The following is a 71,437-nucleotide window of genomic DNA, read 5'->3' as shown; positions in this document are numbered from 1 at the left end:
CAGCGGTCAGGTGGTGGCAAACAAGCCTGCAACCATCACATCCTCTCCATGCCAAGTAGCATCCCTGCTTGTACCCATGCCTGTGGCCTGGTTTCTGCAGCAAGGGCTGTTGGTGTCTAACAGCTGCACAGCTTCTGCCCCTTCTGCCTTGCTGTGTTGAGCAGGTGCCCGTGGTGGCCATCACCACCACCGGGGGAGGAACGCGGTCGCTGACGGCGATGTACGGCAGCCTGCTGGGGCTGCAGAAGCTCAACCTGCTCGACTGCATCTCCTACATCGGCGGTTTATCGGGCACCACATGGTGAGAATGGCCCTAACTAGGTTCATGTGATCCCAGTGGCTCACACAGCACTTAGCAAAAGCATTTCCATTCTCCCCACAGTCTACTCTCTGTCCACCTGGAGCAAAGGAACAAAACACACTGAGTAAGAGATCAATTACCTCACTCATCAACTGCTTTTGTCACCACACTGACTCAGTCTATGCCTGACATCTTCATCTAAATGCTCTATTCCCTTTTCCTATTTTATCAGCTATACCTTAGACTAAATGCAATGAATTTGTCTTTAGACTGGAAATTGAAGAAAGATGGGAAGAAGAATTTATGCCTGCCATTTGCTGGTTATTCTCACTTCCATTTTGGATTTACAGTGCATCTCCCTCTGGTAAAAGATGTATTTGGGGTTAGAGGAATTAATATTGTCACAGAAAGTCCAACAAGTGATATCAAGTTACTGACCTTGGAGAGACTGCAGATATAGTGGCTTGTTGTGAAGTGCTCTTTTCTCCCAGTGGGCATAGAGCAGATGATGTCATATATAAAATAACTTAAGTATTTAATCAAGTAGGTTCGAGATACCCCCCATTCCTCTACACCTCTTTGGAAGTGGAGAACTTTTTTTTCACTGAGTTATGTGTCACTTTATGTAAGTCCAAACTTCAATGGGTAGGTTTTTCTTTTACTTCTCTGTATGTATGTGGAGATCTGAGTGTATCTGTCAGTGTTATGATTTCTGAGTAAGAATGGTCACACGAGGATATGCCCAAAACTTCCCGATTTTCTTGTTGGCACAAGGTGTTAACAGATCTATGGGAACAAATGCAGGACTAGAGCAGAGTAGCAGTGATTGCTCCCTAGAATACTCCCCAACTTCCAAGAAATAGATTTGATGAATACTTGTGGAATCTTTGAATTTAATAGCCTTGGGTCTTGATTTCGTTTCTCCCATGAATTTCCAGATAATTTTTGAGCCCATTTTATCACATCCAAACCAGGAGATCCTGGAGGTTTTGTTTGCTCCTGAGAGTGTTTTAAGTGTGTTTGCTTTTAAGTTGTGAACCCCATTAGCATTAAGAAACAGGAAAACCAGTTGCACATATGTTTTCTGAAAGCAAACCACAGCCTTACTCCTCTTTCATTATTTTCTACTACTATTTCTCCAGGACCATGGCAAACTTATATGAAGATGCTAATTGGTCACAAAAATATCTGGAGGATGCAATCAAGGAAGCTCGCAAGCAAGTAACCAAATCCAAGATCTGCTGTTTTTCTCTGGATTGTCTGAAGTACTATTATAATGACCTGATGGAGAGGACTAAAGAAGGACATAACACTTCTTTCATAGACCTTTGGGGTCTTGTCATTGAATCCATGCTACATGATAAGGTATTGCTCCTTTCTTCCACATAACTGCTGAGCTTCTATAGCTAGTGGAGAAGGAAAGAAATCCTGGGATGCCACTCAGTACTGGTGATGCAAATAATTAGTTAAGCAGTTGATTAAATATTCTATATTCAGATTCAGGTGATTAAAACACTGCTTTAGATTTAAAGAGAAGTTGACCTTGAACTGAAGGAGTCATGTCCTACCAGTCAAAGGTGTTCTTTCTCCTTAAAGAAAGAAGTACCCTGAGGAAAAATATTTTGAATTGTAAATAAATAATTTTGAACATAAAATATTCTGACTAGAAGAGGCACTTAAAAGTTTGAAATAATTTGTTTCTCTAGCATAAATGAAGATATGCATTTATAACGTGACCTAGGTATAGACTGCATATGAAGATGGTTCACATGGTGAGAAAGACCATTTTCTAAATATGATATCGAGTTTTAAGAAAATTTGTTAATTTAAAAATTGTGTATCTTAAGCAGTTTCCTTCTGATTTAAACTTATACAATGAAGTTTTAAATTGTCATGTGCAATAGAATATATTCTTGAATAGGCATATATTTGCAAAATACCTTAAAATATGATCAATTCTTTGCTAAGACCCAGCCAAGGAAAGAACTTTACCTTTCACTTAGCTGTATGATTTTTCCTGGAACTGTTTTTTTTCCCTTGCTGGATCTATAATTAACGTCTCTGCATATCTCAAAATCTGAGAACCCATATGGGGTGTAGCTGCTTCTTGTGGGATATTTGCCAAGTTTGGAATATCCCATGGCAGTTATTTTGGAGCAATCCAGTTACCTAGGAATGGAAAGGAGAACTTGGATAGGGCTGATAATTCACAGGATATTATTTGAAGTGCAAGTTGCTTTTCACCTCATTCTACTAACCCTTTTTAATCAAAACCAGAAAGATGAGCACAGACTGTCGGACCAACGGCAGGCGGTGGAAAACGGCCAGAACCCGCTGCCCATCTATGTGGCCATCAACCTCAAGTCCAACTATAGTGCCCAGGCTTTCAGAGGTAATGGTTATGATTTAGATTTCCTAATAAATTTATAATTTAAATGATCTAAACTAAGATGATATGGATATAATCAGCTTTATTTTTACAAGTCTTTTCATTCTAATTGCAAATAAAACCTCAAATAAGTAATTAAATTTTCAGATAATAGCGACCAGAACTTAAAAAAAAATCCAAATGTGTTTAGTGTTTAGAATTTGTGTTCTTTGTTTTGTTAAAAGTGGAAATGTATTTATACCACAGAAGATGTCAAAGTCATAGTTCATCCTGTCACAAAAAAACTTGTAATGAAACAAATTCATATGATGGCTCCACATGGTCTTATTTTGAACAATTAAAGAAGAAGCTTTGAATTTTGGGGCCCAATGTCAGAAAAATCACTATTTCCTCTTACTATTAATTTTCACAGTATTTGTTTTGACATGAGCAGCTAAGTACATGACACAAAGGGAATGCTAAGCTCTCTGTCACTAGAGCCCTGAAGGAAACAAGTTATACATGAACAGCACATACTAAGATTAACTCTATTAAGGGAATGCCTGTGGTTTCATGCAGACCAGGGCTTTTCTCCTGGAGCTTGCTGTATCACAGCCTGGGACTGCCCTGCCACAGTGTGGAAGGACCTGATGGCATCAGTACTGCTGGCAAAACAGACATAGCCATGGCTGGTGAATGGCATGCTGTGAACTAGCCAGTATCTTCCTCACTGTTTGCTTCCTGGAACTCTTCTGTTTAGTGTTATCTAACATGTTATTGCTTTTTCATGGTCTGGCTGCTGTTGCCCTAGAGTGGCTGGAGTTCACTCCTTATGAAGTTGGTCTGCTGAAATATGGAGCATCTATTCGTGCAGAACACTTTGGAAGCCAATTCTTTATGGGAAGGATGGTGAAGAAGCTCTCAGAGACTCGTATCTGCTATATGCAAGGTGACTATGGCCTTGGGGAAAGGTGGTCTGCTGGAGAGACAGCTGGCATGGGCAAGCACATGGTCTGTGGTGGACAGCACAGGGAAGACACCAGCAGGAAGGTTGAGCAGGTGTGAGTTCACATTAGCAAGGACCTCTTTACAAAGGATGCCCACAAAGGTATCCATACAGACAGAAAGGAAGTATCCAATGGGAAGAACTGAAGGTATGTATCAATTAAGATTCTTCTGAGGCCACTCCATCAATCAGCTTCTATTCCTCTTTCATGTTACAGGCATGTGGAGCAGTATATTTTCCATAGATGTGATGTATGTCTGGAATTTGGCTGCTGATTCAGAAGATTTCTGGTGCAGATGGACCAGAGATAGAGTAAAAGATATTGGTGAGATATTAATTTTTTTTTCTCCACTGGAATATATTGCTTATGTTCTAATGCATAAAGATGTCTAATGCATAAAGAAATGCTGTCAAAGTCAGAGAGTAAAAGTTGAGGAAAGAAAAGCAGATTATATCAACTAAGGAATTTTTTTTGCCTGATTTAAAATTAAGTTGCACTTCTTTGCAAAAGCTTTGTAAAGGCTGTACCTTTTTCTGAAGGTTGTACAGACACAAAACCAGTCTCCATCATGCATATTAAAGTTTTATGAGAAACACATCTTAGGACTTAAATTAGGATATGAACCTGTAGTGACTGGTCTCCTAACTTAGCTGATGTTGCTGCTGGGTGACACTGACATGCATTCTGAAGGTGTCCTAGTGACAGGCCTCCTGTACATTTTGGGACTGCTCTCTTCCCTCCACCACATGCTGCCATAGAGGTGGCATCATTTGAGGAAGCTTAGAGTGGAAGGTGGTGCTTACTGCCTGGCAGCCTGCTGCCTGCAGGTAGCTGGTCATTTAATTCACTGTCTAATGCTGAATTTTATTTGGTGGCATAGACCTTAAGGGCTTATAACTGTTTGATCTACCTCTGGAGTGGGAGATTATGATACCTGTCATTAGTCACTCCATTTTAAAAAATACTTTCATATTTAAAAATAATTTAATAAAACTATCCTAAACTTAAAATGCTTTCTTTCCATCTTGCAGCAGAAGAACCCTTTCTGTCTGTGAATCCCTATGAAGTAGACACGTGTCTGTTCACCCCCTCGAGTGTGCTCTCCTCTACTCTCCGAGATGTTTTAACAGGACGTCCAACCATTGCACAGTATCCCAATTTCATCAGAGGCTTCCAGCTGCATAATAAGTACCTGGAGAGTGAGGGATTTTCTACCTGGAAAGGCACAGTAAACCAGCATGTTTTTCAGTATATTCTAAGAAGGTTTAGGTTTTGGAATTCACTTTGGATTTCCAACAAAGAGGAAGAGACGAGACTGGCTTCTGAAATGCAACTTCTCTCTTTACAAATAGAAAACCAGAAAATGAAAGCCAGATCTGAATAGCATTTCAGTTTTGCTGGGGGGTGTTGAAGGGTGAAATTATATCTGGTCATCTAGGGATTGTGTTCCTGTGGATAAAGTGAGCTCAGCCTAAGCCAGCAGCAGAGATCTCCCCTCTAGGGCTAAAGCAGCCTGTGGTGCCTAGGAAGGAGGGAAGGAAAAAGCAGCAGCACATCACTTACTTCTGTAAATAAGTACAACTAGAGTGAGAGCAAAACTCTCAATTCTTTATTCTTTACCTTCCTTCAGAGGAGAAATCAATCTTGTGTTTTATTTGTTGTAATAAGAAATAATTATGTTTCAGACACAGTGATAGACTCCCTCCCAAATAAACTGATGGAAACAGCAGACAATGAGCTCTCCCTGGTTGATACTGGCTTTTTCATTAATACCAGCTACCCACCACTTTTGAGGTCGAAGAGGGAGGTCGATGTCATCCTGCACTTGAATTACAGTGGAGGGTCCCAAACACTGGTAAGAAAAGCCAGGGTATCTGAGATCCTTTTCCTTCATGGTCTTTTGGTCTCTAGCACTTGTCAGGTAAACCACCTGCCTTTTCAGTTCTGGAATGAGAATTAGATTATTATTATTATCTAATTTATCATATAGATCATTAGGTAATTTATTTCTCAGTAACTAAGAAGGATATTGGAAGACAATGATGGATATAGGCATTTTTAAATCATCAAGGTCTTCACTGCGGTGGAACCAAGAGTTTTGAAAAACTGATGGATTATATTCTGGATTATATTATAAACTGATGGATTGTTCTGAAACTCTGATACTGATTTTGGTTATCCTTTCACTGAAGAAATTACAAAAGCTATGAAAAGTCCTGACAATATTTTAACAGACTAAACGAGAAAACCTGTGTCTCATACCAATCTTGGGCAAACTAAGTGGCTAACTGATTGATTAATAATTAAAATAATATAATTAGTGTTGCATATATAATGATAATAGTATAAAAATAAACATAGGTTTATAATAAATATAGGTGTTAAAGTTTTTTTTAATGAGGTCATAAGGTATGTTGATAAGTGTATTAGTTAATAGGGAGTCATTATCAAGCAACACCAATTATGCAGAGGACAGAAAGATTAGGAAAGTTGTAAATAATGAAGAGGTCAAGACAATGCTGCAGAGTAATCTGGACTGATGTGTTCCTTATCCATTCTTGCAGTTTCTTTGCCTTCTTCTTCTGAACTTATTTCAATGGAATTATAAAATTAGACCTGTGGCTTTTGGATTAATTTCCAAGTTCAGAGAAAGGGACTGTTTTGTAGTTTTGCCTAAAGCAATGTGGAAAATAAGATAAGTTGCAGTGTCTAGTGTGGTTATGATAGTTTCCATCTGAAATTTAATAACTTGCCAGGGGAAGATACAAACCTCAGAATATCCTATTAACTACTGGAGTTTAAAATATCCAGGTCTCTGGATCAGTTTTGATTGTTGTAATAATTTTATATATATATTTTATATATATATATGTATTTTATATATCTATCTTTTTTCATTCATCCAGCCTCTGGATCAGATTGCAAAGTACTTCTCAGAGCAAGAAATTCCATTTCCTAAAATTGAGATAAGTGAGGAAGACAGGGAAAACTTGAAGGAGTGCTATGTGTTTGAAGAGGCTGACAGTCCACAAGCTCCAACAGTACTTTTTTTTCCCCTAGTAAATGACACCTTCAAGAAATATAAAGCTCCTGGTGAGTCATCTATGATAGCAATTTTAATAAAAAGTTGCTTTCCTAGTGAATTCTTTCCATTTCATATCTAATGTCTCACTGTCATCTCTGACCTTTCCAATGCCAGCTTGGGTCTCACCAAAACAACTGGTCTGTGTCAGTATGTCTGAACTGTATGAACTCCAGAATCTTTTATAAGCACTTGAGATGAATACAGACACTTATTTCACAAGAATTACTAGGGACAGTATGAAAGCAAAAATTCCAATACCTGTACACCATGAGGGGTAGGTTCTCAACACAAGATGTTTTACTCTGTCAGTCACTGATGCTTGCAAACAAAGATGAGGAAAAATATTCTGCTGGTTTTGGTGTGAAGCCCTTTCTTCCAAGTTTTTTTAACATAATTAAAAATACTCTCCCACACCAAGGCTTGAGTGGACAGAGGTCTTTGGTTTCAAATGAAAGATGTTCTCTGAGTGCAATAATTTCTCCTGAACTTTCAGTGAGGTGGCTATTGTTTTATCTATTTATCTATTTATCTATTTATTTATTTTACCAGAGTATCTGGTTTCCTTTTTGCTTGTGCTTTTCTAGTTTGGGTAACAAAGACTATGTTGTCCCAGCAGTGGTCAAGCATTGCTTGCTAATGTTCTACCTTCAAGCTGTTTGAGTGATGTAAATGTCAAATGATGTAAAATCATATTTGGACAGAAGCTTGATCCAGATGCTGAATAATACAGTGCTACCAGCACAGTACTTTTACTTGCCTCTGGCAAATTATATCTTTCCTTCCAAGTCTCCCTTTTCTACCTGTAATTATGTAAATACTGATAGGAGCCACATACTGCAATAAAACCTTATTGGTGCATCTCCTTGTGGTTTGTCCCTGTAGGTGTGGAAAGGAGTCCTGAAGAGATGGCTGAAGGCAAAGTTGATGTCTCCAGCATCCTCTCCCCATTTACAACAAGAGAGGTGTGTTTCAGCGAAGAGAATTTTGACAAACTGGTGAAACTGACGGATTACAATGTCCTGAACAATGAGAAGCTGATTATTCAGGCCTTGCGCCTGGCAGTGGCTCGGAGGAAGCAGCGCAATTATTGATTACCACACACATCTCCTGCCATGGGATGTCTCTTGGGCTGTCTATGGTTTGGTGAGGTCAAGGTGTTTGATTCTTACCAGTGATGCTTGCAGTGGAAATCACATGGTCCTAAGGACATTCTGGACTCTACCCTGTTTACATGGCTCTTCAGACAAACAGATTGGAATTTACCAGTGGTTTAATCCAAAATGAAATTTAAAGCACCAAATTTTTTTTTAGTTTTGTTACCAAGTTACTTTGCTGACTGTTATATATATTCAATATAAATTATTGTAATGTTGAGGAAGATAATAATGAATTATGTGACACATTAAAATTTTTATCAAAGTAGTATTTATATGGTTTGTTTTCTACATGGCAGAACAACAATGCTTGAACTGGAATTTTTTTCATAAATAATCCATTGTGCTGATCTTGCTTATTTAATTATTGAAGGTTGTCATCTCTGATTTGATTGTTTGTCCACTATGAGATTTTTTATTTAACTGTCTTCACAAGTCTTTAAGTTTCTAAAGTTAGTATCAGTGCTGTTAAAATTTATACAATTTTCACGATCAATAAAAAATTACCCCTGAAGTGGATCATCTTTGTTTCAGCAGATCAAACATGTCCCCTCTGAGCTGCTGTTCCCAGGACCACTTACATTCAGCCTAAGTAGTAGATGTCTTGCCCAACTTTCCCTCACTCTGCTCTTGGAGTTTCTGCTGACTGTTCTGTCTCACTCATCTTTACCTGCCTTTACTGTTCCTGAAGGATGTTCCTTGTGATTTCTCCATGTTTCACAAGATGGGAAGTGGCTGCCAGCTGTTTGCAGAGAATAGGGCAGTGCAAGAGACTCTTTTGGGATCCTTTCCAGAGATGCCTTTTGCACTGTTCAACTCTTACAGGCCAATGGTCTTTGCAAGGGTTGTTCTGAGATACTGGTTTCTCATTATCCAAAATTCTAGAGGTCTTCTGGGGGACAATAGCTGCCAGACTCCTCTCACAACTCTCCAACAGGCAGATCACAAGCTCAGTCTTTCACAACATCAGCCTTGTGCTGTGGAGCTGTGATTCATGAAGAGATTAGTCACAGGAGCTCAGAAAATGTTTTGGATTATCTTCCTTTGGTTAATAAAAAACTCCCACTGTTGTGAGGAAATTCAGACAGTCACTAGGGCAGAGTTAGTTGAGATCAGGATAGTCTTGACTATCATCAGAAATGGCAATTTTTTTAGTATGGAATGAAGTTCTAGGTAATGGATGGTGAAAAGTATTATTTGATTTTTTTCCTGAAAAAATAACCAGCTGATGGGGCATCAAAGGCAATATTTTTCACTTATGAGCATGTTCATTGTGTTCATACACCTGAAATTCTTGAAGGAGCATGGTGTAACCCTGTTTTCAGGTACAATATTGTATGTTTAAATCTAGATTATTGTCCCTCCATGTGTGAGGCAGCTGTGATTGTGGTTCTGCTTCAATACATTAGAATAGCTGTTTCATGGGATACTTCTGGGTCCTTTCTGGAGATACCTTTGGGTTTGCTGTCATGCTTCCCAAACCTTTTTGCAGGAAGTGAGAGACTAGAATGGAGGATGTTTCAGTCTATTTTACAGGGTAAACTTGCTCAACAGTAGGATGGAAAAAAGCCAGGTAGGTGCCATGCAGCCTGAGACTGATTAACACTGCTTTTCTTTGTGTTCTGCTGGCTGACATGAAACATGCCTTTCCCTCTCTGAGATTCCTACTACTCTCAAACTCTTCAGGTTCCCCACTGTTTCAATATTGTCTTTTTGAAATAGAGCACCAATAATGATTGATTTGTGTATATATATATATTATTTTTAATTTCAAGATCACTGAAAAAAACATGCAGGCTTGTAACTGAGCTTTTGCCATCTCTCTAGGAATATTTTCCTTTTGGGTTACTTTCCTTTGACTGCTGCTTTATGTGACCTGTTAGTTAGCCATCCTTAATGTGTTCAAAATTTGTCTGGGTGACATTTGTTGGATCTAGTTCTTAGGATTGAATGTCTTAAACTGCCAAATATTTTAGAAAATTATTTTTATATCATGCCATTGAAGTCACCCTTATCAATTGGTTCTCAATTGGTTCTCAATTCATTACAAAGTGAAATGAGATTAATTTGAAATGGATTGATCTGTTAATTTTTATAATAATAACAAGGATGATTTTAAAAATACAAAACCAAACCCTAAACCCCTAAACTCCTTTTTTTTTTTTTTTTTTTTACTACTTGTATACTAATTTCGTGTACTCCCTCAATGAGGCAGGGACTATGTCAGTAGTGCCCTGTGCAGTGAAGTCTTATAAATGTGAAGACAAAGAATTCGTGAGAACATGAGGAGTAATTAAAATTGATTTCAACATTTATCTCACTCTTCCAAATAGATCCTCTTTGATGTCATTCACTGAAACATCTTAATTCAGATGCACAAAGTAACAAAATTTTTGAGAAAGTGAGTAAGCTTTTAAAGTTTTCTTCACAAGGGAAACTCTCTTATGGGTTTAACAGGTGACTTGGGAATTGTTTTGTGCAATATTTGTCATTGCAATATCTGCTCGGCTGAAACACAATTAACTGCCTGGATAGAGCAAAATGGAAGGTGAGATGGGATGACAAAATTTCTTTCAGATGTGTCTTTAAGCAAAGAATACAGAATCTCTAAAAGCAATGAAAGCTATAAAAAGGCTTTCATTGCACACTGGTATGTTTGGATGCCCTTGGCCAAAGAAGTCCTGGGAAGCCAGATGGTCCCTGGATGCTGCCAGTCAGCTCCCCACAAGGGACTGCAGTTTGACAGCTCACCTGTGGCCTCAAAAAGTGATGAGGATGCTTAAAAGTGTAAGACATTTGTTCAATTCATATAACCTTGGAGGGAAGGTCCCTTTTCATCTCCATTTCCCTCTAACTACCAGTGCAGGGTTCATCTTCCTGCAGTGCCAGAACCAGGTGTGCTGGTGCAGGTGTGCAGGTGTGCAGCTCAGCTGCCGGGCAGAGAGGAGGAAGAGGAGGAGGAGGAGGAGGAGGAGGAGGAGCTGGGGATTGCCCAAAGTGGTGGTGGCAGGGTGAGGCTGCGCTGAGTCAGGCTCTCACACACCTGCCTGGGGCTCCTGGTGCTTAAAGCACAGGGAGCTGCGGGCCGGAGCCTCCTTCGGACACATCCACCCTCCACACCTGGCTCACAGGGGAAAAGACCACCATGGGGCTGTTCTACAGCAAGAGCCAGGTAAGGAAGGGCAAGAGGAGGCTCTGCAATGAGCTGAGCACTGGGGACAGAGGGGACCTGCTCTAGGAGGGGATGCTTCACCTCTTTTATCTTCAGCTCTGAGAATTATCCTGAGCACCGAGGCTGAGAGCAAAGCAAAGTTTCTTTCTGAGTGGGTTTTGTGACTGCTTTGTGTTTTGCCTTTCAAACACAATGATGTAGTAATTTTCTATCTTGAAAATTCTCAATAAATAAAAAAAAGATACCTTTTTGCTTCTACCCAAAAAGCAACACACTGAGGAAAAATAAGGAGTTATCACTAATGTCAATGAATGCATAGGGAAAGTAAGGAAACTAACATTATGTGAGATGTTAAATATAACTCCCTTAAAAGTGGTGGCAGATTTGGGGCTAAGAGAATGAATGGTAATGTATTGTTATATACTGATCTATGTATTTGTTGCAGTGCTACTCCCTGCTCTGTAGGTAGTGTGCATGAACTGTCTCTTATATATGTGTGTAGCACCACTACTCAGTTTTGCTCTTTCCTCTTGATTTTTGGTGTGATTTTGTTGGAGGTTTTTTGCGTTTTTTTCTGTTGTTGGTGGGATTTTTGGTGGGGATTCATTGTTGTTAGTGGGGTTTTGTTTGGTTGGTTGGCTGGTTTGGGATTTTTTGTAATTTAGAGCATTAAGTGTGCAATTTTTCCTCCTTTTATTAATTAAGAAGGACAACTGTCTAGAGGCAAAAAAGTACCTCAACTTCAGCCCCAACATATTAAGTACCACATTTGAATCAAAGCTGTTTCCTCACAGGTTTGTTAAATGTCTTTTGGTAACTACTTCTAGGTTTAGGTGGTTTCCCAAAATCATAAAAAGGCTAGGGTTGGAAGGAACCTCAAAAATCATCTAGCTCCAACCCCAGGGGCAGGGATATTATCCCAGGTTGCTCAAAGGCCCCATCCAACCAGGCTTTGAACACTTCCAGGGATGGGGCATCCACAGCTCCTCTGGGCAATGTGTTCCAGCGCCTCGTCACCCTCTGAGTAAAGAATGTCTTTCTAATATCTGATTTAAATCTCTTCTTTTTTAATTTAAAACCATTCCCTCTCATCCTATAACTAGCTGTGTAAAAAGTTGCTCTCTCTCTCTCTCTCTTGTTTATAAGCCCCCTTTATGTACTGGAAAGCTGCACATATTTCCTTTGATACATTCCTGAGAGTTTTGCTTAAAGCTGAATTATTCACAGAGAAGTAATTATAGAGTTGTGCCTTTCACTCACTGCTCCTGAGAAGTTTGGGAAAGGTCTCTGGAAGGCCCTTTCCAGATCCTCATCTTTTAAAAGCCAGCACTGCTCTATATCAGACACAACAATGTAATTATGTAGCTATAAATCAACTGATGAGCAGCATCATTACACCACGATATCGTTACTAATTCCTGCCCTGCTAGATTGTTTGCTGTTTGTTGTGAAATATAATGGATATATATATATGACATCCTGTGAATTTTCTCAGACCAAGATGTGTGTCAGCTGTATTAATAACACAGCAGGGTTCTTTATCACACCTTTCTATGAGATTGGGTCAGATACCTCAAGCTGAAGGTTACCACAAGTGTCCTCAGAATGGAAAATGGAGACGTCAGAGGTGAGGTCTGTGGTCACAACTGGCTACAAACCTTCTGGGGAGAAGTCAATGCACAGGAGGAACCTCAGTTTAGGAATGTTTTTGTTGGTTGGAACTGAAACAGTTAATTCTATTCTGTCTCTGTACTTCTGTTCTTCCTTTCTGCATTCTCATGCCATGCATTTTGTGTGCTGTTCAACAGACAGAACCGTCTCCATGCAACTTGCTCACTGTAAAAATCATACAGATGAAAAATGCCAGGAAAGCAGACTTGTGTGAGTATCTTTGCTGTACCCCTGGAGCATCCTCATGCTTGTAAAGCTACTCTGAATATATCCAGTGTCACAAACACTGCAGACCATATTTAAAAGGAGAGAGAGAGAAGATGTGTGATCATGGTATGCTGAAGATGAGGTAACACAATTAGAAGACATTTTTTTTCCTTCTATCTTTGTCAATATAACACTGAAGTCTAGCCACCAGCTGTAATACAGAGCATGTTTGCACAGATTGCATAAAATATTTCACATCTGAATCTGCAAATAAATGTTATTCTATTCACAGGAAATACTGCAATAAGAACTTTCTTTCCATGGTTCCTTCTTACAGTAATGTCCACCCTGTGTAACCCTGGGCCTATCAAATAATATTTGATGTGAGCTCAGGACTGCACACTTGACACCTCTTATGGGTTATCAAATTTCCTTCAGCAATAGGCTTGGCTCACAGTTAGCTTTTTCTATTCTTAAATACTTTTACAAACTGACCAGGAATTATGGTTATGCAAATATTATTAATGGTCCATAAATATCTGAACTGCAAAACATTAGAAAAAATGGCTTGAATGACAACCACCTCCTCCTATCTGAGTCTTGTCTTGCATCTGTTCATTTATACACATAGAAAGGTCTGAATGCAGAAAGTTTCTATATGAGCAGGATCAAGCTAAAGTTGTTCACTTAAAAAGATCCAGGACGAGATATTTTTGTGCCTTTCCAACATTATCTGCTCCAAGTTCTGCAATAGTTTGTCTAGAGACCAAAGGTATGGGAAGAAGAGTTTCTCACTCTGATTTTTAGTGAAGAGCAGTAAGATGCTTTGTTGTTGATGAATGTATGGGGAAGAAAAATCCATATGAATCTTCTCACTGAACTATTTCTACAGCATGGAAAGCATATTTGATGCTCAGTTATAGTCTGGAGATAAATCCCTTCCTACAGCTAAAACTTATTTGAATGTACAAACATGCACACTGCACTGAAAAAAGAAGTGTGAAAAAATTGCAGCCCTTAGATAACTCCCTAGATAATGATGTTCTGTTAAAACATCTGCATGACAATGAGCTTACCAAACTTCCTCTTGACCCTTTTCTCATCTAGATCAATGCTTTTCATTTTCATCTTTAAGCTGTTTTTTTTTCTGAATGGGGTTTATTATGGGGTTTTGATGCTGACCTATTCAATACAAGAAAGTTTCTACGGCATGGGACAGGTAGTGAAATGCTCAGTCTCTTCTGCTTCCCAGTCCAAGCCATGTCCCACCAGTCCATAGAGCTTCCTAAAGGAGCAGTTTGTGTGACATAGATGATTTTGGAGAGGAAAAACTTTGCACAAAAAGCCCAGGACAAACACTTGCAAAATGTGAATGCTTTACTTATTGTACACATTCATCATGTAGGAAAAGAAAATCATACTAGTCAGGGAGCACTGCCTTGCTTATATTTAAATGTTGAATCTAGTTTTGACTGACAGCTGCTTATTTCTAGTAACATTTAATTTTACTGAGTGTGAAATGTGTCAACCGTATTTATTGAAAGATTTGCTGTTTGAGGATATATTTTTCTATGCAGCCAGACTTAATAGAAGTCACAGAATTCAATGACAGGCTCTTTATCCTATAAAATAAGCCTATATTTAAAAAGTTTAAATGAATTAATTTAACCTCTGCTTAACTTCTCTGAAAGTGTAAAAGCTAGTGCAAATTTAATGTTCATAATTTTATAGGACTTCCACTGAGAAGCAGCAAAATGGGAGTTTTTAGATAAAAAAATGCAAACAAAATTTTGCTGGTTTGTGTAAAACCAGGGGAGTATAGAGTTGATTCAGTCATCTTTACACTTCCCTAGAGATCAGCTTGACACAGGCCTACAAACTCAGAGGCACATGTCCTCCATCACCAGCAAAGCTGACTACTGTATAGGACCATTTTCTTAGCACTGATTTTTTTTCTCATTCTTCCTTTTCTCAGCCATATTTTTGATACATTTCCTTTCTTGCAAACTTTTATAGATAGAACAAATTACCAAGTGTACCTATTTTTCATTCACTGTACCAGTCTCTGACATTTTAGATTGGCTTCTTCTATCTCTTGCCAATTGTGCCTAACCTTGCACTAGGTTTCTGTAGAGTTTTCAGATCACTTTGTTTAATGCTCATCTGGTAATGAGCTTAAAAGGTCTCCCAACCTGGTGCTGCAGGTTAACTTTATTATTGGTCTATCTGCTCTGTTTTCCAGGTAACAGAGGTGGGAAAATTAATCCATAACAAGAGAATCTCAAAACCTCACTAACATCTCTTATGGAATGAATAGTAAAAGACCCTTAATAGGAGTTCAGTGCACAAGAGAGAATTTTTATCTAAGACAATTTAAAGAGTTTAATTCTGCTTTTGGAACTCTGAATCTTTTTAATGCACCCTTCCCACTGATCCCTCAGTGTGTAATTTATAACACTGATTTCCACTTGTGTACTAATGCATATCTGATATCACTGATAACACATGTGAATTTAGTGCCTTGTTTGTGTTGTTCACATTCCCCTTTCTCACTGGGCACACCCACAAGCACATCGGGCTCATTGGGCCCCTTGATATTCCTGGACCTGGGACTGCTTGCCAGTTCCCAGATTTGGGTGTGTCCTCCACAAGCATCCTGATTCCCTAATGGAGTAAGACTTGGATGTGCATCAATCCAACCCACCCTCAAAAACACTGCTTTGCCTGCTGAGATTTCTCAAATTTCAAGATCAACTGCTCACCTTAGACAACGTATGCCAAAGTTTATGCAGGTTGCAGGCAGAGTGTAGCAAGTTCATAAAAGAAAAAAAGAAATGCAGCTAAAGTAGGCTCAGGAAGCCTCTGTATCTTAAAGACAGAGCACTGAATGATGTTTTCCCTCTTATACTTTCCTTAGACACCCACCCATAAATGTGGTGCGTGATTTCCATCCTTGATAGGACCAAAGGTTTCCCCCACCCAAAAAAAAAAAAGATGCTGCAGAGAAATTAAATCTTTAAGTGGAATTTACAAATGGAAAAGCAAGGAAACAGAGTGTTAAGGGTTAAACAATGTGAAAGTAGGCTACTGCATGGGGATATTAAGTTCAGCAATTTTAAGTCATCATTATCTGCTTTCTGAAAATGCCCAAGACTCCTCAGTGGACACTGAATGTGGGCTCTTGGCTCAATGGATCTTGGCCAGTATAGAGTTAAAAATATTATTCATGGTAAGAATATTTTCTTAGTAAGAAAATTGTATTGTTTAAAGCTTTTACAGATTTTTTTTTAATTTAAACTATGCTTTTTAATTTTGGAAACTTCAAGTTTTCGACTTTTTTTCTGTAAGACAAATTTGGGTACTATATTTTATAAAATGATTAAGTATGTTTTATATTTCAGCAAAACTTTTTTTTTTTTTTTTTTTTTTTTACAGAATTGCAGTATCAATTCTGCCACATAAGAGATCAATTCATGTGAAAGTCCCTTGAGATCCAGAAAAAAAATATAGTCATTGAAATACATTATTATTTGAGGAACTGTGTCCCACCATGATACCTATTGCAGGAACATGCAGACTTCCTCTGGTGTTCTGTTCTTGCACTGTTGTTATTGTTTCATTGTTATTTATTACTTGCTTCATCATTTAAGCAGTTGCAACTACACACCAGCAGCCTATTGTTCTAGGTGCTGCATGAAATAAGATTATAAAATCAGAGGATGTGGACTGCTAAAGGCAAACAAGGAAGGTTGTTTAGCAACATCTCAACAAAGGAGTGCTTTAAGGAGGGATGTAAATGAGATTATATAAATACAGTTTTAGGAATACTTGTAGGATGCTCCACCCAGAGTGAAGGGCAGGGTGGGAGAAAGTGTGAAAGCTTTTTCTTGAAGTTTACCTATTAGAAGATGAATACTGAATGCTCCCTGGGGACAGGAACTGGTCTTGGGCAGAATGAATTCTGATAGTCTGCCTATAAATCGCCTTCTGGAAGGCCACAGAAGTAGCCTACATTCTTATTTAAAAAATAGTATTAAAAGCTTCATGACACCAATTTTCTAATATTTTGCCCTCTAAAGACAGTGAAACTGACTTGTCCCCTGCCCTCAGCCAGAAACCTACTCAGCTATGAAGTGGGAGAAAAAGAAGGAAAGTGCTTCTCTGAACTGGTGTTGATAGCTTATATTTTGTGACTTGGCTGAAACTAAGTGCAGGGAGACCAGGTCAAGGAGATGCTCTGGGCAAACAGTGTTTGAGACCACATTCTTGGTTCAGGTTCTTTCAGCACAACAAGAAAAACTGTACCAGAAGTGTAATGAAAAAGTCTACCTCAGAGAGGAGCTAAAGGTGCTCCATGAGGAGAAGGATGTTTGAGGCTTCTGCCCAGGTTACAGGTGGGCTGAAGCTTGCAGCTGTTAACATCAAAAAAGGAAATGGAATTAAAATTCAAACATTTAGTTGAGCCCTGTTTGAGCTGTCTATGAGGCAGGTGAGATTTCAGCTCGAGCCAGGTGAGTGGGTGTCCTGCTGTTTGGGATGCAGCATGGGGCTGTGGCTATGATGTTTTTTCAGCATGGGTCATGTTGTTGTAATGCTTCCTAAGGGTAAAGCACAATTAAGATCCAGTCCTGCCTGCTATTATCCTGGAAGATAATTAGACACTGAGTATAATAACTGGACAAGGAGGCTGTGCTGTCATAAATACCTGCTGCCACACCTGCTTTGGGCCGGATATTGCCCCACAGGAATGCCATGGCTGCCATCCCAAGCATGTTTGACAGCTGTCAGCTGTCATGGTGGAGGGCAGGGACCTGACAGGTCACTGGTGTGATGCTGTGCTCTGTGTATTTTGTGAGAGCCTGCTGCTGGAGTTGGGTGTTGGTTAGGCTTATGCACCAGGGGGATGGGGTTTGCTGCGGCTGGCAGTGGGAGCCTTGTATGGGCACATGCAAAGGCAGAGGGATACTGCAGTGACATCCACCAGGCAGGGCACAGAGTAGGCTGTGGAGTGCCATTTCTCACACTCACCTGCTTATGCCTGCAGGTGGTCAGGCAGAACACCAGCTTGAGGTGTCAGAGATGTGTAAAAAAAGGTTCCTGGGTGCTGTAAATACCTCCCTCTTAACACCTGCAAAATAATTTACAGACAAGGGGTAATCAGGTTTCAGAGGACACTTCTGAAGTGCAAAGGGCATCAGAAAACACATTTTGCAGATGGGAAGAGGAATCACACTTGTTTTAGTGGCTGTCAGAATTCTCCAAGAGAAAGTCAGAGATATAAATGAGATATCAGAGCTCTGGTGTCTGACACATAGTTATTTCTTAAAGATGCATGATACAGTGCAGTGGCAGACAATGACCACTTACAAAACATAATTGATGTAGTTTCAAAATAATACTGTGTTCTATGCAACAGATGAAGTCAGAGCATGTATTACTAATTGGGGAATGTCAATGAAATAAACTTTGGTTTAGTATGGTAACTCTGGTAACCCATAGACTTACCCATTTGGAACCTTCTGATCCTTCTAGTGGTGACAAGAAATCTGTGCTAAGATCAGACTGGGCTTCCCAAGAGCCAAAAAGGATTTTTATAGGGATATTTCCTGTATGCATACAGAACTTTGGAGCTATTAGAATTGTTAGAAGCTTAGCTGATTTCTATGTGTTTTAATTTTTTTTTTAATAATATATCTTAATATATATGAGAGCTACTTTAATAATCAAAGCTACTCCTCTTTCATTCAGAGTTACTCAGAAAAGAGGACTTAAGCCTCAAAGAAGTTGGGGGAGGTGGGGCATGGAAAAAGGCTGATTTTGTTAATTCTTGAGTTACACATGGGGAGTCAATAGTGGGCCAAGGCAATTATTTTGTGCTTCCCAAAGTCAAGTCTACCAGTAAAACTGTGTGACAAGACTTGGGCCTATTCAGATGCTGTTCAGATGAAGGTGTGTCTGCTCTGTGATGGCAGTACATGTCATTAGAGAAAGAGGAAATACAATTCTACTAATGGGATTGGCATTTATGGCAATGCTTCCCATGCTATCTTTGGCACTTGTGTAGGTGGTCATCCCTAACTAAGAGATCATATTCTGTAGGGTGACCATCCCTGGCTTTTGAGTGTGGGTCCACAAGATTGGTAATCTAGTGATTCATACTTGGTTTTTTATGTCCTAGTCATGATGACAAATGTATTTGCCAGTAGATTATTCTGAAGGAAAGAATCATGTCCATGTCACCATGGGCATTTATTCCGAATGAAAGTGCTTGTTGATGATGCAAGCCCTGCAGACTGCTGCTAACCCCTTCTTCCTACTAAAAGCTCCTATGATGAAGTTCAGGTGGGAAGCTACACTTCACAACTGGCCACTTCAGCTGAGAAAGGAAAATAAAACCACTGAAATTTCCCTCCCTACATCTGGAAACATTAGAACTAATAGGTGAACTTTCTGACCTGAACACGCCTCGAATGGAAACAGCAGAGCTATGCAATGTTGTGCAAAGAAGCAATGTCAGCTACCTCTGTGCTGGGATGCACAGACAAGCTTCCACCTGCACATGAAATGTTGCAAACACCTTTGCCACTCTGGCTGAGGCACAGAGATGCAGGTGAAAACAGTAACATTAAGCAATACTTTTTAAATACAGTTTTATGAGTGAAAATTCTGCCCCAGTACAGCTGCTTCTCAAAGCAAATGTTATCCATCAAATTGTTCAACATTTCAATGTTTTTCTTATAATCTTCTTCACAGAAGATTAAATTCAATAATTTAATCTCTACAGGTGAATAAACTTCTTTTCTTGAACTTTTTTCATTATAATTTCTTGAAAAACTCTGTTGTTGAGTGTTTCCTATTTAAACTTTCCTGAGGGAAGACAGCAAACTGAAATCAGATGTTTGGTAGAAGATGTGCCTTCCGTGACAGAAATTTGGCTTCACGGGAATCTTAAATGCAACAAGCTCTTGCCTCCTCCACATGGACAGCCAGAGGTCCTAAGGAAAGAAATGATGCTCAGAAAGTAGACAAGACAGAACTTAGAGCCAGAGCTACTCTAGGCACATAAAGGCATGTTCATGCTTACGTGGGGAAGCCCAGTGTGTAGGAGCTGGGCTCTGTCCATGGGCAGCCTCTGTCACAGCTGCTAATGTCCACGGGGGCCAGCCCTGTGAAGTCACTGTGTGTGTGCCCTATGTGTATGGATGGCACTTCAGCAACACAACTGTGCATTTTGAATGTTCATTTTTTTCTCCTAGGACCTGAAAAAAGTGGTTCTCAAGAAGAGCACCTTGACAGGCTTTCACAATAGTAAAGCAAGATGGTTGTCTAGCAGCAGCTTTATAGGATCTTAACTAGTGCCAGACAGAATTCTGTGTATTGCTTTGTGTACAGAGCTTAAAAATGCCCACCTTACAGGGGACTAGATTGTTTCATTGGTCCATTGCTTTCCTGCTTTCCCTGTCTTCCACAGTAAGCCAGTCTGATTGCTATGTGAGCCTGAGCCTGCCAACAGCTTCAGTGCAGCATTTCCGCACCAAGACTGTCCAGAACAGCAAGAACCCGACATGGAACGAGACCTTCCACTTCACAATTCAGAGCCAGGTTAAGGTAAGAATGCAGACACCTCCAGCAGCTATTCTTCCCAGATATCAAGCATACCATATAGTCCTTCAACTCTTTCAAGTCTTTCTGAGATCCTTGTGAAGTATTCACACTCTCTTATTGTGCTTATTTAGATTTTGATGGTTTGATAAGCTGTATCTGCCTGCATAGTCAATAGAGTACACAAAAAGCAACTGCAGTATTTCTAATTTTTCATTATTTTCCAAGGTTCTTAAACTAAAATGAAATACCTGTAGCATGTTATATTTCTTAAAACATTCATATTTATTTATTTTTTTCCCCAGAACGTTCTGGAGCTTAAAGTTTGTGATGAGGACAAAGTAACTGAAGATGACCATCTCCTCACAGTTTTCTTTGATGTCTCCAAAATCCAGCTGGGAGAAAACATTCAGCTAAGTTTCCAGCTGAATCCACAGGTATGGATAAAATTAAAGGACAATGCAAAGAGGGTGTGGTCAGGAGAGAATATGCTTGTGTGGAGAGCATGCCAAGAGGGAGCAGGGGGCAGCAGCCACCAAGTGGCCCTGCAGTACCCTGCATTCCACTTGGAGTCTGCTAAATTAATGGATAAGATGCTAGAGTATATGATACTGGAAAAATGACAGATACAACATGAAGGAAATTAGGTCTGGGGCATGTGCAGCAACAAAAGATGGACACTGGTTTATAGAGACCCTGAAGGGCACAGATTTCTGTAGGATATCTCTCTTCACAGGTGACCAAGCTGCAGTGACTGCCTTAATTTTCTTTTGCAGGGGAAAGAGGAGCTGGAGGTTGAATTCACAATGGAGAGCAGGTGAGTAAGATGAAATAGCTGCAGGTGTAAGATGGAAACACAAGGTTACTGCTACAGATCAGTTCACACTTGCAGCCCCCTAACACTGCCAACATCTGAATAAATGAGAAGGTAACTTTGTGTAGACTGTTTAATGTAGAAGGAATGCATGATGGTGCATGGTATGCATGCATCTACACTGGGCATCCAGACACAGAGAGAAGCAAGCACAGGTGCTGTACATGGATAGAGATAGCTCTGATGGCAGCTGCTCACCAAGCTGAAACACACATTCTACACCGGAGGAAGTTTTAAGTTTCCCCTCTTGTTCCTTATTGTGGTAATAAGAAATTTTTTTTCTGTCTTTCTTTGCTGACTGTACAGTTAATGGAGAGAATAAGCACGTAGATCAGTCCTAGTGCTGCTGATTTTTAAGGCACATGGTAATTTTCCTCCTTTTTTTAATGGCATGTTGGATGAATTCAGCAGCTTTTTAGCTCTGATTCCAGGTTTGAACTCAACAATTTTGAGCAATAGTGGGATTATACCATCACTGTGTAAACTGTCTTCAGAGTGTCAGAAAATGATCCTGTCTGATACAATGAGCAACTCCTCTGTTTGGTGGATGTCCACAAATTTAAAGTTCAGGTTCTAGCCTGGGAGAGGCAAACTGGATTGAATATGCACGTAGAATTTCTGATTCTGTTTATCTGTGCTGCCTGTTTACAGATGGACTTTTAAGATAAAGATAATGAAACAATGCTCAGAGAAAAGTCAGAAAAAGAGAAAAATAAGAATGTTCTGGTTTTGAATTGACTGTTTTCCATTTTGTCTTTCAGTCCAGATCCTCCTGAAAACATTGTTACTAATGGAGTTCTAGTGGTAATTTTTATTTTATAATCCTTTTCACTGCTGTATAGGAATGCTTGTTGCAAAGCTGGTGTTAAAGGTACCAGGCCATTGTGGTGGCATGGAGACATTGACCAAGACCAACACACACAGCCTAAAGCTGGTGCTGGCATTGGCTTTCCCAAGTGATCCCAGCTAGTGACTTGTGCTGGGAGAGGTTAAAGCCATGAAGACTGTGAGCTGCTGCCAGCGCTCGCCTCTGCCTAAACTGAGCTGGGCTCAGGGCTATGACATCCCTCCCCCTGCCCAGGGAGAGCTGGGCACCCTGTTTGGAGAGCCTTCTCCTGTGGCTGCTCCTGCCCCAGGCCCTCGCAGGGCTGCTCCTGCAGGCAGAGCAAGCAGATCCCTTTCTTTCCTCATCCCAATGCATTCTGTTATTTCCCATGGGGAAGTCCAATCCCATCTCCCTAGACCTGGCAGTGGGGTTAGAGGCTGGCACCACCTCTCCCCTGAGGTGTGTGTCCCAAGACCCTGCGGACAGTGTCCAGTGGGCTGGATGAAGTTGAGCCCTGCTGACAGTGAATGCCTTTGTCCTTGCCCCCCTTGTCTCTTACAGTCCCGTGAGGTTTCCTGTTTGGACGTGCAGGTGAACGATGGGAGGCTGAGGAAGGACACTATGGGTGAGCCTTTGCTGACTTATGGAGCAAATCAGGCTGTCACTTAATGGCAGAAGCACTTGGCGTTTTACACTTGAGAATGCTGGTTTTAAAATTACTTAGGATGCAAGACAAAATCTCACTGATTCCAGTGGCATGTGGAGGTGGTCATAGTTGATCAAAAATATAGAGATTATTCCTGAATGTGGTGAGATAAGCACATGGTCCAATTTCCCCAAAAATATTTTCCTCTGCAGTGACATCTTGCCAGATACCTAAAATTTTCCAAAGCAGTTGTGCAAGGAATTGAGGTTTTTTTGGGCCCTAGACTGAAGGTAACTCCTGTTGTTTATGGATTCTGGGAAAAAATGGGCAGAATGAGAATTGGGCCTCTTTTACCATCTAACTTCATAGAATTACTTTAGGTATACAATGTAAGACATGTCACTGGGTGAAACACAAGACACAGTATATTAATGAAGACCTTTGCTGCACACTTAAAGCAGTGTATCACTGCCATGTCAAGCCCATACTTGTGGAACTGTGTGCCTCCTACGCAATTTTTAAACTATCTAGCTCTTACATCTCATAACGACCCCAATCCAGCACACTGCTTAAGCACCTGGATGATCCAGTTGAGCTCAGAGAAAAAATTTGCTAGATGTGACTGAAAATGTTTAAATGAGGTAATTCTTTAGGCTGACAATATACTTTGGAGTGTGTAGCTTTACAGAACATATTTCACCTTGAACCTTGTGGGTCAATATCTTTCTACATAAAGACCAGTTTTAATTACTTCAACAGACATATCTGATGCTTTTTGCATGAAATGAAAAAAACACCAGACATTATTTTGTAAATGCTAGAAATATTTCAGAAGAAATATTAAAAGTGGAAGGAAAGAGAAACATGATAGAGGGACTGAGATTTAACTGATACCAAAGAGAACTGTGGTCTGATGCAAAAAACCCAACATTTTCAAAGTATCTCAGCAATAAGATAGTATGGAATACTCAAATATTATTCTGGTGTAACAATAAGGTATTTTTTGCATTTCAGACTTTCAGAAAAGAGTGTCCCCCCAGACTATTATTGGCTATGAATCATTGCCTAATGAACAGAGCCATAGTCTCTGCTATCACATATGTATCCAAGTGCAGTGATGCTATAGCAACAGCCACTATATGTCACATTCTGTACACCATCTCTAAAACTGAAACCCTCAGATAAGCCAGCCTATTTATTCTCCCTATAATTTGGGTACCAAAACAACGTTGTTACTTTAGGAAAACCTACACTACATTACTGTGCAAACGAATTATCCCCGTTTTTTGAAGAGCTTAATCTGCCCCCTTTGCTCAGAGAGGAAGTTTGCACTGACTGTGGACGGGTCGTACGAGGGAACGCGGACGCACACGCTGAGCTCCTGCCTGTGCCCGACGTCCCCGGCCAGGTTCCACTACATCAAGTACAACCAGTCGGCGCTCACCGTGGCTCTGCCGCGGCGCCGGCGGCTCAGCAGGGTGAGCGAGCACCACTGACACAGAGCTCTTTCACTGGGGCTCTGAGACCTGAGTGTGTGTGCTGGGAATTGGCTAGTGCATGTCTGTGAGACTGGAAACTCCTTCTACCTTTATTTCTTTTTTTCTTTTCTTTTTTTGTAGAATAGCTAACTTTTTTGTTTGTTTGTTTTATCCTTTTCCCCAGTCTATATCAAGTCAAAATGAAAGGGATATGAATGAATCTGTGACTCTGCCTCTGAACTCGCTCCCCATCCAAGAGAAAATAGCAATTGGAGAGGTGAGAACAAGTCTTTCTTAACAGAAAACAGCCCAACAGGTCTTCAGTTTGGTGGATGATTAGTCTTAGAGCTCAGTGATTCAGTTCCTGTTGGACACAAAACATGCTACGGTGTAAGGTGTGAATGACAGTCACTCTGCAACTATGCAATAATTTTTCTTTTGTTCTGCACATGGATCCAGGCATGCCCTGTGAAACTCTGTTCTGAGTTTAAACTAACTTCCTCAGGACACATCGAATATGTACGTTCAGCAACATAGTATGCTTGTTAACAGTAATGGCTATGACAATTAGGTGGTATATTTGCAAAGGGAATGCCTGAAGTAGAAGATAAAATAGAGATCTTCCATATATGTATGGTTCAGATGTCCAGCTTTCAACAACCTCCCCAGATAATAAATGTTAAATAATAAGAAGCTGAGGGGCCCTGAACCCACCTAGCTTGGGTGAATGGCTTACTTTTATTCAACCCAGACTGTGCTGGAACTTGTGAAGGTCTCTCACTGTCCAGACATTGCTGGCCAGATTCTCCAGCCTTGCTGCTGAATTCAAATAGTGAAACTCAGACCCTAGATGGAGTGGGGGAGAAAGGTGCAGGATGACCTGAGCATGCTTACACTGTTTGTATTGCGATTTTCAGGACAGGACAATTGACTTGTACACAAAGGCAAATGAATGGTAAGTGAGTCTCCAGCAAGACCTGATTTTGTAACTGGGAGACATCTGCTCCTACAAAAAGCTCATTTGAAATCATTTGATGCAGGCTCAGATGGGAGCAGATGTGTGAGTTCGTTATGGTGTGAATTGTAGACTTTTATTTGTGAGGTTCTCCTTTCCAAGTGATGGAAGATTAAATCATTGATCCCCTGTCCTCCAAATTTCCAAGCTGCCAGTGCATCTCAGCAATAGGTCTTGATTTGTGTGCACTATTATATGAGAGAGCAGCTCCACAAAGAAATCACATTTCTGAATGATACAAACAAAATAACTTCAAGGCATGGCAGCTTGCTTCTCTGATCTCACAGCTGCAGTGCCCCTTGACAGAGGTTATCTAGTTACAGGATGCATGGCAGCAATGCTGAAACTTGAAAAATTATTATATGAGCAAATAAAACCAGAAGTCTATAGTAGATACCATAAGGGACAGTGCATCATGATTTGCTCTGCCTTACTATTTGCATTCTCATTTTCAGCTGCAGCCATTAGCAGAGGGCTGTCTGTGGTGTTGCTTCCCATTTAGTACATTATACTGTCCACAAACTGCCCTGTAAACACACACAAGCACAGCTGGAGTTGTCCACAGTGACTAATAATATAACAATACCTGTGCCCTGGTCTCAGGACTCAGGGTCTGTGTTTCAGACCAAGAAACCTTGATGCCCGCCTGGGGTTTGACCTCTGCACAGATGAACAGAATTTCCTGCAAAACCGAAAGAAGGTAGTTGCTGCTGCGCTAAAGGATGTTCTTCATCTGGAGGAAGATCTGCAAGAGCATGAGGTAACCAATGAAGGGCACTTTTGGGGGATTTTTCTCTCTCCTTTCCCTCAAGTCAGGAGATGAGGGATGATTTTTTTACCTCCATCTGGATAAGGAGTGAGGATTTTTAACATCAGCTCATCCTCCAGGGCACTTTGCCACCAATGTGATCTCAGCTGAAGAGTTCAACTGTCTGTTTAAATAAGCAAAATGTATGTTTCCACTCAGCTTACAGATGAATTATTTGAAGGCATTTCAAACCAATAGTTTGGTCTGTGTTTCTTAAAAATCCTCTCTGAAGTGCCAAGACCTAATATATTCCACAGGGATGTACAGTACAGAAAAATGTTGCTCTATCTCTTAATTTTAGTGTCAAAATACTGCTTTTGCATTTCTGTAATCTTTTGACATTATTTGTGCCTTAATGCCACTCTTTCATCTATGCTTTCTGCTCTTTTTTTTTTATATCAAACAGGTGCCTATAGTGGCTGTGACCACAGCAGGGTGTGGCATTAGAGCACTCACTGCCATGTATGGCAGCATTTTGGGTCTCCAAAAGTTGCGTGTTCTGGATTGTGTTTCATACATCAGTGGTTCGTCTGGCACAACATGGTGAGGAGTCATTTTGATACTGTTGTTTGGATCTTGATGTTTTAAGAAAAACCTATGTTCTGTCTTGGTTCCAGAAAGGATAAAGGTGATCAATTGAGTTATTGCTTCCATCTTTGGGTTAGGAGTGCCAAGGTCACCTATGAAAGGATTATTGTGCATCATGACCTATCCTTAAATAAAAGAGGAGACTTTATTGGAAGTGTAAACATCCTTAATCCTATGAAAAATGATCCTTTATTGTTATTTACTGTTTGACAGAAACAGCATTGACAGCTGGTGTAGCTGCTTGTGTTGCATCTTAGATTAAGTGATTTTTGATTGGTTGCCTTTAGACTTGCATTTCTGCACAAAGTAAGCTCAAAGAGAAGAGTAACTAAAAGATTAATCGATTTGCATACAAAACCCTATAAAGTGTACTCTCTGAGTTTCAAAAGCATCTTGTTCATTTCTCCCTACATTCCATCATGTTTCCTGTCTGCAGGACAATGACAAAGCTGTATGAAGATGCTGATTGGTCACGAAAGGATCTTGGGGAAGTAATTATTGAAGCACGCAAGCAAGCAGCCAAGTGCAAGATGGGGGCTTTTTGCTTGAAAAGTCTGAGGAATTATTACAGAGAGCTGAGCCAAAGGACCCAAGCAGGACATAAAACATCTTTTATTGATCTGTGGGGGCTCATGATCGAAGCCATGTTGAATGATGGGGTAATGTCTACACATCTTCCTACTCACAAAGTTATTGACTTAATATTTACAACCATTGCAAGAAACTAGAGTCCTAGGAAGAGACACCCAGTCACTAACACTGTACTTGGTGCAAAGAAAGAACACCACTTATTTGCATTAATAACTTGGAGAGACAGTGTATGTCTGCATTGGAGCTGAAGTGTGATTGAATGTAGCAGAAATGCTCAGACTAGCTCTAAAGTAAGCAGAATGTTGATTAACACTACAGCTGTGCTAGAAATTTGTAAGGTTCTTAGGTGTTTTTTATAGCCCTATGCTTCTATCTCTCCACTACTGCAATATTTGCACAAGCTGCACTCTTAACTTGAATGTACCGCAGATGTACTCATTATGTCCAGCATTTTGTGACTTAGTGATAAGAAAGTACATAGATCCAGAGCTGGTGAGATAAATTAACTACAGTGGGTGCCTTTCAGCTATCTCAGGCTCTTCAATTTCTAATTTATTGTAATGACACAAGCAAAAACTTTCCAAACTTTCTCCAGACTGATGACAGCTGGAGAAAAAAAGCTATTTTATTTCAAAATTCTGTAAACATGGTTTACTTTTTGTCTAGATGAAATAGATAGAATTAAATAATCTCATTTCATATCACATTTTACACAGTGTTTCCAGCCTCAGTGCTACATAGCAAAATTTGCTAGAATTTAATTTGACTGAAGAATACTCAAGACCTCCATTTCCTGTATAAGTTGTTAGTATGGGACATCTTAAAGACTTTTCCTCTGTGGATGTTAACATTCAATATAGTATATAAAAAAAAAGAAATCTTGATTAGAAGGGTCACTCACATGCTGCCTTGAAGAACTCCTGTCATTAACAGATGAAGTATATGATGACATCTGAATTACCTGGATATGCTGTATATTCTAACTTACATTTAACCATACAAAGCTAGAACAGAATGTGAAGTGATTCACTGTTGTCATTGTATACTGAAAGCTGAGCATGGCTGGTTATGTTAACAGAAATTGCTCCTTCTTTCTTACCCACTGTTATTCAAGCACGTGGAAGTGAATTTAGGAGCAAATTCAGGAAATTGATGTCTTAGAGTTTATAAGCTGATGTTTCTAAAGAACTGATTATAATATAACTCTTTGGGGTTTGTTTTTTTTTTTTTGTTTTGTTTTTTTGTTTTTTGTTTTTTGTTTTTTTTTTCAAATCCAGAAAAGCCACCACAGACTTTCTGATCAACGTCAGGCAGTGAACCAAGGTCAGAACCCACTGCCCATCTACCTTGCCCTTAATGTCAAGGACAAAGTTGCCACCAAAGACTTCAGAGGTAATGTTTCAGTTGTGAAAAGAGCTATATTTTCACCCCGAGAGATACACTGTGGGGATACAGTAAATAATGATGAGTTGTTTTAAATTCTCACTCCAAGCCCAGAAAAGCAGTGTTCAGAAATGTAAAGAGTAACTGGACAGGATCATGATAAACATCAAGAGTTAGCTATTTTGTAAGATCACTTGGCCTTGTGTATTTTCAGGTATTACCTTCAGACTAATAACACAACATAATTCTCTGACAAAGTCTCAGAAATTATATTAATTATTCAAGAAAGTGATTCACTAGAGCTTTAAGTTTGCTTAAGATATATTCTGGTCCATGACAGGAGTTGGAACAATATGATCTTTAAAGTCCCTTCCAATCCAAACCATTCTATTACTCTGTTTTACATAGCTGCCTAAAGGCAACAGAAGTCAGTGTGGGTTCTAGTCCACCTTCCATGAGAAAACTTTGTACTCACTAGATACAGAGAAGAAGAATTTAAATTTTCCCCAGCCCTGACACAATCCTTTCACAAACCTGTGGACAGTGTTATAGATGGTTCAGCAGTGGCTGTTGGCAGGGTTTGCTCAGGACATGTACTAAGCCAGTTTTCTTCTAAGAGACAATGTCTGAGGCTTATTCCAAGCCTGGCAACTGGACTATTTTCTACAGTGGAGCTAACCTTGGTGCATGTGTTGGCAGAGTGGGTGGAGTTCACGCCATACGAGGTGGGGTTCCTGAAATATGGCGCCTTCATTCGTGCGGAGGATTTTGGCAGCGAGTTCTTCATGGGTCGCTTGATGAAGAAACTCCCTGAGTCACGAATCTGCTTCATGCAAGGTAACCCACCAACCTGGGGGACTGAACAGGATTTTAATAGAAGCATTAATGATTCAGGAATTCACCCCCAGAAGCCTGTTGTTAGCATGAGAAGAGGTGCTGGGTCAGTCAGCTGAAAGGCTCCCCAGGGAAGTGGTCACAGCACCAAGCCTGCCCGAGCTCAGAAAGAATCTTGACAATGTTTTCAGGCATAGAATTCTTGGGGTTGTCCTGGCAGGACCAGGAGTTGGGCTTGATGATCCTTTGATGATCCCATCCAACTACTGTGATTCTGTTTACTGAGACTCATCCAACTGCTGGCAAAGGTGGTTTTATCATTTGGTCGAAGATAAAAATAAACTAAAATGGCAAAGAATTTGTCATGTACATTTGTGAGTGCTTTTGAGGCACCATCATTTCCTATAGCTTGCAAAAATTTTTCGAAGTTGGAAATCTATGATACTCTCTGGAAGCCAAAAAACCCCATTGAAAATAAATCAGTGGAGTGAGAAAGAGGAGAATCAGAGAAGAAGATGGCTGAAAATATTTCTTTATCATAGGAAAAAGGAAATGAAAATAGGAACATGAAAACTGAATTTTCAAAGAAAAGTTCAAGGTAAAAGACGGTGAGAGGGAAAAGACTTGGATTTTTTTTCTGAAATAAGTTTACCTAAATAAGTTTTCCTAAATAGGTTTGTCTTTGGAGTCTACCACTGAAACAGATGTCTGAACTTATGCAAAAATTGGATAGAAATAAGAAAAACTTAGAGAAGAACTGGGGAAGGAGCAGGAGGCAGTTTTAAAAAAACTTATGTTTACATCTGCATTGCTTATTATACCTCTCCCACTTTCTAGGAATGTGGAGTAGTATTTTCTCCAAAAATCTCTTGGATGCCTGGCACGCAGCTGATAATTCAGAAGACTTCTGGCACAGATGGACCCAAGACAAAGTGACTGAAATAGGTAAACCAAAATACCTTTCTCCAGACCCCTCTGATAGGGTAACTGCACTCACATTTCCCTCTCATCCTGTTTCTTTCAGTCTCTGGGTATATACCAGAAAAATGAAGTTATTTGATTTTACTGAATAGCCAGTGTTTTGCTTAAATAGTGAGACTGTGAAAAGAAGGAAAGGCCTCATCAGACAGGTCTTGTTATAAAGAAGATAGGGATGGACGCAGAAGGTGGTCCCTGACGTGTTGTCTTTAAAAGGCTGGGAAAGACATACCTGTGTCAAAGCCTCATGTTGTGTTTGTTAGCCAGAAAGAAGCTTGATTGTTTCTGTTTCAGTCTCCTTTCCCTGCACAGCACATCCCTCCCACAGAAATCTGACTAAATTGAAAGACTTAGTAGCCATCAAACAAGGTCAATGTGGTGGAGCTCTTACACTAGCTGAGAGAAGCAGCTCTGTACTGAAAGACCATTCCTTGGAAAAACTCATGAGCATCTTCATGACATAATTCAAGCAAAGCCAGTGAACAGACTTGGGTCACATTTCTGTGGACTATGTTTTCATAAAAAAATCCCCTAAATCTTACGTTTGAGTTTATATAAATAATTTGTAAGCTTTGTTGAATTTAGGTGTCCACAATTGAACCAAATAGAACAATATAGCTTTTTAAAAGTAAAAATATTTAGTTTGAAAGTAAAATGCTAGAATTTTTCAATGCTTTTCAAAATAAGCTTTAAATTTAATATTTAACCTATATGGAATCTAAAAGCAGTAATCCCTTAAAATATATTAATAAAATTAGTTCCTCTGTTTCTTGTTTGTCTGGAAAGGTGAATTACTTCAGTGTGTACCAAAATCAACCTGTTTTATGAGAAAATGTTCTTTTAGTCATGTATAACCAACCAGAGTTTAGGAAACACAAGTTTATACTTTTGTTACAAAATTAACTGGAACTCACAGCAGATCATAGGGAAAATAATGCAAAGTTGGGCTGTGAACACACGATTACAGAAGACCCTTTCTCCTCTTTGTGTCTTGCCTCTTCTTAATTATGGTTGTAATTCAGTTTCATGCCATTTATGCTGTGTATCTCCAGAGGAACAACCAGACCTGCCTGAGAAGCCGTATGAGATGGCTACGTGTGTTTTCACTCCTACGAGCGGCCTCTCCACGACGCTCCGGGACATCCTGACGGACCGCCCTGCCGTCTCCAAGTACCACAACTTCCTAAGGGGCTTCCAGATGCACAATGAGTACATTCAGCATGAACATTTCACAAAATGGAAAGGTGTGCATGGCTCTGCTGCTTATGTGTCTCATTGGGGCAGGCACAGGGGTTGGGAATTAGCGAGAGATGTTTGCGTGTCCTGAAGAGAACTGAGTGGGTTTTGTGGCTACTTGTTAGTGCCCACTGGGAGGAGGGAGAAGGAAGGAACTCCTCACACCTTTCAATTTCAGTAACACAAATGTTCAATTATTTAGTTGTTGGGTACTCAAAGTCCTCACAGGAATAAAAATTGCTGGGGTGAGGCTCTGCATATAAGGCAACATCTGTGTAGGTTTTGGTGCATTCATGGGTTTAGAAAGACAGCACAAAGTGAGTGGAGAGGCTGAAGGAGCTTTAGGATTGCTGCACGTTACCTACCCTTCCTGGATGGAAGAGAAACTCACCTTCTCTTTGCCTTCTAACTTGACAGATGTCTTTCTGCAGTTTGCTAATAGCTCTGAATCTTCCACTCTTTAGACACTTTGCTAGACTCCTCTCCCAATGACCTGAGAGGCAACTCGGAACACCTGGAGCTGGTGGATGCAGCCTTTTTCTTTGAAACCAGTTACCCACCCCTTATGAGACCAGAGAGGAAAGTGGATGTCATCATACATTTAAATTACACAGGTGGATCACAGACATTGGTGAGAAGTCTCAAAATTGATTTTCTTTCAAACAGCTTTTGCTTTGCTTTCCACTACTTTCAAACAGGTGTCTGTGAAATAGGAACTTAGTGGAATTAGTAACATGCTGTTTTCAAATCTTAGAATGGAAATTTCTAGAGAGGAAAATGTGTATTTTTCTCAAACTACTTTTGAAAAATCCCTAAGTTCTTCACCAGTGAAATAAAAACAGGCAAAATGAAGTTAAGAAAGTCTAATTGCAATGTTTATTATAGTTTTATATATAATATTTAATAGCACAAATATAGTTGGGGAACTTCTGTGATTCAAGTGCTGAATTTAATCTGAATTTTGCTTATAAATGTACAAATTTTGTTTCCCACAAAATGATTTTCTAGCAAGAATAGCCTAGTGAGTAATGGGTTTCTTAATCTTTATTTTTATCTCTTTTAATAAATACACTTTTTCTTCCTAAATAGTGGACTTGAAGCGAGGTATCAAATGCATTTACTGTTCTTGCAGAAATCTAATTTGGTTAAAAAAGTTGTATACATTTTGAAAGCAGTATTTACCACATAGACAGTTTCAAACTTCAAAATATAGAACAGACTTGTGATTGTGAACCTGCCCCTGAGGGACAATCCAAAAAATGCAAAGTTCATTGGTTAAGGTTCTGTCAGTTTTTCAAGTGGAAGACACTTCAATGGTGCAATTACAATGAGAAATACTTGTTTTTGTACTGCAGTGGAAATGATAGTATCTTCAACTATGTATCTTTCTTGTATTCAAGATTCAAAAAGAGGTGGTACCTTTTTGTTAGCTAATTTAGCAAAGCTGGTTATCAATCACAAATGGGCTTTCTGATGAATATTTTCAGTGCAATATTTTGAGGTCTTAGAATATTTGAAAATCTCATGTTATTTCTAAAATTCAGCTATAGATATGGGTAGGTTGGTCTTAAAACCCTGCTAAAGTTTACTGAGGTCAACTCACAAGTTATATGCTATATAAACAGATAATGGGACTGGGAATCTTACTGTCTTAGACTGCAAATTTAGTTTTGTTTAGACCCAGATTTTTTCTGACTTAGTTCTCCTTTAATTAATGGTCTATAACGTTGTTTGAATTTATCTGTTCTGTTTCTACGTGATATTCTCCTTCTAGAGACATACCTTAGTACAGGTTTAAGCTCTCTTTGCCATCTTGATATTAGGTGTTTTCCTGGAAGACTATTTCTAATGGCTCCTTGGGCAGCTGAAAAGCAGTCCTTGGGGCTGCAGGTGTCCACATTATTTATGGCTGGCTCTCTCTCAGTCTGTTTTGTGCAACTTTGCATGAACTGCTGGGTTTGGCAGCAGTCTGATCTTTGCTATCTTTTCTGTTCCTTGTGCTGCTGCTGTTGACCAGCCCCTGGAGCAGGCTTGCAAATATTTCGCAGAGCAGGGAATTCCATTTCCCTGCATTGGACTGAAGGATGATGAGAAGAACCTGAAAGAGTGCTACATGTTCGATGGTGCAGACACCCCAGGAGCTCCTCTGCTGCTTTATTTTCCATTAGTGAATGACACTTTTCAAACATACGTAGCACCTGGTAAGTTAACAGTACCCAAGTAACTTCATTGACTCAAGGAACATTCCTACTCCCTGGGTGTTTTCCCCTCAACTCAATACAACTCCCCTTTGTCTGTTTGTTCATACTAGTGAATAGATTGCAAAATGGGATGATTCAAACTGTTTGCAAAATCTGGTGAAGTCTTGTGCATAATTTTACTTGTGTCTTGGTGCAATTCAGGGAATAGAAGAATTCTGTTCCTCTATTAGAGGAATGGAAACTAATATCTTCTTGTAATTTCCAGTTTACTTTAGGGTATAGAACAAAGCATATATTTCAAATTATATGTTTTATGATACTCAGATCTAGGTGAGAATCACAGTATAGAATGATTCTGAGGTGGGCCACTGTGCCTTCTATTTAGGCATTTAATATGCTGGTTGAAAATGCTGGAATATCAAAGCAATAGTACACAAAGTGTCTTTCTGGATTAGTATTTGAGACGGAGACTTTGCTTTTAAGATGGTTTCCAAGCCAACTAATATTCTGCATCCTCCTGTCCTGTGTATCTCTATTCCTTTTTATTTGTGTTTTACCAAAGAACCTGCCTGGTAAGTCTTGAGCAGGGGGTGACCACACAAAATGATATGCCATGAGCTGGCCAGAAGATGGTGCTGACTGCAAGGGAAATTACATTTAATGACACTTGTTTTATTTCAACAGGCTTTGTTCAGAAGTAGATTTCTCCGAGATCATGGCACTGCACTTACCTTTATAGTATGATCTCTCCAAGTTATTATTGACCTATCAAAATATGGTATTTCTGTGGGACTATACAAACACATTTCTTTTTTTCCCTTGACAGGCATGACACGTAGTGCTGCTGAAATGGAACAGGGCAAGGTTGATATCTCTAGTTTCTCCTCTCCATACTCAACCAGGGAGGTCTCACTGAAAGTAGAAGATTTCAACAAGCTTCTGAAGCTGGCTAATTACAACATAATGAACAACGAGAACATGATTCTTCAGGCCTTGCGCACGGCTGTGGCACGGAAGAAACAAGCCCTGAGCCAGCCAGCATCACAGGCACAGCCCTCTGAATGAACAGCACTTTCCTGTCCTTACTAAGCATTTACCAGCATACATGTGATAAATAATTCACCATTCTTGACAGGGGCCATGTATTTCCAAGTAACCTTCTCAATCTTCTCCAGAATTGTGGTATTAAACTCAGGAGTTTCTGCTGTTAATACTGTCTCACTGTGGTCTTCAAAAGATGTGTGTGATAGGGAAATAGCATTAGCTCTCTTTGTCTGCAATCTCTTATGATCTTGGTGGCTAGTTGCTAATAATTTTTCATATGCAAAATATTTTGGTATTTCATTGGGACTATTGTTAGCAAAACCATAAAGCCCTCTTCAGACACCGAAGGTGGTGACTATGCAGTATCAATTTAAAATATTTTACTTAGTTTTAAAAACCTGAATTAAATGGCCTTCTATCTTTAAAGAGTTTTGTTTCCCAGGTGCTTCTTCTTGGAAATAAATATTTTATGAAGGATGTTTAATTTTTCAAACTTGTGTTGGACAACAGAGATATGGATCAGTGGCTGTTTAGGTCCTATCAATTAAATCAAACTTAAACATTTATTTTGAAGGACCACTGCTATCTCCTCTCACAACCGTGTCCTGTCTGAGATCACACATATGTCCTGCAGTTATCTCCCTGAAGTGCAGTTTTGCTTTAGCATCATCTGGAACTTGTTCAGTATAGTGTATTGAACTACTACAAAAACAGAGAGCATGTGAAGGGGATTGCAGGATGTATGGTAATTGAACACTGGAGACATGCAGTAAGATACCAATTTTCTGCTCAGTGCATCACAATGTATCCCATACTCAAACACACTTAAGGCTAAGAAAAGTCCAGCAGAGAGAGATGTGGAGCTTCTGTTTCTGGTGTGAATTCTTCCTTAGAGGTGAGTAACTGAGAGAGAAGAGAGGTATTGTTTTCCAGATCTGGAGCTGGTTAAGAAGTTGGTTTTTACTGGTTTTACGTAGTAATCCCACAGAAGCATTGTGAAAGAAAGACAGATGCTGGCATCTAGGAGTTGGTCAAGGGTCAGCTAAGAGGAGCCTTACAGGAGTCCTTCAGAGCCTGGCCTAAAACGTAGGCAAGATCTGTAGAAAAGTATCTTCTTTCCACAAATTTTCCAACAAGGTAGATTGACAATTTCTGCCTCATATTCTAAAATCCTGCTCACAGTTTTATCTGAGTAGCCACTCATGATCTCAAATAAAGGTACCTGAATTATCAAAATGGGTATGATGACTGATGCCTTAATGCCTAAATTTGTCAAAGTCCTCCCATGACTGCAAAGTTCTGGGCATTCCATCAGCATTGTAAATTCTGCAGGTTCAGAGGAATTATGGTGCAGTTTCAATTCTCAACTGTTGTTCCTTGCTGGAAATATTTTTGTCAGGATTAGACACTCTATTTGATTTTGCCTGTAAGCTTTTTGATAGTAATGGTGAGGAGGACCTGCTCTTGCCTGATTTTACCAAACTTAGACTGGTTGGAAAACACATTTCCTGAGACAATGAAAACAGTTCTCTGTAGATGCCTTGTACAGCCTGCTTTACTTTTTGTATGTCCCATCTCAGAATTTGTGATGCACCCTAAAATCTCAGGTGATCTGAAGCAAACCAGAAATGGTAGCTTCTCAGCCACTGCCATGGTGTTTCACATGTTCACACTGGGTGGGTGTTTTGTCCTAAGGGCCAGTTCTGGTACTACTACTAGAAGTTCTTCAAGCAGAGGCACTTGACAGTCAGTGTCTGGGATGGGCTCTCTCCAGCTCCATGCCCTGCAGCATTTATTGTGGAGGAAATTCCTGCAGAGAGAGCCCTTGGCTAGGAGAGGTGACAGAGGCCTAGAGACTGACCCATCGTTTTCCTTCCTTGTGCTAAATTAAGGTAGTGAACACATTTTTTTGTGGGTAAAACACCTCTTTTTGTATACTTTCATTTTACTATTTCTGCTGTTACCGTGTGTTTCTTATCCCATTGTTTTTTGCATTCAGTAAATTGTTATCTCAACATAAATCTCTCCTCGTCTCTCCCTTACCGAATGGGAGGGAGGAGAGGGGGTGGCATGTTTGGAGTTTAATTTCTGGCTGGTGTTACACCACCACAGGGTGCCCAGGTATTCCCTGTGTCAGCTGAACCCTCCTGTGTTGGGTCTGCAGGGCCAGGTTTTGGTCAGGGCCAGGTTTTGGTAGCAGAGGCCTACAAGGGCGGCCCCTGTGAGAAGCTTCCCCCATGTCCAACAGAGCCAGTGCCAGCTGGGCCCAAGGTTCAGCCACCTCTGGCCAAGGCTGAGCCCAACAGTTGTACTGCCTGCAGGATAATGCATTTTAAAACAGGAGAAAGAAAACCTTGTGCAACATCAATTGCAGTGGGAGAGAGGAGTGAGAACATGTGAGGAACAGGCCTGCAGATATGAAGGTCAGTGGAGGAGGAGGCACCCCAGACTTTGGAGCTGAGGTTCCCCTGATGCCTGTGCTAAACAATTGTTAAATAAGTATTTAACCTGCTGTTAAATGACCACGGTGAGGCAGGCTGTCCCTCCCAGCCCTTGCTGGCCCATGGTGAAGCAGATTTTCACCTGCAATCCCTGGAGAACCTCACATGGAGCAAGTGGATGCCTGAAGGAGGCTGTGACACTGTGGGAAGCCTGTGAAGGAGCAGGTCCTGTGGGCCCATGGAAAAAAGAGTCTCCACTGGAGCAGGTTTGCTGGCAGGTGGAAACACCGGATGTGTGTTTCTGCAGGACTGCACCCCGATGGAAGAGCCCACACTGGAGCAGTTTGTGATGAACTGCTGCCTCTGGGAAGGACTCAGGCTGGAGAAGGTCATGGAGATCTGTTTCTGTGGAAGAGACCCCACACTGGAAAAAGTGAAGGTGCTGGGGTGGAGGAGTGTGGATACTGGGAAAGAAGCAGCTTAGATTTTCTCAGACTGCTCAAGGCAAACATAAGAGAAAGAATTATAACAATGGTTAAGCACCTGCTGGATGTGTGAGAGGTGATGTTTTCGTGAAAGCATGTTTACCATGGGTATTACCTGCCTTGCACCAATGAAACTACTTCTATTCTCAGTTCCACGACCTACCCTATATAAGTGTGATTTGTTTCTTTAATAAATGGGCTTTTTACTTCTCTTCTGCATGAAGGAATTATTGTTGCTACATCCTTTTCACTGCTCTCCTAGCTCTGGTAGCAACAGAGGAGGTACTGAAAATCAAGAGTAAAATTAAACCCAAGAAGAAGGGGGGGGTGGGGAAAAGGTGTGTTATGATTCAAGTTTAATTTCTCATTATCCTACTCTGATTTGATTTGTAATAAATTAGGCTGATTTTGCCAAGTTGAGTCTGTTTTGCCATGATGATAATGGGTGTGTGATCTCTCCCTGCCCTTATCTCAATCCACTTGCCTTTCATTAAGTTTGCCCTCCCCTGTCCAGCTGAAAAGGGTGGGTTGTGTATGATAAAGTGACTTTGGTGGGCACCTGCTATCCAGCCAAGATCAAACCACCACAGCTTCTCAGTGTTGCTTGGCTGTGTTTTGTTGAGGGTTTGGGTTTTTTCTGGTTGTGGAATTTTTTTTATTTTTTTTTTTTGGTGGGGGGGTGTTTGGGGGTTATCTAAGGGGACAACATATTTTTCCATACTCTGGGTATTAACAGGTGCTCCTGCCCTCTCATCTTCATGTCCCTCCTCTGGATCACTTCAACAGGTCCATATCTTTCCAGAGTTGGATGCAGCACCGCAGGTGGGGGTCTCACAAGAGCAGAGCAGAGGGGCACAGTGCCCTCCTTCAACTTGTTGGCCACCCTTCTTTTGAAGCTTTCACATCTCTTTAATTGAAAAGTTATTGAGAATAGATTCCTAATCCTAAAATGGTTGCTTACTTAAGTAATTTTCATTCATAGAAAACTTGTAAGGCCAGAAATGACTGCTGTGTATTTTCCTGATGTGTGAGGGTGGAAGGGGAAGACAGGAAGACCTCCTGCAGTTCTGAAGAGGTGGCTTCATATCAGGCATCTGGGCATGTTTGTAGCTGGACCCATATATTAGCTATTAATCTGCTGCTGCACAATTTTCTGCCAGAAATTTGAAGGTTTTGGTGTCATTTGTACAACATAATTGGATGACACTGCTTTGTGTTTAAAATATCAAGATGTTAACATTTAAGCTGAATCAATGTGTGCCTTAATTTGCAGAATTTGAGGGGTTTTTGTCTTGGTTTACTCAGAATTTTTGTGTTTGTGGAAGGCTTCTGAAAGCAGGAAAATTTATATACCACTAATAAATATATGAATTAAATTTGGGAAACATCTACCAGTAAGTAACTTCAGCCCCTCTATATCCAAGAAAAGGAAAATAAATACAATTTGGTTATTCTGAAATTATTTCATTTATGATACTTTTGTTTGCTGATTGGGGTGCTGTGTGCCTACATTTAGGTACCATTGTCTTCTCTGCTTTGTTCATTGCTGAGGCTGCTAGAACATAGTTATCAACACATAAGTACTGTGTGTTATCACCCCCTTATCTTGAATTGCTGACAACTCTTGGCACCTTGGTGTGTACAGCCTTCTCCAAACGCACACCTCTGGTATTTAGCTATCAAATAAACCCAGCAAACTCCCTCCCCTTTTCTCTTCATACTTTCTCTTTCATGCAATGAGGAAGGTGGGGCTTGGATAAACCACTTGCTCCTCAGAAGGTGCCTCCTTAAATTTTGCAGAGGTAGTTTGTGAATCACAGTCGTTGCCTCTAAGAGTGAAGTGACAATCCATCTCTGACTTGTATGCAGCTGGGAGCAGGATGGGCTCATACTGGAGTGCTCCTGAGGTGAGGGTGTGAAAGCTCTAGAAGCTGAAGATGGCCTGGGGCTCGTTTGTGGTTGGGATTCTGGCTGGGAGAAGACAACTTCTGAGCTTTTATTTCTAATTTCATGTATGTATTTACTTATTTAAGTAAGGATGACTTATACTTTTGCTGGTATTAGTTGCCTCGTGGAGGCACTCTTGGTAGTGAAGTTCAGCCACAGTGGGTGATTCACATGGAGGCTGGGAACATTCTGACATGCCTCACAGGAACTTTCTGTGAATTTGGGATGAATCTGTAGTTAGATCAAGCGTTAAGTAAGCTGTGCTCTTCCACAGTGCAGCACCTGCCAGCTGTGACTATAAACGTATATGGTGTCCAGGTTGTTGTGCAAGCAGACACCTGGTAGTGATGCACGCTGGAAGGTCACTGCCTAAAACCAGTGATTAATAGTCATGGTCTTAGTTTTATATTTGTGCATGACTGATGCACGAAAAACTCTTGATCTGTCTCAGAAGTTGTGGGGGATCTTTTCGGTTTTGGTTGTTTTTGTGTGTTTTTATGTTTTTTTTTTTTGTTTGTTTTTTTTTGGTTTTTTTTTGTTTTGTTTTGTTTTTTTTTTTTTGTTTTGTTTTGTTTTGTTTTTTGTTTTTTTTTTTTTTTTTGTTTTGTTTTGTTTTGGTGGGTTTTTTTGTTTGTTTCTGTGTTTTGTTTTTTTTTAATGGTGTTTTGTTTATTTGTTTGTTTCATGGAACATAAGTGGGAGGGAAAGCCCTACAACTGTCTGTTGGGTTCCAGGGAATGAACATACTCTGCCTCTTTCTCAGTTCTGAAATTAACCTTCAGTTTGCTATGAACAAGTTATTATTCTGTGCCCTGCTTCCCTGGTTGCATAATGGAGGTTGTAAAGCTTCTCTCCATACACATGGATATATGTTAATATAAATGTTCATGGACCCTTGCAGATTTCAAATGGGGCATCCCCATGGCTTAAGAAATAGCACATGTGAATGTCTAACCAATCTGGTCAAAGAAACACTAAGGATCTACAAATTCATCTTTTTGAACAGAACCTGGCAATGGTCTTTGCCTGAAAAGTATGCATAGAAAGCAAGGAAAGAGACTGTCCTCTCTGCTCTTCCCCTTAACCACTGAAACAGCATCATGAGTAAAAGTAGAGGCTTCTTAGAGATAGGAGTTGAGGGGAAACTTTTTCCACCCAGAACCTAAACCCAGACAGATGATACTAAAACATGCCCTTCTCTTTTGGAGTTAGACATAAAAAACAGACCAAGAGTGATAGGAGAATTTGTAACTTCTCACCTGGATCAATTCCTAACTGGAAGAAGGAGTGATATAACTCCCTTAAGGAATTTGTTGGAGTCATTTTGCCAGCAGAGAATGGGAGAGGAACTAGTTAATGCTTTCAGTGAAGCAATAACTAAAGTTTGAGGTACTAAAATCTGCAACTTTAGTTTTAGAATTAGTAATTGTTTTGAGTCAGGTCTGTTATTTGCCTTTCATTCTGCACTTGACATTTCAGCTAATGATCCTTCTGCAAATGTCCAGCATGTGGTTTGAGTAGGGAAGTTTTATTAGCATCTCTTCCAAAGTTGTTTTCTCGCATCTGCTTTTTTTCATGTTGTGCTGCATTGTGCTGGTGCTGCATTGTGCTGGTGGTGGCTCCTGCCAATGACATATATACACAGTGGAATATACCCTCAATTTTTTTTCCATTTTTTTTAAACTCTATTTGACATGATTTTAACTTCTAAAGTAATGCAGTTCATCTTCCAATTTTGCTTCCAATTTTTGCTTTTGAAATTGTTGTGGGAGAGCATGTTTTACGAAGCATAAACAATTTAATATTTATGCAGGTAATAAACTTTGTCATTTTTCTGCAGAGTGATGAATGCCCCTGCTGTTCATTCTTTGTGAAAATCATAAGAATGAAAAATCTGAGAAAGGCAGATCTGTGTGAGTATCACAGTCTTTTTTTGCACTTTTTAGTAGCTCAGTTCTGAAAGCAGAGAACTTGTGTTTGGTACTGGCACAGTAACTGGTATCTGTGTATGAAGAGACACCTTTGTTTCAAATATTGATGCATATTTGAATTTGGACTATGCTTTCAATACAGTTTTATATAAACAATACCTTTTGGTTTATAGCATGTTACTGTTATTAGTGGAAATGGCAAATGTCTGCTGGGGTGTACTGTAAATTACCTTAACTAACAAGGTTCAGAGACAGTTTTGATGAACAAATTCAGGTGTTAATTCTCAGTTGCAATTTTTGAATTTCTCTTTGCTTAAAAAATAAAGAAAGAAGGAGCATTATAGATCTTATTGTCAAACAACAATTTTTCTGTCAAAATTTCACTGAAATGTACTCAAAGTAGACTTTTCAGGATAAACATGTACCATTGAAATGTTTCTGAGGACTTGTAATGAGTGGAAGTGAAGAGAAAAAAAATCTCAGCAGTTTCCTTTTCAGATAGGAGAAAGAAAGCTCAATATCTCAAATATCTGACTCAGAACTAACATATCAGGAACAAAAGGGAAAGGAAGTGAATATGATCGTTTGTGCAGTAAATAAGACCATGTGAACACAGCAAATATATTTACCTCCATGAAGATTCCTATTAAATTCTTTCTTTTCTGCCATTGTGTCAAGAAGAAGGATATTGCCTTTTCTTGAAAACAGCCAAACTTCAGAGAAAAGTGAAAGGATGTTTCAATTCCTTCTCTGTCATTTCTATCACAGCTGAACTGTTTTCTGGCATGTTACCAGCCCAAGGGAATTTCTAAGTTGCCCTGACAGCAACAGCATCAAGACAACCACCTGCAGAGCTGATAACAAAATGTGTGCATCTGACCTTAAAATCAAGGATGTTTCTCTCTTTCTCAGCATTTTATAATGGTTGGAAATGATGATCTTTACATTCTTAAGGACAATAGATCTTCCAGAAATCCGTAGCTTTATCTTAGCTGTTTATCTTTTATTATCTTTATCCTGTGTCTTCATTTTGAGCAGATGATTGATTACCTGACTTCAGGTTTGAAGCTATAGCACTGGAGATTTGCTTCCAAAGCCAGATGTGGAAGAAAGTTTTTGCTAGAAAGAGGCAGAAGAAGCAGTGCTAGGTGACAGGATCTTAGAGGAGCTGCTTCATCCATTCCCCATGCCAGCTGCCTTTCTTTATTATGTGCAAGACAATACCACTATGCACCACATTTTATTTTCCCTCTGAGAATAAGGACCAAGTTACCAGTGTCACAGCAGAGAGTCAGCGAGCTTTTATCTCCCCTGTATGTTCTCTCAGAGCAAATAATTTTGTTAGTGGAGCCATGCCACATGGTGTGATACACAGCACAAGAAAAAGAGAAAAAAAGAGACTGTGCTAAAAACATTACATTGAATGGGAAAATCAGTATGAGACTGTAGTACAATTCTTTATGTGGTTCATATTTATCTCTTTTAATTATTATTTCTGTGCTATTTAAAGTTGTTAAGAGAGACAGAGATGAGGACAGAGTGTTGAAAGATAGCACAGAAATAATTCCAGCTGCAAAGAGCCATTGGTGTTCTGTTGGAGTCAGAATCTGGTTTTGGAAGACGGTCTGTCAAACATAAGTGCACTTTGCTTTCCTTCAGCTGTGGCACTGCACATCTAATAGGCCCTCTTTGTGAATTGGGACTGCTACCTGCAATGTCCATGTCTTGTACATGTCATGTAACATCTTATTTTTTTACTATGAGTTAGCTGTGGCAATCACCTATAATCATTGACCTTTTCCCTGTGTATCAGAAAAAAGGTTGTGTTTGTACATGCTGCAAATGTAGTAACAAGGATGAGGCTACTAATATGCACTTAAGTCTGTTAGGAATAAGGCTTACTCATGATCTAGAAAGAATTTCTCCCTAATTATGAAGGTTATCAAGTAACTATAATCTAAGTAGAACATATCTTGAAGACAGCTGTTGCAACTTCTAGGCATGTTTCAATTTGGCTAAATTTTCCTAGTGAAAAATTAAAATGATAATGGTACCAGACCAGTCCAAAGGCTCATTTGGATTGAGAGTATGTCCCCAGAACTGGCTCATAATAAATACTTTGGGTTGTGGACAAACACTGGACCATGCTTTCCCCTTCCCTGCTCTCCCAAGAGATCTGTGGTTCTTGAGGTCTGTAGCTGAGAGATCTGGCTTCTGAGTCAATAGCAGTGTTTGCATTTAATTATCATACCCCAAATTATTTGATTCTGGAGGCCATTAGGGGATCTTATTTTGATACTTGTCATCTCATTTTGCTCTGGAGAGGAACCCAGATACTCTTTTTTAATGTCACAGGAAAACAACACTCCCGCTTTCAGGATATTATTCTTTGGGGAGGTCTATATGTTTATATTGCTAACTAAATAGTTGCAGACATTTTTTTCTCCTTGCCTTGCACGGGCAGCAGAAATGCCTGCATGAGAAAACCTGGTCCTTTTCAGGCTGATGTGAAAAGGCCTTTTTTGCATATTAGATATGTCAGCTCTTACACCAAGACAACCACCCCCTTACATTTACCTTTAATTACCATTAAGAATTGCAGAATGCTAATCACTATATGACTGCCTCTATCTTTAAAACTGAGACAGCTTTGTGGCTGTCACAAATCTTCATAAACACATTCAGCATTTCTGCAAACTCTCCCTGAGGATGCGATTTCTTTGCAACTGTCTAACTGGGCTTACTTGTGGCACCAGCAAAACAGGGAGTCACTGACAGCAAAAGGAGCAAAAGTCTGAGGTGCCTGGGCTCTCCATGTTCTTGTTTTCCAAAAGCTTTTCCACCAGACTGAAGGTCACTGAAAGAGGGCACAGTTTTTATATTCACATTCCACAGTTATTTCACAGAAGCCAACTTTATGCAGGGCTCTGCATTTCCATCATTTAACCACGGCACAGTTACTTTCTGGAGAGACTTGTCTGCCCCTGCATTTCACCCCATGTGAAATGCTGCTTAGAACAAGAGCTGGATGGGTGTTGTGTAGATTCCCCAGAGCAGATCTTGTTTTCAAGGTGGCTGCCAGACCTGCCTTGCTGTGCACAGTCCCGTTGGAGCACACCTGGCACTCACTAATCCCAGAGGCTGCCACTGCAGTCTCAGCAGGCCATGGGCTGGAACAGCTGGCAAATCTGGTTTTGCATGGCCCTTTTCTCAGTGGCGGGGTTCACTGATCTTCCAGGAGATAAAATATCTTCTACACTGCAAATTGACATCTGTGGAAGAGAAACCTGTTTGCTTCATGGGCTACAAGTGAAATATAAACTTAACATTTTCTACGTACGTGTATTGAACAGAAATACTCCACTCAGAAGACAAAGAATATCTTTAGAATTGGTGACACATCCTAATTGGTATTTAGAAAAGTCCAAGGCTACAAAAAGTTGTTCCTGGCATAGTCTACAGCTACTTTTTAAAATTTGTTTTCTTTAATATGAAAGGATAATCTCAATTAGCATTCTCATTAGATAAAGCTTTAGGCTTTTCTTTAGGCTTCTCTTTGGCTACAGTACTATAGTACTTTAGCTGTAGTACTAAATCTGGGCTTTATTAAATCTGAGCATGTTGCTATATAATTTCATAGCAAGCTCACAATGCTACTGCCTCTTGATTTTAAAAGTTGGGAGTTAGTAGTACCGATGTTTGTCCTTAAATCACCTAAACCCCATGTAACACCATCAAAATAACAAAACCCCTTTCAATGCCATGTTCTCCAAAGGAAACCAGAGTGCATGTAAAGGACTGACTGAAGATATGCTCACAACATGCTGTGTATATTTCCTTTTACTTTACCTCTGATTGTAGCACTGATGTGGGATGGTAGCAGCAGTCTTTGTGCAAAGAGGGCAGTCAGGCAGCATGGGCAATGCTAATGGTACATTCACTTTAGGGTGAAATTGCTTCCCATGGTCATTGATATTTGCAGTGGTTAAGAGTAATCCTGGGATTTGGTCCTTTTAAAAAGAGTGTTAGTGTCTTTTCAGAGCACCTCATTTAGGTTCCTGATGTCACTGCCTCTCAGACAGGCTGCTTTTGCATTAATGGAGAGAAAGCCTAAAAGAGCCCAAGACAAATGCTTGGCAGGAAGAATCTGCACAAGGGCAGAGAAGTCGTTATGTGGGTAACTGCCAAGTTGCAACAAATCGTGTAAACAGGGATTTCCTAACTGGTTAAGAAACTGAAACAGGTATAAAGCATCCAGTAATCACAAGGAGATCCTCCCTGTGATGTCATATCCCGGAGTGGGGCCTTTTTACTGTAATTGTAAACTGATTAGATCAAGATCAAGAACTAATTACATAACTGCTGGGGTACCTGTTGAAATGGAGGCCTGATCTTGACTGATGTTTATAAATAAGTCATAACCACAGTTAATAATAGGAGTAACAAATGAATGGATTATCTCAGTGAATATTATGTGAACCAGTTTCATAGCTGCATTTCTTAACAACTTCTCTTCCTCTATATTCAGTCTTCTTTTTGGTTTCATCCACTCATGTGAATCTCAGGCTCTTCCTCAGTTCATTGTTACCAAACACATATATAAACCTAGTTTTCCTCAGGTTACCTGTTTTATATTCTCTAATTTGGAAGATTATTTCCTTATTTTCCCTTTTTCAAGTCTTTGATGGCCATGATGGAGCGTAGTATATACAGTTTTACTGTATTGTATTAATGGCAAAGAGGGTGGAGACAAGAACCCTCCTCTGTCCCTTGACAGCAGCATAAGCTGCCATTAAAAAGGACAATGCTATTTATAATCAAGGAGAACCTTACTTGCTCTGTGCATCTCCTTTACAGCTGTGGAAATAATTGCATCTCTTCTGCCAGGTATCAGTGTGTTGTGTGTAGGTGTATTTGCATCTTCTTGCAGCCATGCTGGCTTTTGTGTGCAGGAACAGAAAGATGTTCTGGTGGTCAAAGGTACTGTGTGTGATGCTCCTCCATGGCTTCCTTTAGATTCTTGATGTAGTGTTAAAGAAGAGTTTCTCAAAATCACAGTTCCTGATTTCCAAAGCCAGGGCTTCAGCAAGGACACCAGGAGCCTCATTAGAGGCATTAGGAAGTTGAACTGATAGACAGATTGGTGAAAATAAAGGATCTTAGGTAAATAGTAGGCTCATCTCTGCCTCAAAGGAAAGGTGAGATCAACTACTGTACTCTAGTACTGTACCAGTGCAGATGGCATTGCAGCTCTTGTCCCTCCTTGAACAGGTATGAATTTTAAGGACTGTTGTGATGGTACTATGTGTTCCTAATAGACTTCATAATCCTCTTGTTAGTAGGGGCTTCTAGTTAACAAGTGGTTGAAACAGGTTTTGTAATATTTTATAATATTTAAAATGCCAAAATGTGTTTTAAAACACGTTTGAAAAGGGTGGAGGCAATGGAAATGAGCAAGGGAGAAGGCTGGGTGAAGAAGAAAGAATGGAAAGAGTAGGTGGTGATGGCAGCAATGTAGAACAACATGGTGCCTTGAGAGGACACAGATCCATGTAGTGATTCAAGATCCTCCATTCTTCCTCTGCCATTTGGCCTGCAGAGTTAAAAGGCAGTGGCAGATTCTGCTCAGGAAGTACCTTTCTAGTCTGCACTTAGAAAACAGATAATTATGAAGCAGCATGTTCTTATATTTCTGAATAGGATTTCTGTTTACACATTTCCTTGGGCTGAGCTGAGTAACGCCTTCTCACCATTTAAGAAAATGAGCTGAGCATTGCCTTTTCCCATGCTTATAGTCTCCCACGTCTTCTTTAAAGATATTGTACCTTGGAATTTTTGATCAGCCTTGATAAAGACCATATTTTACTTTATATCCTGCTTACTGTTGCATAATTGTGTATTAAGACTGAAGTATACTTAGCTTGACACTAAACATTAACCACAAATTGAATATCAACAAACCTGTGTTGACAGTACTATTAGGTGGTATTTGGATATTCAAAGAATTACTACATAACAGATATTGATAATTCAGTTATTACAATGGAAGATTGATAACAAAGGTTTACTCATTACAGGAATTGCTTCAAGATTTTTTGAGGTATTTGTTTGATGGGATGTCGTGGTTTAGGAATGGTACTTCTCAATTTAATGCTCCCACTAAGACTCTCCCAACAAAGTGCCACTTGCTTCTCCTGCTAGGTGGGCTGGAGAGAAGAATTGGAGTAAAAAAAAGGTAAAGATTATGGGTTAAGCTAAGAACAATTTACTGAAACAGCAATGAGATAAGAAAGGAAGCAGTAACAGCAACAATATTAATGAAGAGACACCCTCCCCCACCCTCTCCTAGCAACAACATCTGGGTCCTGGCCATGCCCCCTCTTGGCTACTGCAAAAATTAACCCTCTTCTGGCTGGAACCAAGACACAGGGCTAAGGTACAACTTCTCATGTTTGATATTTTGTTATGAAAAATATATTTAAATACTTTTTTTTTTCATTGAATCCAAATAGATTTTATCCACCCCAGTACCTGTCCTGGTTGTTCTGGTTTCATCAAAACCAGCAGTATCTGCAGCTTATCCAGTTATGCATTATGTGACTGGTATGTCATTAGCAATTCATTCTTTCTCTGCCCTCTGAGCAGAGACGTGTTTTGTTTTATGCATCTGTCTCTCTTAGCATCCTTACCAAGGATGTAGATGAACCTGCTGAGGTGATTGGTATGATAAAAGCACAGTGCAGTAAGGCCTGAGGTATGTCTTGGTCACTGTGGAGGTTTTGAACACCTGGAGTAGTGCCAGGGAAAGCCTTGCCCACAGGCAAGATTCTCAGAGCTTGTGGTCCTTTATCAGTGATGGTCTCTGGAGCTTTGGGCAACCTTTTGGCTGAACAGAGGACACTGATAAGGACCAAGATAAGGACCAAGAACTCAGATTGATTTGCAATTATGTGGGAGGCCAATGCAAAGTAAAGAGGCTAGATTTGACATGGCTGTGATAGTTTGCACAGCTGTCTATATATGGATTTAGACCTTGTTCCTCAGACATTGTTTAGAATGAAAAGGTGGCAACTCTTCCCAGGAACTTAAGAGTCTTATTTCATATGTGTCAAAGATGGAGGTTTGTAGTTGGTTTGGAGACAGCACACAGCTATCTGGTAATTGATCTCTTGGGCTGGTATATCATACAAAGCTGTCCTATCACTTCTTTCCCTAAGAGTCAATCCTGGGAGGGAAATGGCTTAGTTGTTTTCCATGGACTATAACTGACGTGACATGATTATCCTGTTTTCTGCCTTCCAGCATAAACATGGACGTTACATGGCAGCATTTCCATATGACACCTTATAGGTTTACCTGGGCTGATCCTCAGCTCTTGAAGCAGGATGAAATTTAGCTTGTCTGTCACTGTTTCATACATATCTGGGTACTAGTTCAGTTTCAAATGAGTTAACTGAAAAATTTACAAAATCTCTCTTGCTAGAGCTAATCTTCTAAGAGCTGAAGCAGCCTTCTAGCTTTTGTCTCTGTTCACACAGAGACACAGATCATTATCCTCTTTGTATTAATCATTTGGACATTAAGACTTGATTATACCTTTTTGTTATTGTTTAATTAGCAAACTCAAGTCCTTCAGCTCTTTCTCATATGCCAGGCTGCCTAAATTAATTCTCTTCAATTTGGGTATGTTTAATAGCTGGTAAGAGTTAAAGTATTTTATGGTGGAGGGAGGAAAAGAGTGGAAGAGAATGCAACATGGAAGACACTGAGTGATCATCCACACATTCCTCTCCAGGGCTAAAAGTGTATGCAAAAGGATCTCAGTGCTAAATCTCATCACCTGCACTTATGTTTATCATTGTGTATGTGGGATCTGGTCCAAAATGTAATTAAATTTGTATTGTACATGTAAATTGTCAGATGCATCCTGCAACATTTAATTCTGGGGTATAATTTGTTATTCTTCATGCAGTAGCTTGCCTTTAATTGCTTGTTTTCAAAGTCAAATTTCTTTGTCTCTATCTACATTCTTATCTTAGGCTATGTTGGGACTCACTGGCTGCTAACCTAGTTGGTGTTAAATGTGGATCATCAGATTGTGGGACTCTAATTTTTGCTCTTATTAAGGATGAGCAACCTTGCTAAAGACTAGACAAAACTCTCAGATTGGTATAGGTTTGTTGTGTTCAGAGGGGATTAAGAGCTGAACCTACCACAGCTTTATCTAGATAGAAGAGTGTAAGTCACAAGTTCAGCACTTCTTTGATACTCTGAAAATAATGAATGCCTTTCTTCTAAACCAGGAGTCATAGCTCGTATGTACAACAAAGAGATATCCCAGACCATAAATGAATAAATTCTCTAAAACACACATACATCATTAGTGCATAAATTGCAGATACAGTGGCTGAAGAAACACCCTACTCCTCTGGCACCATCTGAGAAAGTCACTGTGCAAAGTTAGTATGATCTTTTTCAAATGTTAAAAATCAGTGAAAGAGTTTTTGAAAATAGTATGTGAGAGACAGCTAAAGAAATAGTTTCATTGCCAATAAATTGTTATCAACAGGTGTATTGCATATACTCTACATTTTAAATTTGTAAATGCAGATGTTTCAAAATCTTGTATGTAATATTAGGATATTTTTAACATTCTTGCAATGTTAAAGTAATTTCTTACCTACTATGGGCAGTAAGGGGGAAACAATCAAGTGCATGTTGAAAAACTGGAAGATGTTTCATATTCAGACAGTATCAGAAGACTTGGAATATAAATCATACATACCCTGATTGCACAAATTGCTTTAAGCAACACCTATTCACAAGTTTAAAGAAAATGTGGAAGGAGAACCAAGAGACTGGTAGAGAAACAATAATATAATTACTGATCGGACTCTTTTCCTGGGTCACATCCAAGCAGATTGCAATTGTGGAAAGGATATTTATCACTGTGTTATTGGTGGGAAAGTGCAGATGAAGAAGGAAGATAAATTTAAATGAGTTGCTCAGAGTGACTTAGCAGTCTGACAGAGCTGGGACTGGAACCAACATGTCATGAGACCTTTTCCAGCAAATTACTCAATTGGTCATGCTGCCTCTCAGCATGTATCCCACAGCACCAAACTGCCTGTTACCATACCCAAGTCTGAGCTATACTGTGAATACACGACAAGCTCTTAGAGCTGGAGACATTGGAGACAGCTGTAGTTGCCTGGCAGACAAAAGAAATGTCAATTCCCTAGAAAGGACAGCAGATTGGTTCAAAATGGGAGGGCTGGAAGAGGGATGACAGTGTAGAGACTGAGCCCCACCATTCTTCACTATACTGTCAGGATCTTGGTTTGTCGCAGGCTCATGAGGCATCAACACTTTTATGCTCTTAGGAGCAAGTGCACTGCATTAGTCCCTGCTTAAAATTAATTGTCTCAGGATTATCAGAAGGATCCCTAACACCACCAAATACTCCACATATATCAGACTGACACACAAAGAGAAAGTTAGTTGCTCAGATAAACAATCACTCAACTCTCACCTGAAAACTGGCAACCCACAGGAGACACTTCATCCACACCATGTGGCAGTCTCCAGCACACAGAGCAACCTGGTCTAGTGGGAGGTGCCCCTGCCCACAGCAGGGGGTTGGAACTAAATGATCCTTAGGATCCCTTCCAATCCAGGCCATTTGATGATTCTGTGATAGTTGTGCCCACCCAGACAGGTCTTGAGACAAAACAAACCCAAAGCAACTACTGTGTATTAAGATTTAATGCCATACTTGTAGCTCACTGTGCAACCCTTTGTGAAATTACTACCTTTCCCAGAAATTAGAATTTCCTTCTCAATCAGGGCTCAGAGTTTAAATCACAGTAAGATAAAGTGCACTGCCATTTTTGCATATTGTTTTTCATGGTGAAGGGATGTGATCACATGTTGGGTGAGACAGTCAGCTCATTACATGGACTGGATTGCAGATATGTGGGGGCAGCAGACCAGGTGGGACAGGTGGTTCAAAAAGTATTTTACTTTTGAAAAAGGTTCTCTTAAAATGCATAGGTGTTTTTTTTCCTACATCACAGAAACCTCTTGACTTGCAACCAACAAGGTACATACCAATAACAGGTTGTTAAGTCAAACTAGCTCTGTGTACTCTTTTCTTTCCAGTTGTCTTTATTGCAGTAGTTTCTTTGAATCTCCACTCATGACCTGAGCTCATACTTGCAGGAGGTAACAAATAGCAGTGAATGGTTTTGAATAAAGAGCTGTGAAAAAAGTTATTGAAACACCTCCTTTTTTCAATTTGCTGTACACATTCAGTGCTATAAGGCTATGCATTGAGATATTTGTAGTAATTTGTTATTTACAACATATCTTTTCAAATGCAGTTAGCCAAACTGATTGCTATGTAAGTCTGTCCTTGCCCACTGCTTCCCCGGAGACTGTCCGGACCAAAACCATTAAGAACTGCAAAGATCCAGTGTGGAATGAAACATTTTGCTTCAGGATCCAGAGCCAAGTAAAGGTAAGATGCAGAGTGCATTTTCTTTTTTTTTTGGGGCAGAGATTCATTGTGTGATCAATATGTAGGGCAAAATAAAAATAGAAATAAATATGTGTGAAGCACTACAAGGATATGGGTAAGGGGATTTGGAATAGAATGTAGCAGCAAAATTAAGTTTATTTTTCTGATATGTAAAAAATAACCAAGATATTTCGTAACCATTCCTATAGTGTTCTGTCACTTTTCCCTTTTTCTTTTCCTTTTTTAATCACTGTTTTTGTGAAAATCAATGTGAAAATTTCAGAGTAAATTGAATAGTGTAAAAGATACATATGATCTAGGTAGTGAAAGCATCACAGGGCTGTGCTTTTTTACTATTCCTTTGTAATGACCAGAAAAAAACCAGTCACAAAGCAACAGTTGAAGTTTGCATCAGTGGTAGGCTAAGTAAACCAAGCTTACTTCCCACCAGGGGCAATCTCTGCTTTACAGCTTGCACTGTTCATTTCCTAGTGCTGGTGCCAGATCAGGGCTCTCTAAAGTTGCAAATCAGCAGGCCAGTCCTCGGGCTCTCTCAAGAATTGACAAACTCCTCCAAAAGAGCATTTGGAATAGCTCGATGTTCCTATACCACAGGGTCTTCAGTGAACAATCCCTCTTGCCTTTGGCTGCAGAAGTTGACATGATACATGTTCTCAGACTTTCTTCCACAGTTAGGTGGTACTGGTCCTGTTTGGAATAGCTTTCAGCTTTCACGTCTGCCCATCTGTGGCCTACAGCCAGCATTTTCCCTGCAAACCTAAAAGAATTCCAGCTTATTTCAAAATGCCAGTAAGGCACAATTTCCTGAAGCCCTGCAGGTTTATCAGAGAAGTGAAAGGCAAGGGACAAACTTTGCAGCATGGGAACAAACACTCACTGATCTGCAGCTGTTGCACGTGAGCACCTGCTCTTCCTGAAAGGTTTTTTAAAACTGCAATACCACACAGAACAGCTGAAAAAATATCTTGGCCATAGAAGCTGCTTGAACTAGTTCTTCAGGATGTTATGTTTACTTTCAGTAAATATGCAGCAGAAGACAAGACATGTGGCATTAGCTGGAGTAATTTTCAGTGTGGCAATAGCAGCATGGTGGTGGCTGTGGCTTGTGGCTTGCATGTAGGCTGCAAAAATATATCCTGGGCATCTGGGACAACCAAAGCTCAGCAGTTTAGTTAAGGCTCTTGCAGGTTTCTCTGTACATACTACAATTCCTATATTCATTACCCTCTGAGCAGAACCAGAGTCGGCTGGTCTGGTTATTTTCTCCTTTCCTGTCTTGTGTTTTTCTGAGGTATTTGTCTTTCCAAATTATGGTAGCCAGAGCTCAGTAAAAGCATATAATGCACTGTCACTGTGGAAGAAAAGATCTGTTTGGGCATGTTTATGCTGTCTCACCAGGAGCAGTAGTGTTCACTGACAGGCATCTGTTTTGATGAATGTCTGACAACCAGCTGGCTAGAAAAGGATTCCCAGGCTTGTGCTGTGGGCACAACTCCCACAGCTCTGGGAGGGTGACCCTTCCCAGAGCTGGTGGCACACAGCCCTGCCAAGGGCTGTCTGCTCATTACCTGGCTCCCAGTGATGCTGCCCTTATATTCCCTGTCAGAAGAGACAGAAACAGTGAACCGCCCAGACACCCTGGCTGCTTCCCACACAGCATCCCAGGGGTGCAGCCAGAGCTCTCCCTTGGCCAGCCAGCACCCTGTGCACTCCTTCTTGGCTAGCTGGGAGTAAGTGGGACTGTGAGTCAGATGGTCACTCAGAAAGTAAGTCAGTCATTTAAGCCACATAAGGATATTCTATTGCAGCATCACAGCTAGGAAAACTGATCTGCTCTTCAGTGCAAGCCTACCTTCTCCTAACTGCAGACTATTGCTTTTAAGCATATCACCTTCCATACTCCTTTAGAGGCTATTTATGGCTGGCCTGTAAACCAAGGTGCTGTGGCTGCTTGTCTCTGCCTCTTGACTGTGTTCTTCTATTAGCAAGTGTCATGGACAGGGCTGACCACAGTGCAATACTTTGACATCGGTGGCCTTAAAGCAGCATTTCTGTCTCCTGACAGTAAATTGCAAACTCAAGGTCATTTGCCATCTCTCCCTTGCTGGTTTCCTGCAGAATGATAGATGTCAAAAATGAATGCTTGGATTCTGAAGTGGCTTCCTTTCAGTGTATTTGTCTAGTCAATCACTTAACACATTTAGGTATGGACCTTTCTGAGATACATTATGAACTTCTAATTCAACAAAGTTCACGTGATCACTGTCTTTTATCCATGTGTTTGTGCATAAAACCATGAGCCTACCTGTGTGTCTTTAATAAACATCAAGCCTCTTAGCAAGTTTCAGCTAAATCTGATGCATAAGTAAGAATCTGAGATAAGCACTCCCTGTAATTTGCATGAAAATGAGCTGCTGAATATATTGAGGGAGGCCCCACTGAGAAAACAGCAGCTAAGGTTCACTTGCTCAGCACTCTGGAAGGCATCTCTGAGCCAGCCCATGTCCAGCTGCCAATCAGGCACAGAGGGGTTGTTACCCTCTCCTGTCCATCCAGACAGGTGACAGGGGAGGGAGAGGAGGGGATTTATACAGTGAGATTTGTGCAATTTAACAAAAGCATATTGCTTTCTGTAGATTCTACAGTAATTATCTGCATGTGATCTGTTTAATAATTTACAGGATAAAATTATGCAACCATGAACTAATTATATGGTACATTCTTAATGTATTTTAATTGCTGCTTATATCCAAAATTTTTATTCTACCAACAAAGTCCTGACCACTAGCTGGTTTCCTATAATTCAGGAAAAAGTGGTGACCTCAAACCAAATTGGAGGTCAAACATGTTTTTCAATATTCAGTGATTCTACTTTTGTAATTTACTGCTTTTGTAATTTAAATTACTCTGCAGTACAACTCAGCAACAATCCCTACTCTGTGTTAGGTTCAGAATATCTTTCTTCATCTCTGCGTGGATGCAAAGGTTGTGCATGCTCTCTCACTTCTCCCCATTCTTTCTCTGTTTTCCTTAACATGCTGAGCACATCATCTTGTGTCTCTGTAAGATCTCAAAATAGGATCCCAATTCTGTACCTCTGTTCACAGAATATTCTTGAGATGAAAGTCTATGATGAAAATGCAGTCACTAAAGATGACCTCCTCTTCACTGTTCTCTTTGATGTTTCTAAAATCCAGCTTGGAGAAACTGTTCACTTGATATTTCAGCTAAATCCAAAGGTGAGTGATAAAACTACCTTGGTCATGGGAAAGAAATAAATTTTTTTATATTATCTCCTAAACAAGTTCTTTTAAGATAATTGCAGGTAGGAGAGTTTGTTTCCTCTTGGTATGCACTTCATATACTCTGTGAAGAACCTTCCAAATCTTAATCAGCAAAGTAGACAAGGACATGATCCTGAAGGCTTTTGCTAGCTCATCAAACCTCTTAGCAGGTTTTTTTTTTCTGACACCAGAATTGCCTTTTTTCCCACTTTCTTGACTCTGTTGCTCAAATAGGTTTTGTTGGAAATACAAAACTTCATCAGCATTGCACAAAATTTCTTTGTTAGAATTTATTTTCCTGGCATGAGCACAAGCAGGAAGGAAAATTGATTCGATTGAAGAACTCTTTCAGGAGCCAGAATAATAATTTCTAATTTCTCATAGCTAATGAGAAAGAAAATTAATTCAGATGCTTATAATAAATTTATTTTTTACAGACACAGGAGATCCTAGAGGTGGAGTTTGCATCAGAGAGCATGTGAGTAATGTCCACAGGGAACCATAGAAGTGCCCCTTTGCAAGCAGTCAAACACATGCTAGCATTTAGTATAATATAGTTTAAAATACTCAGCAGGACAGCAATGGCTGGTGTTCATGAAATTAGTTGCATATTGGCTAAAACTCTGTATTCCTTATCTACCAAGAATCCTTCTAGTTATTAATTTATCCTATTACTTACTGGAAGAGGGAGGATAATAAGAATTGCAGTCATCATACTCATTAGAGCTATTGTTTACCATTATGATTAAAAAAAAAATGGAAAACACATTTCAAATGTCTCACAAAATTAAAAATCAGTGACATGTTTGAGACCATGCTGGACAAGACAAACTTCAAGGAAGGTATTATTCCTTGATGTTAATTTAAGGATGTATTTAGTTGATACTACATCTGATTGCACGTTTTTTTCTCTTTCAGTCCAGTCCCTCCTGAAAAGCTTGTGACTAATGGTGTATTAGTGGTAATTTTAAACTATTGCTCTTCTATCTTTGTTTTCATGATAGTGATAGGATTGGTGAATCTGGCAAATGCCCCAACACCTCACTGCAGGCAAGGCTGAAGGGGAGGGAGATGGAGGGCAAACACAGGTAGCCATCCTTGTTGTGCTGCTCCCCGTGGGAGGATGTGTTAGGAAAGAATGTGCACAGTCATTTGGGATACCCAGAGACCTGTTCACCACCACAGGCTGATATCAAGCCTTGACAAAGCCTGAAGTGGTCTTTCACTGACTTACTGCTGCTGTGTCATTCCTTTGGGGAACTTCTTTTGTGACTCCCTCACAACCATCCTGTTGTCCCCACTTCCACAGGATGATATGGAAGTTGCTTTCTCAGCTGCCCTTAACTCATTACTTGGAGGAGGTAGCACTTGCCTGTCCAGCTTCACCAAAGCAGGCATCAAGGACATCCCTGTGATTTGGCCATCCCATCAGTTTACCCTCAGGAGGTCTCAGCACACTCCCATTTGCCCCTCTGATTCCTCCTTCTCCTTCTCTCCTTCTCTCCTCTCCTTCTCCCCTTCTCCCCTTCTCCCCTTCTCCCTTTCTCCTTTCAGCTGAAACCCATTACATTTTCAGAGGGCCAAAGTCTTTCTCTTGTCAGCCTGTCAGGTGACCAAAGACAGATAGCAGTGAAGTGACTCAGACATGGAGTGTTTTATATACTTTAATCTCTCATTGTTCACCCTGCTACAGTCTCGTGAAATTTCCTGTTTGGAAGTCCTAGTGGACAACAGATGGACAAAAAAAGAACCTTCAGGTTAGACTTCAAACTAGAAACAATATGGTTAACTGACTTTTCTTGGTTGGTTGGTTGCTTTGGGGTTTGTTTATTTTAAATTTTTTGTTTTAGTTTGTTTTGGTTTTGTTTGTTTGGATTTTTGTATCCCTGTGTTGGGTTTTTTGGTTGTTAGTTTGTTTTGTTGTGTCATTTTCTTATCTGGTGATTTCCCTAGTTTGTTCTTACAATTAGAGCACAGGATTGGATGGTTAGGGGTGTAATATGCCAACAGTTACAATGGGTCTGTGCTAACTAACAAAAACCGGACTTTGAAATTAGAGGAATGAATCTTACAAGTGCTGTAAAGTAGAAGAAAATATATATTTCTATCTCAACTTACATTTTGTCCAATTTTCCTGTATGTCTGAGTTTTTAAAACATCAACTGCAGCTTTATAAGCTTTTTGGTGTTTTGTGATTTGTTTTTAATTTGCTTTTCTTCTCCTCCTATTTCTTGTAATGTTCCCTTGTTGGATAAATAGAGTTTGGAAGCTTTTAAGCAATGTTGAAGCATCATTTATATATGTATTTATATATAAACTTCTGAAAGACTATTTAATGTTCCATTTCTGGGATCATAGTCATTAACTTCTCTGTATATTTTTCATGTTTGGATTTCTTTTTTTAGAAAAAGACTTCTTGTTTTCAGTGAAGGGATCATATGAGAAGAGCCAGATTCTGTCACTGGGGTCTTTCTGGCAGCCTCTGAAGCCCCTGAACTTCCATTACATCAAGTACAACCTGTCAGAGCTGTGCATGGCTCTAGCAGAGAAGCCTCATTTCTGCTCGGTATGTGGTCATTAACTTGAATAAGCTCAGAAAACTTATGGTTTTCTACATTGACTGAGGCATATGGAAAGAGTTTGTATTTTCAATAAAGCGCTATCTTTGATGAACTTCATCTCTGAAACAGCATTGTAACCCCTAAGACATGCAAATATTAGATGCCAACTTGAAAACTGCTGGACAGGGACCACATTTGAAAAAAGTAAATTGGAGACAGTGCCTTTGTATGGTGTATACATTAAATATTTTTCTATTATAATTTATTTTTCAGTGCACTTCAAGTGAAGACAAAAATGACTACTATGCATCCCTCACTATTCCTCTGGATTCACTTCCATTCAGTGAGAAAGTGGCAGTGGCAAAGGTGATTGATACCAACTTCTTAGAATAAATGACAAAAGATCAATGGGCCTGACTTAATTAGATCAGTGTGAAGTAGGGGTTTAGATATTAACTCTTAGTACCCTTAACTTTCTAACAATTCCTAACATTAGGGACCTGTATATTTTCATATGAACCAAACAGAACAAAAAAATCACAGCCAAACACATGACAAAGGGATTTCTGTGGCCACCTCAGGGACAAATGCAGATGAGAGCAAATGCAAATGATGAGGCAGGATGGAGCACACTGGCAGAGCTGGTGCTGGTTTTTTACTGTATACTGCTCTTTTTATCTTTAGTATAAAACAATATACGGGAAATAAAGTGGACTTGGAGAAGTTTTAAGATTTAAATGGATTTTCTGATTATTATGGCTTTTTTTTTATTTATTTTCTGATTATTGTGGCTCAATGTGGCTTTTAGAAAAAGAGGAGGGCTTCAGAGCTGATGGTAAAGAAAGAACATTAAATGATCTCCAGTGTTTATATTGTGTTTTTGTTTTTTTCCTAGGATGAGACAATCAATTTACATGTGAAATCAAATGACTGGTAAGAAATTCTGTCTTTGGGTTTTGTGGCTGTGAAAAAAAATATGCTTTCTTGCCTTCTTACCTATTTCTGTAACTAGGGAGAAAGTATTTAGTCAACGTTCGTTACCCATGTCCACAAGGTGGTTAACTGTGCTAGATGAATTTTCCTCTTATGCTGCTATATAGAAGTTCAGTTTAGATGGGGAGAATAATGTTTTCTGATTGCAACATCTGTAGAGCTATATATTTAGAAAAAGATGTGTTTGCCTTCCTTTCCTTGCTTGTAAACAATACCGAGCATTTGTATTTATAAAATCTGGAGGTTCTGGGGCAAGAAAGCTTAAATATTCCACTGTTTATAGTATCCATATATGGATTGCAGTATTTGTGTTAGACACTTCTTGAAAATCAGTGTAGTAATAAAGAATATTTATTTCTGTGAGATTTTGCTACTTTTTGCATTTCATCAGTCTTTTCTCTATACAATTTGTGATGTGCTTTGTGTAGCTGCAGTAGCAGCTTTTCTAAGCCTATTATTTTAATAATAGAGTTGCAACTTGTAAGCAAGCATCCAGATATTAATTTTAAGTGATTGTGCATACCCTGTTTAACCCTGGCCTTTATTTGAGGTCCAGAAACTTAGATGTTCGCTTGGAGTTTGATTTATGTATGGAGGAGAAAAATTTCCTACAGAAAAGGAAGAAGTTTGTGGCCTCTGCTCTGAAAAAAGCACTTCATTTAGAACATGACCTACAAGATCATGAGGTATGGGGAGGACCACAGGGACTGTAAAATGCTGTGTAAAAAGGAATATGTTGTTTGTAGCCTTTTTTGCATATTGTCCCTTAACTAGCCCTGATATATTCACTGCAATATGTAAAGCATTGAGGAATGCTTTTCTACATTTTCTGCTTTAGATGAAGCAATGTGAGAGCCAGGATAGTATTAAACCCTCTTGATACACATTTCTCCAAAAAATATAATACCATAAATTAGAATTTTTTTCCTCTGTTTCTTTTTCATCTGTGCATTATGGACCTGGATAGTCTGACTGTTCTAGCTGATCATTCAGTCACCAAGACCTCATAAAGGTATTTTATCAGATTTTTGGAGGGAGAAAATCTAACAGTTAAAGTGGTGCATAATACTGAGTGATGAGAAGGGGTCTTATTATAGACTCTCTCATCTGGTGCTCATCGTCTCAGCTGTAGTTCCTCAAACTGAACAAACACATTCAACATTTTTTCTCTAATCTGTTCTGTCTGAGCCAGGGTTCATATTTGTTAATGTCCATGCTAGTGTGGGGATGGTTGGTGCTTTAGGGAGGGAGCATGGTCTGTGATCAGGAACTTGAAAAAGGAAGAACCGACTTGAGAGCTGGTTAAGTTTCTTTCACCTGTGCTTTCTACTTTGTCCAGGACAGGTGGACCAAAGGCATTTTAGGTAATATACGACAGCATGATTTTAGACATTATAAATTATGTTCCTGCTCACAAACATTTTACATTGTTTCTCACTGGCACAATAGTTTCAATGAAAAAAAAAACCCAGTAGTTTCTTAAGTATAAGAATTTCTAGGGGAAGTACTTCTAACTATTATTTTCAGATTTTCCAGAAAGATAATATTTCCTTATAATCAGGTAAATCCAAATCAGAATACTTTGTTTTGATCTGAAATGTTCAATTTGAATCAGGAAACTGTTGAGTATTTCTTTGACGCAATTGTCTGGAAATGTGTGTGGAAAATGTCAATGGGCTTATCTTCTCTCAGTGGGTTTCTTAGAGAAATTTGTCTTCCTGTAACACAATTCAGATTTCCATACAATTAGGCTTCATCACTGCAATTATACACCCTAGGTACTTTGTAGGAAATGTAATCTAGCTATTATTCTTGACTTACAGAGAGGATGAGCTCTGCTAGTTATCAAAATAGACCTCTCAAGAGAAGATGTTTTTCTAAGGAAAATGCAATCTAATATTGAAATTCCTTGAAACAATAAGTTTTGATAAGCCAGCATGTAAAAATTTGCAAATTTTTGACTTTGATCAAAATCCTCAAAATCAGTTAGGTTTGTTTAGCTTTTTTTCCCTGTGGAAAATACAGAGTTTTCAGTTTTTTCTTCCCTGCTTGGGGAAATGGTGAAATGTTGGAATTTTTTGTGGGACTGACATGCTACATTTCACTTAGCTCTGATCACTTGTGCTGGTAAGCAAAGTGTTGCTTACCCCTGCTGTGTTGATGACTAAACAGGTACCAGTTGTAGCAGTGATGACAACAGGAGGTGGCACCCGGGCACTGACGTCTCTGTTAGGCAACTTGCTGGGTCTCCAAAAGCTGGGTCTGCTGGATGCTATTTCATACATCACTGGGTCGTCTGGTTCGACATGGTAAGGAGATCCTGAACAAAGACATCACTTGTCACCTCTGTAGTCTGCTGTGTGAGGTGTTTGTTCTCTTCTTGTTTGTAAAGCAAGGCGTACTGCTTCAGTCTCGAGCTTTTTTTGTTGCTGCATTAGGAAAACATAGCCCAGGCCAGTGAATGGCCAAGGTGCTGCTTACAATTTTCCTTGATTCTTTGTTTCATCTCGACGATCTTTCCTAGAGGAGAGTGCAAATCACAGCCTTGTGCATAAACCTTATATCAAGGACGATTTTTCCCCTCAAGTCCTCAAGTTTCACTACTGATTTGGGCAACTCCCTAGATCAAAAAATCTTTTCAACAATAAATTAATCCCAAAAAAAGCTTTTAAAGAAACTCAGCTAGTTCATGTGATGTGGACCTAAGTCTAAAAAGTGAAAGTTTCTCTGCATATGACAATGCCCTTCCTTTGTTTTCCCCAGGACTTTGTCACATTTGTATCAGAGTGCTGACTGGTCACACAAAGATCTATCAAGACCAATTGGTGAAATCCACAGACACATGACCAAGTGCAAGCTCAGCTGCTTTTCCCTGGAGAGCTTGAAATACTATGCAAAGGAGCTAAAGCTGCGAAAGCAAGAGGGATACAAGATCTCTAGTGTTGATTTTTGGGGACTTCTGCTGGAAAAAGCATTAGACGATGGGGTAGTGTTTTCCTATGCTTCCTCTAACAGCTACTGAGTACTATTGTATGGAAAATGAAGCTCCAGGGACAGATGCCTGAGAGCATCCCAGCATTATCCAGAAGCTGATTGCTGATTAGCAAAGGGGTTTTAGAATTGTTAAGGTTGGAAAGGCCTCTCTGTCCAGCCATTACCCTATCACTATCATGTTCACCACTAACTCATGTCCCCAGGTGCCACATCTACACAGACTTCAAACTTTCACAGATGGTGATTCCACCATCCTTTAGGAACCTGTTCCAATGCTGACCAGGTTTTCAGTGAAGAAATTTTTCCTAAAATTCAGTTTAAACCTCTTAGGGTACAGCAAATGTCCATTTCTTCTTGTCTTATCACTTGTTACTTGGAAGAAGAGACCAACCCTCAGTTGTCTACTACTTCCTTTCAGGAAGTCGTAGAGAGTGATAAGGTCTCCCCTGAGCCTCCTTTATCCAGGCTTCACAATGCCAGCTCCTTTAGCTGCTCTTTGTAAGACTTTTTCTGTAGACCCTTTCCCAGCTCCATTGCCTTTGCTCCATGTCCTTTGCTGGACATGCTCCAGCAGCTCAATGCCTTTCTTGTAGCAAGGGACCCAAACTAGACAGTGCCTGTGAGGTGTGGCCTCACCAGTGCTGAGTACAGGGGAACAATCACTGCCCTGCTCCTACTACTATTGCTGATACAGGCAGGATGCCATTGGCCTTCTTGATCACCTGGACACACACTGGAACATGTTCAGCTACTGTTGACCAGCACCCCCAGGTCCTTTTCTGCTGGGACACTCTTCCCCCCGCCTGTAATGCTGCTTGGGGTTGTGACCCAAGTGCAGGACCTGACACTGGGCCTTGTTGAACCTCATGCAGTTGGCCTTGGCCCATGATCCAGCCTGTCCAGATCCCTCTGCAGAGCCTTCCTGCCCTCCAGCAGATCAACAGCTGCTCCCACCCAACTTAGTGTTGTTTGCAAACCTGTTGAGAATTTTATCCCCACATATCTCTTAATATATAATTAGCAGCTTCTGTAGATCAGAAAACCTATGTTTCCTTCTACAAGTAGTATCTGAGTATCTGAGTGCCTAACTAAAGAATCATGCTCTTAGTTTATTTTCCTCTGTTCATTCCTGTGAGAACAAATTTCCATGTGAAGTGTATGTTTTTACGAGGAAGAACAGGCGAACATTTTTTTTTTTAAAAAGTGTCCTACAACTCTACTTGTATTTAAATAAGCCTATGTAGATGTTTAAATGTTTAGATCACTCCTTGGTTAAAAAAAATGTTTGGACACAAAATGAGTTGAGAGAATAGCAAAATTAAGAGGGAAACAGCTATGTATTTTGCTTTACTCTTGGAAGCCCATATACTATGCCAAGAAGGTCCCTTGATTTTGCTCTTTGTCATTCATCAATTCACAGAAAAATAACCACAAACTCTCAGATGAGCAAGAGGCATTGAATCAGGGTCAAAATCCCCTACCTATCTACATGATCCTCAACATCAAAGAAGATTACAGTCTTTCAGAGTTCAAAGGTGATGGCAAAAATGGGCTCATTTGGTGTTCAAACTATCTGGATTATCAGTACTTCAACCTCTTCTACAGCTGACCCATAGCATTTATAAACAGTTTCTTTTCCTCTGTAACTTCCTTTTCCCTTTCCAGACTTTATGCCTAGGCTATGGGAGGAACTTATCTTCTATGGGGTAGGAGAAATCTTGGGGAGATATTTAAGGACAGCCAAGGTACTCACAAGCTTTAGTTCCCCTTGTGGGGTAACTCAGGCTGACCCCTCTTGATGTAAACTTCACTTATGTTCTCTCTGGAGGGGGTCATTGGAAAGTTCTGAATGAACAACACTGCACAACATTACTGAGTGGGTGGCTGACACCAGCTGAATGATAACTATTAACCCTGAGGAAGGGCAGTCTGTGGTCTTCAGATGGAAGTGGTCACAAATAGAGTTTATCCTCCAGCTGCCTTTTTAACTTTTCATAGCCCTTCCAGCAGGAAAGTAGGAACAAGATTATGATTTAAAAATTTGTTTTATGTCTCTGCAGAATGGGTGGAGTTTACCCCTTACGAGGTTGGGTTCTTAAAATACGGTGCCTTCATTCGTGCAGAGGATTTTGGCAGTGAGTTCTTCATGGGTCGCCTGATGAAGAAGCTTCCTGAGTCCCGAATCTGCTTCATGAAAGGTGATGTGCTCTATTGCAAAAATCTGAATTGCATAAATATGTATTTTGTTTTTAATATAATGCAAACCATGCATGTTACAACCAGTGCCCTGCATCCTGCAGGACTGAAACCAATTGTAGATCACGTTGTTCTCACCTCTGACTGAATTCCTTAGACAATGGAGATGGGCTAAAAGTACTGAGAGGAAATTTCAAACTGCACTATCACTGTTGCTTTTGTCTTGAATAGTGATGCTCATGCCTGAAGCTTCAGGGCTGCTTGAAGAGGTTAGGTTCATTTTGAACCAACCAGAAGCAGAGTTCCACATGAAAAGAATTTGTATTTTGAAACCAAAATCTTAAAATCAAATTTGTCTATTAATGGCGTGATCTTAGACACCAAAGCAATTTTGTTACTGAGCTTATTACAAAATACATCAATTTAGAGTAATTTTGTGAACTGCTGATACTTTTGCAAGTTTAATAATATTCTAAATCCTTTGTAATTTTGCTACCATGATAAATAATTGAAATTTATCATTCTAAATTCAGTAAATTGGGTAGCATCCAGCAATAAATGAAAAACATATTTTGCAGGTTTTATGCAATTCTTGTTTTAATTTTGCTTAATACTGGAAGTCTTTACTACACACCTTTGTACATTGGTTCTCTGGGGTAAAGTTGTCTGCAAACAAGTCAGTCTGCTCTTAAACAGATATTTGACATGTAAATAAGCATAAGACACAGCAGGACACCAAGGATACAGGCAAAAAATGGTTAATTTATAAAGTGAAACAACAGCAACACCACATGGTATTCCTTGTTTGGTACTCAGAGAAGCTGTGAATGTCTGTATTATGCAGGAGGAGTCCAGAATCATATTGTTCAAAACATGAGACAATAGGTGGGCATAAGAAAGAAAAGACTGTGCTCAGTCACACAAGCACTAAATCTCACTTAGCTATGCTAAGAGCTTTTAGTGATGTCATGACTTTAGAAAAGAGTTGTCTGAGGGAAAAGACTCAGAAGAAAACATAGGATCCAAGAGTATGAAATGGATCTGAAGAGGGCAAGAGAAATTCATGCAAAGTAAATCCCACTGGTGGCTCTGAAACCCAGTAGTTCAGATGCAGCCACCAGTACTAGAAATCCCAAATCCAGGAGCTTTAGATACCGGAGAGTACGCTGGAGAAGAGATCCCTGCATTCTTCCCTTTTCCTTTTACTCTTCCACTAAGTGCTCTGTGCTGACTGTTAGAGGTGGGAGGTAGGTCACAGAGCTAGGTGGGACTATAGAGCCTTCTTCTGAGTGTGTTGTCCTCCATTGCAGCTCCTCAATAGCAGTGGGGTAGTGTGCTCATACCCGAGGTGGCCAGGTAGCAAATACAGCCAACACATCCAGCCTGGGCTGAGCTCTGTTCTCAGCCTTGGCACAGGAGCCTGCTGATCCCACAGCCATCTATAAAGTGCATCTTTAGAAAGGATAAGGTGGAGAGTCAAAGCAATGTTGCCATCTAGTGATACCACATGTGATGCCCTTTTGGGTTACTATTAAAATGTGCTATTAGTTACAGCTTGAAGTTTAAAGATAAAAGCAAGGTTGTCATTTGCAGGGAGAGGAAAGGCCTTTTGTAAGAGCAGTGGCAAGAGCTGGAAAGACTGGATGAGCTTATGGGGATACAAGATCTGCATGTTTCAAGGAGAAAGGCTGGGGTGAATAAGTGCTTGTTTACTCTTTTCAACTCTGTCAGCCTAGGAAAAGATACCATCCCTTTTCACAGTTCTTGCTTCAGCCAATATAGGTACAAAGAAAATTCAGTGGGAGAGGTTAGGGCAACGTAGCTGTGTAATTATAAGCAAGTTCTGAGGAGACAACAGTGTTTGAAAGTCATTAAAATAGAGGAACAGTGTGTAACTCCTAGGGCTGAGGGAACTGAACCAGAAGAGTTACAGAATGAGAAGAAATTAAGACAGGAGAAACCAGAGGAGTTGTCTTCTCATAGCAGGTTTGGACAGAAGCTTCTCAAGCTGCTGGGGGATGAGGTTGTCTTGACAGAAACTGGCCAGTAATTATGTGCAAATGAACTCTGCTTGACAGCTAAGTGTAGATCCAGAGAGCCACAATCTGACTTCTTGCTTATGCATTTCTAATATTTCTTAAGTGAGTCTATTCTTACAAGGACTTCCTGTAAAACAGAAGGCTCTTGTATTTCTGTCCCACTCTAGAAACAAGCCATGTTTTAAAGGGAATTGTATTTCTGTTAATAATTTATGGGATGAATAATTATTTTATTGTACAACTCAAGTTATTGCATCCTGTACAATGTATGGCTTTTGCAGAGCTTTCACTGGTAGAGATTTTCAAGGCAGAGCACAGTGCTGCTTTCTCTGGTAGAGTTCCTCTTGGGGCTGGTGGCAGAGCTGAGGAGGAAGAGATACTTTTCAAAACCAAGAGACTTTCAGAGATTTCGGCATTCTGGAGACATTTTTAGATGTTCTTTTATGTAGGACAGCAAAGAGAAATTTTAGTGGGACAGCAAAGATGTCTTGTATTGAGAGGACTTTTCTGCAGACTATCCCAGACTGTGCTCTTACCATTTGATTCTTGACTGTCCAAGAGCAGCTTCCAAACCTTTAACTGAATATCCACTTGTATATGACATATTCTGTAGACCAGACCCTTATTTTATAAGAAATGACATGGTTTTGCTTACTTATGACAGTTGCATATAGGATGGGAAATGTTGTTTTGGAAGTGGCAACGAATTACAGAGGCTGAAGGCCTCACACAATGTTTTAAACTATTTAGGCTCCTCCTTGTGGACAGAATGCTAGCTACTGAAAAAATCTTCATACAGTTTTTGGTAATAATTTGAGAACCTTGCGGCTTTCCAATACCCCCTGCAAAGCTGAAAGATTTTTTTTTTTAAAGGGATATTTTCCATTCGAATGTTTCTGAAGAAGTTTCCCTGTTCTCTACCACTGCACAGGCCTGTGGAGCAATGTCTTTTCGTACAACCTGTTGGATGCCTGGCATTCATCAGATCCTACACAGAGGCGCTCACTGAGGTGCACCCAACACAGCACTGTTGATATTGGTTAGTTATGTTTCTGTTTTACCTGTTGCTTCATAAATCCAGAGGCTTCATGTTGTCAGCTGTATCTAACTAGGTTTCCTCTCTGAATTTATTCATAGCAATATTATTTCCCTTAATCTCTCTTAGACTGAATTTATGCCATATAAAACTACTGAAGGTTTTAAACAGGTTGTCTTTGCCCAGGGCCCTTTGGTGAACCTCCATGTTGTAACAAACACCTTGGTGCTGTGCTCTCCATCTGCCTCAGCAGCTGGTGCTTTTCATACATTGTATTGAAGACTTCAATTACATGCCACTCCATTTCAATTTTCTTTGATCTTGTTGTAAATCTATGTGTTTTTAAGAGGCTTTGGTTGTCCTATCTGTGCTCAAAGACATTTAGTGAGTTTGGTTTATGGGTTTCTATCACTTTCTCCATGGAAGTTTTGCAAAGCCCTAAGCTCAGTAAGTGAATAAATGCATGATAGAAAGTCATTGGCTCTCTTCCCAGTCTCATGACGTACTGTCTAGGACAATCCTGTTTCTCAGTTTTTTTGTGGATGTCCCAGTCTCTTGACAGCTTTTAATTTTTTTTTTTCTCCAAAGCTAATTTTTATTAATTTTAAAAGGAACAGGTCCAGATTCTGAACCTACCCTAACCTTCACAGAGGGAATCGATCTGTGAGTTCTAAAAAAGAATGGATCACTTTTTCCAGGCTTAGCAAGTTTGTTGCCACTCTGTTTCTCATGGAATAGACTTTACTGAAGATAGATTTTCTTCTTATTCCTATTTTGACATTCATTTATTTGTATGTTGCAATGTCTCATTAGGATCTTCTTTCCCTAGCTAATATGAGATGCCTCCTGTTATACTAAGTATTGAAAAGAACTGTATCAAAGCAACAATTTGTTCACCCCCTCTATCTTTCAGGAGAAGAGCCTTCTCCATCAGACAGGAGACATGAGTTGGAGACTTACTTGGTCACCCCTGAATGTGGCATCATGGGCGTCATTCGGCGGATCCTGACAGAGAGGGTGATGGTTTCAAAGTTCTACAACTTCCTGAAGGGGTTCCAGCTGCACAATGAATACCTGCAGAGCAAGAACTTCTGTATATGGAAGGGTAAACATCCTTGAATATAATTTTTTATCTTCTTAGATGGTTGGTGTTTTCATCAGTGAAGAGAAGGTAGGCAATGAACATTTGGAAATGAATGTTTCAAGATAACTAAATTTCGTACAGTCAAATCAGCTTCAGGAATTTCCTTGACTCCAGGGCAAGAAAATTACTGCTCATCTGAGATGGAAAAATAGCAACATGAGAAGTGAAGGAACTCTCTTTTTACCTTGAACAGGTCTTTATTTTTATGTGAAGGCTGAACATCTGTAGTGTGTCAGGGTCTTTAAAAAAAAGTAAACATAATGGAGAGCCAAGAGGCATTTTTCCTAAATTTTCCTTATTATTCAAACAACAGATGTACTGTTTCTTCATTGAATCACTCACCATTACAAATATTTCCTTTTAGATACTGTCCTAGAGCATTTCCCCAACCAGCTGACAGAAACAGCAGAGTTCATGTGCCTGGCAGACACAGCAGGATACATCGACATCAGCTATCCACCACTCATGAGGCCAGAGAGGAAAGTGGATGTTGTCCTGCACTTAAACTATTCTTCTGGATCACAGACCTTGGTGTGAAAAATGCTCTCTCTTCTTTGATAAACAGCTGCTGCCTTTTAGCCCTCCTTAACTCCTAGAGATTCAGAATAATTTATATAGAATAGACTGATTCTGGGAGAAAAGGATCCTTGGTCTACAGCTCCCTGTGCAGTTGCTTAGGTCTTGCAAGTGATGCTGGTAAAACCCCCAAGAACAGAAGTAATATCAGATTTCTAAGTATTTTGTATGAATTAACCCTCTAATAGCTAAATGCTATCTCCTATACCTGTGTGCTCCTGTGATCTCCATTTGGCTATATTCACATGGAGTGTTTATCTAGTTGCCACCACTGATGAACTCATTATAGTTGTTTTGTGATGTTCATATAAAGTTATCCACGTGCAGTATAATAAGAAATATTTTTCCAGTTGTCTTTAGAACAATAACTAGATTTTTTTTGTTGCTGTTCAAAATTGTGGAAAAGAATTGTCCTTTGACAATAATTGCTTTTTCAAATACCATCTAATAACCTGGTCTATAGTTCCTGTTACTAGGTATGGATAAAACAGGAATTCTTCAGGACTAGAATTTTCATACATGCCAACCAGACTCAAGAAGCAAAATCCTACTTTCAAAAATTGCTAACACACCTGCAAGATTAATGTTTCAGTTAAGATGACATTTGCTCCCAGATCACTTTTGGCTTATATCACTTTTCAGAACCATCCTAAGGCATATAAGACAGAGGTTTTTAAATACTTTATGCAGAGTAAAAAAAAATAAATTGTAATTTTGCATTTAAAAACTGTACTATTTCAGATTCTTGCCCATTCTACTTGTTTCAGGATTTTCTCCAGAAGAGGCATCTTTCTGTACCCTAAGCTGTTAGGCCACCCTTCCCATAGTAATTTTACCTATCTTGTAGAGATAAAGGCTAGTGAGGAGAAGAAGGAGGTAGAACACCAATCAGGAGTGCAAGTTGGAGGCTGAGTCTTGAATTGTTCTGTTAATAGTACTTAATACCTCATGTAAGAGACAAGGATAGAAGAAATATTGACAGCAAACCTTGGTCCCAAATATTTTTGAAGATCTTTTGATGGATGCATTAGGAAAAGTGGTGGAATTGGCAGAATTTCTGACCTTTTCTTGTTTTCTATCTGAATTCAGCCATTGGAAGAAGCCTCCAAATACTTTCAAAAGCAGGGAATCCCATTTCCCAAAATCCACATGAGTGAAGAAGAGAAGAAAAATCTAAAGGAATGCTACATCTTTGAAGACACAGAGACCCCAGAGGCACCAACTGTGGTGTTTTTCCCTCTGGTGAATGACTCCTTCAGAAAATACAAAGAGCCTGGTAAGCCATGGGATGGTTCTCCCACCACCTGGCAGCCCTTTGGCTGTGAATGGGAGACATGGTCTGGGGTGGTCTCCTCCCTCCCCTCTGTGCCTCCCATGGGAGAGAAATGAAAATGCCAAGGGAGTGAGTAGTAATGTTGTGCTCCACCTGGAAAGTGAGAGGTGGAACCATATCTGTGCCCCACTGATGATTTTTCTTTATTTGTCAGGTGTGGAGCGCAGCCCTGCTGAGATGGCACAGGGCAATGTGGATGTCTCCTCCATTTTTTCCCCCTACTGCTTAAACAGCTTCACCTACACAGGGGAGGAGTTTGACAAGCTGATAGAACTGACCAGCTACAACATTCAGAACAATGAGCATCTGATCCTTCAGGCTTTGAATTCAGCCATAGAGCAGAAACGACAGCACAAAAAATAAACACCTGAGTTTCAGAAAGATATCTGCATGTTTTTTGTTTTTTTTTTTAATTCTTTTCTGGAGAAGAATCAAAAGTTGTCTTCAAATGAGCAAAGTAGATTTTGAAAAGTAAAGGCTTGTTTCAGGCTGTGGCTCCTCTCTACCACATGATGATCCCAGACCAACCAATCAAACAAAATAATGACTAGACTTGTGCTTTATTTATATTGGATTTTACTGCCAGTTAACTTTTTTTTCATGCCTATAAGCAGTAAATTGAAAGTCAGAAGACATTTGATTTATTGAAAAGTTTTTTAAATGCATGAATCTGGGACAGCAGTACAAATTCTTTCAAAATTTGTTATACTACTGGAAATTGTATGTGAAGTGAAGACAACTGAGCAGATATTTAATTTATTCCAAATCTAGTACAACAGAAAAGTACATGATAAATGTGGACAATTTCAAAGAACATGAAAATTGTATTTTGCTATAACATCAGCAAGGAATTTTTGCTAGAAATAAC

At 39.8% G+C, this 71,437-nt stretch overlaps 3 protein-coding genes across 3 annotated transcripts in view; all 3 read left to right on the top strand.

The window, feature by feature from the left end:
• The window catches only part of LOC130254085 (cytosolic phospholipase A2 epsilon-like), a 33,652-nt gene extending 25,236 nt beyond the window's left edge, over window positions 1–8,416 (top strand). The window contains exons 13-21 of the mRNA XM_056493311.1: window positions 165–301; window positions 1,444–1,666; window positions 2,579–2,693; window positions 3,481–3,618; window positions 3,893–4,000; window positions 4,708–4,899; window positions 5,362–5,531; window positions 6,583–6,769; window positions 7,644–8,416. Of these exons, the coding sequence (XP_056349286.1) occupies window positions 165–301; window positions 1,444–1,666; window positions 2,579–2,693; window positions 3,481–3,618; window positions 3,893–4,000; window positions 4,708–4,899; window positions 5,362–5,531; window positions 6,583–6,769; window positions 7,644–7,852 (1,479 nt within the window). The 3' untranslated portion in view covers window positions 7,853–8,416. The remainder of the gene's footprint in view (window positions 1–164; window positions 302–1,443; window positions 1,667–2,578; window positions 2,694–3,480; window positions 3,619–3,892; window positions 4,001–4,707; window positions 4,900–5,361; window positions 5,532–6,582; window positions 6,770–7,643) is intronic.
• Window positions 8,417–11,060: 2,644 nt separating this feature from the next.
• Window positions 11,061–35,164, top strand: LOC130254296 (cytosolic phospholipase A2 epsilon-like). The gene is made up of 20 exons (XM_056493680.1): window positions 11,061–11,087; window positions 12,896–12,968; window positions 20,437–20,573; window positions 20,873–21,004; window positions 21,344–21,384; window positions 22,203–22,245; window positions 22,829–22,892; window positions 24,231–24,391; window positions 24,576–24,668; window positions 25,309–25,346; window positions 26,010–26,166; window positions 26,621–26,757; window positions 27,239–27,461; window positions 28,671–28,785; window positions 29,476–29,613; window positions 30,448–30,555; window positions 31,641–31,832; window positions 32,289–32,455; window positions 33,842–34,025; window positions 34,852–35,164. Exons 1-20 carry the CDS (start codon window positions 11,061–11,063, stop codon window positions 35,088–35,090), a joined length of 2,469 nt encoding a protein of 822 aa, XP_056349655.1. The 3' UTR covers window positions 35,091–35,164.
• A 4,711-nt stretch (window positions 35,165–39,875) lies between these two features.
• Window positions 39,876–70,947, top strand: LOC130254295 (cytosolic phospholipase A2 epsilon-like). The gene is given in 22 exon segments (XM_056493678.1): window positions 39,876–39,902; window positions 41,783–41,855; window positions 48,904–48,959; window positions 48,961–49,030; window positions 52,256–52,392; window positions 55,521–55,652; window positions 56,135–56,175; window positions 56,616–56,658; window positions 57,391–57,454; window positions 58,103–58,263; window positions 58,532–58,624; window positions 59,154–59,191; window positions 59,802–59,937; window positions 61,424–61,560; window positions 62,015–62,237; window positions 63,666–63,780; window positions 64,306–64,443; window positions 67,412–67,519; window positions 68,430–68,621; window positions 69,025–69,191; window positions 70,326–70,512; window positions 70,724–70,947. Coding segments are annotated over 22 exon segments (2,547 nt in total). The 3' UTR covers window positions 70,933–70,947.
• The last annotated feature ends 490 nt before the right edge of the window (window positions 70,948–71,437 follow it).

This window comes from Oenanthe melanoleuca, chromosome 5 (assembly GCF_029582105.1).
Source record: "Oenanthe melanoleuca isolate GR-GAL-2019-014 chromosome 5, OMel1.0, whole genome shotgun sequence".
In the NCBI taxonomy this organism is placed as follows: Eukaryota; Metazoa; Chordata; class Aves; order Passeriformes; family Muscicapidae; genus Oenanthe; species Oenanthe melanoleuca.
The sequence above is the reverse complement of the archived record's forward strand: the minus strand, read 5'-3'. Positions and strand labels throughout refer to the sequence as shown.

Bases quoted from the DNA above. Each gene is read 5' to 3' on its own strand.
- LOC130254296 (XM_056493680.1), top strand. From the start codon at position 11,061: ATGGGGCTGTTCTACAGCAAGAGCCAG. The intron at 12,969-20,436 runs GTGAGTATCTTT...TGTCTTCCACAG, and splicing joins TGCCAGGAAAGCAGACTTGT to TAAGCCAGTCTGATTGCTAT. The intron at 26,167-26,620 runs GTAACCAATGAA...TATATCAAACAG, and splicing joins AAGATCTGCAAGAGCATGAG to GTGCCTATAGTGGCTGTGAC.